General features: G+C 37.9%; 2 protein-coding genes and 1 non-coding gene across 8 annotated transcripts in view; 2 read left to right on the top strand and 1 right to left on the bottom strand.

Annotated features, from left to right (window-relative positions):
* Positions 1–4,942: 4,942 nt before the first annotated feature.
* Positions 4,943–33,121, top strand: Tmem41b (transmembrane protein 41B). Of its 2 annotated transcripts, XM_046438364.2 has the most exons (8): positions 4,943–5,012; positions 5,134–5,259; positions 14,552–14,669; positions 18,624–18,752; positions 24,701–24,794; positions 25,295–25,399; positions 28,115–28,253; positions 30,727–33,121. In XM_046438364.2, the coding sequence occupies exons 2-8, from the start codon at positions 5,139–5,141 to the stop codon at positions 30,894–30,896; spliced, it is 876 nt and encodes a 291-aa protein (XP_046294320.1). In that variant the 5' UTR covers positions 4,943–5,012; positions 5,134–5,138; the 3' UTR covers positions 30,897–33,121. The 2 variants fall into 2 exon arrangements, with proteins under 2 accessions (XP_046294320.1, XP_046294319.1); XM_046438363.2 differs by having other exon boundaries at positions 4,949–5,259.
* A 14,186-nt stretch (positions 33,122–47,307) lies between these two features.
* Positions 47,308–72,089, top strand: part of Dennd5a (DENN domain containing 5A) — an 88,247-nt gene continuing 63,465 nt past the window's right edge. For 2 of the 5 annotated variants that reach the window (XM_046438365.2, XM_046438366.2), the window contains exon 1: positions 47,309–47,461. In XM_046438365.2, the coding sequence (XP_046294321.1) occupies positions 47,347–47,461 (115 nt within the window). In that variant the 5' untranslated portion in view covers positions 47,309–47,346. Of the gene's footprint in view, positions 47,462–60,992; positions 61,015–72,089 lie in introns of those variants that run through there. The other 3 variants (XM_058576932.1, XM_058576930.1, XM_058576931.1) reach the window with 3 other exon arrangements.
* Positions 53,100–53,205, bottom strand: LOC124088667 (small nucleolar RNA U13). Its single transcript, XR_006850426.1, has one exon. It is a non-coding gene; the product is annotated as a small nucleolar RNA U13 (small nucleolar RNA).

Raw genomic sequence — 72,089 nt, forward strand, 5'->3', positions numbered from 1 at the left:
AGTCATACTATGATGAACTGATTAGGTCACATCTCTCATAATCTAATCACCTCTGAATATCCCTGCATTAACATGGGAGCTCTTAGGGGACACTCTGGCTGATTAGAGTTTGAATGTCTTCTACTCATAATGCCAGCTCTGGAATCTTCATTCAGCTCACAGCTTTCAAGTACTGGGCTTGTTATTCTCTGCATTCATTTACTGCTCTACTTCATGTAATTTTACCTGGATTGTGAATATTTTTAACCAAATATCCAAGAAGACCCATCCCTACCACCTCGCTTTTTAAAGATGTTTCTTCTTTAGGATTCTGCACTGTGAATTCCAGCCATATTTGTTGCCTTGGTCTATAATCTCTTTTTTTCTTGTTTCAGTAATAGCACTGTGTTCCCTTTGGTCAATTCTTCTTTGTGTTCTGCTCCAGAAAGTGCCCCCAGACAGAAAGTGAGGGTGAGCGTCAGACTAACCTTGTTTCTCTTCTCTCAAGGATCATTCCTTGACTGGATATTTTAATTCATTATCTGAAGACAGCTGTTTCAGATATTTTGACCAGGTTTTTAATTGTCTGCAGTGAGAGAACATTGCTTTGTCATGGCCAGAAGTCAAAAACCTCATATTGGCTTATTATGTTCGTTCACAGTACTGGGGATCAAACCCAGGGGCACTCTACCGTTGAGCTACATCCCCAGCCCTTCTTATTTTGAGACAGGGTCTTGCTAAGTTGCTAGGTTGACTTCGAACTTGTAATCCTCCTGCCTTAACCTTATAAGCCACTGAGATTACAAGTGTGTGTCACCACAATTGGCTTAATTTTTCTTTCTATATAGCATATGTTAACAAATGATTTCTTTATTCTAATATTAACTTTGTTTATTCATTTCTAGTGTTAGGAATCAAACTCAGGGCCTTGCATATACTAGGCAAGTATTTTACCCATTGAGTTACATCTCTAACCACTAACACTAATTTTAGATTCTCAAGAATGTTTTTCAACTACTACTACTTCTTATTCCTCCTCCTTCTTCTTCTTCTTATTAATCATTATGTACATTGCTGGGGATTAAACCCAGGAGCTTGTGCATCAACTTTTATTAGATATTTTGCTATGTGTTATGATTTGGATCTATATTGTCTCCCAAAGTGTCAAGTGTTGAGGGTTCCCAGTGCAGCAATGTTTAGAGGCCTTTGATAAGTGATTGGATCATGAGGGCTCTCATGATCTCTGCAGTGGAGTAATCCTGAATATCTACTACTGGAGATGCTAGAAACTGTGACCTGCTATGGTTGGAGGAAGTAGGTCACTAGGGGACATGTACTAGAAGGGTATTTCTTATCCTCAACCTCTTCCTCTTATACACTCTGCTTCCTGGCTGCTATGAGCTGAGCAGCTTTCCTATTCCACACCCTTTCTGCCATGATGGCACATGTGAGGCACTGGGTTTAACCCTCAGCACCACATATAGATGGGTAAAATAAAGGTATTTTATTGACCTACAGCTAAATAAAATAAAGGACTATATATTTTTTTCTTAATATTAGGAGGAAAAGGCCAGGCACAGTGGCTCACGCCTGAAATCCCAGCAGCTCAGGAGGCAGAAGAAGGAAGATTGCGAGTTCAAAGCCAGCCTCAGCAATTCAGCGAGGCGCTGAGCAACTCAGTGAGATCCTGTCTCTAATAAAATACAAAATAGGGCTGGGGATGTAGCTCAGTGGTCGAATGCCCCTGAGTCCAATCCCTGGTACAAAAAAAAAAAAAAAATATATATATATATATATATATATATATATAGAGAGAGAGAGAGAGAGAGAGAGAGAGAGAGAGAGAGAGAGAGAGAGAGAGGGGAGGAAGAGAACAAGAGAGGAATTGGCAAGCAGGAAGAACAGAAATGCCTAAAGGAAATTATCAAATGTTTCTCTTTTCAAACAATTCAGCAAACTCTATTTCTGGAGTAGATTTTCTTTTAGGTGTGTGTTAAAGTGCTATGTTCTGTATTACATATACAGTAAATTAAGAGACTACCCTACAGGTTATACTAAAGAAGATCTTTTTATGTCAAGATAAAAAAAACCCATATTTTTCTATTTTATCTTATAGTATTTTCATAGGTTGGTTTGTTTGTTTGTTTTCCATTACCAGGGATTGAACTCAGGGGCACTTGACCACTGAACCACATCCCCAGCCATATTTTATATTTTATTTAGAGACAAGGTCTCACTGAGTTGCTTAGCATCTTGGCTTTTACTGAGTCTGGCTTTGTACTTGCGATCCTCCTGCCTCAACATCCCCAACTGCTGGGATTATAGGCATGCACCACCATGCCTGGTTCATAGATTTATGTGTTAAATTTAAAGCTTTAATACTTCTATAGTTTGGATTTTAAAAGTTCCTCAGGGCTGGAGTTGTAGCTCAGTGGTAGAGCACTTGCCTAGCATGTGTGAGGCACTGGGTTCAAACTTCAGTACCACATTTAAAAAATAATAAAATAAAGGTATTGTGTCCATCTACAAAAAAAAAAAAAAAAAAAAAAAAATATATATATATATATATATATATATATATATATATATATATATATATATATTTTTTTTTTTTTTTTTTTAAATTTCCCTGCCCACATGTTGATGGTTTGGTCTCCCCACCCCTACCACTGCCCAGTTGGGAGGTGGTAAAACCTTTAGGAGTCAGGACTTAGTGAAAGGAAGTTAGGTCATTGGGGGTGTGCTTTTTACAGGGATATTGGGTCACTGGCTGTTTGTCTCTTTGCTTTATGTCCTCTATGAGGCAAACTGCTTTCTCTGCCATGCAATCCCACTGTTCCCCAAAGCAACAGGGTTAGTTGACTATGGACTGAAACCTCTAAAACTGAGCCAAAACACGACCTTCTTCTTCCTTCTTGTCCTCCTCCTGGTATTCCTTCTCTGTGTGTGTGTGTGTGTTCACTAGGGATTGAACTCAGGGACACCCTTCCACTGAGTTATATCACCAGTGTTTTGTCTTTTTCTGTTGAGGCAGGGCATAAATTGCCCAGGAGGGCCTTGCACTTGCAATCCTCCTATCTCAGCCTCCTGGGTAACTGGGATTATAGGCATGCACTACCATGTCTGGCATTTAAAAAATTTTTATATAGCAAAATATACCAAATTTTTAAAAACAGTTTGTGTCTTGCTCAGGAGGATCCATTTTACAGTAAATTACATGTTTATTAACTTATGTAACTTATATAATCTTTTTTAAAATTGAACCCAGGGGGACTCAACCACTGAGTCACATCCCCAGCCCTTTTCATTTTATATTTTGGGACAGGGTCTCATTTAGTTGCTTAGGACCTGGCTAAGTTGCTGAGGCTGGCCTCAAACTTTTGATCTTCCTGCCTCAGCCTCCTGTGTCACTAGGATCACCATTCCCAGCACTGTTCTGTTTTTCAGTTATCTCTTGAAATGTTTTTGTATTGGCATCATCTACATTATTAGATTTTCACAGAGATGATTTTCTATGGTCAAAAATTTATTCAAGAGATGGGGATGTACCTCAGTGGAAGCATAGCATATGGGAGGTTCTAGGTTCAAATCTCACCATTGCAAAAAAAAAAAAATTCAACAAATTTATTGAATGCTCACTTAAGTGTTGGCACTCTTTCTTGGGGTCATAAGGGTATGACCCATCTATCACTCAGGGGCCTGAATACAGTTTACATTTTAGATGTAGCAGGAGACAATAATAAAGATTATGAACAAAATAAAATAGGGAGACAACTCTTATAGTGGTCACTGAGGGCCTTAACAGAAGAATGCAAAAGATATGCATGTAAAACAGTTCCATTTTGGGCTGGGGTATAGCTCTGTGATAGAACATGTTCTTAGCATGCATAAGGCCCTAGATTCAAATCCCCAACGCTGAAAACAGCAATACATTTCCATTGAATGGGTCTCCCACAATTTACTTAACCATTGTTTTTTTTTTCTTTAGGATTGAATTTTCAGTGTTTCTACTTTTTCACCATTATACTAAAAAAAATGTAATTACGAACAACTTGTGTACTGGATAGTTTCGTAGAAGTATAATACTGAATAATCAGAATATGCATATACGCTGCTAAATTGCTTTCAAGAGGGAATTTTCCATTAGTATGTACAATTTTTACGTTTTTATATATCAGTTAAACTTTTTTAAGGTGCCAAGATATTGGACAATGGTAGGTAGAGCACATGCTCTGCAGGCACAAGGCTTTCAATTAGGTTGCCCAGCAACCAAAACAAATCTAAAGAAAAAAAAATTTTTAAAGAGGGAATTCCAATACACTCACCAACAAGTGACCTGAATAATTGCTCTGTAAAGTGTGACCAGTCATATCTGTCAAAAAGCCCTGTGTGGGCTCAGTAAAAAGAAAAGCTTAAGTGTAATGAGTTGACCAGGGTTTACCAGTGAGGAATGACAGGGAGTTGACAAGGCATTTGCTTGTGAAAAAGAAAACATGAATTCTAAAGGCATTTAGCCACCCGGTGACCCTCATAGGTTGTATTTCTTCCTGAATCTTAGTTTCTTAAAATTTGGGTAGATTTGGCTCAGTTTCATGGTTTCCACCGTCTTCAGGCCAAACATTCTATAACCCCTCCAAATTCAATAGCAACTTGTAAAAACTGGTTTACAAGAGAACTGACTGAATATTCACCCACAGAACGCCAAGTAATCACTCACAGGTACTTCCGGAAGGCCAGGACAATGAGTTTGAAGTCCTTGGGACCGCACTTCCGGATAATTAAATCTACGTCTTAGATGTCAGTACGTGAGCCGCAGCCGGGTGACTCGGCAACGCTACTGCGCATGCTTCCCGCAGGCACGAGGTGGGGCGGGGCACTGGATGGGGCGGGACGGGCCTCTGACTTGTCCCGTGGTTACTGGGCCAGCGCGAGCGCGCGAGGCTCGGGGGCGGGGCGGGGTGGGGCCTAGCCCGTGAAGTCGCCTTAGGTCTCTGTGGAGCGTAGTTGTGTTCGCGGGGCTGGGGTTGTCTCAGGTGAGGAGGTCGCGCAGGAAGTGGCTCTGGCCGAGGCGCCTCTATGTTGTACGGAGCCTGCGCGGGGATTTGTTGTTAAGGGGGCGCGGCACCACCCAGTTGTCTTCACTTCCCATTGCAGCAGCCATGGCGAAAGGCAGAACTTCCGAACGGTCGCAGACTGGAGCACTCCAGACGACCCCAGTGGGGGACGGGAACGCGGGGACGCGGGGCCCTGCGGCGCCGGGGAGCAGAGACTATGTAAAAGGTGAGTGGACCCGGCATCTGGAGTTGAGGGACTGGCCTAGAGACCTGTGTTTCGGGAGGGGTTCCGGAGGAGAAAGGGATTTTAAGAGTAAGAGGGAGTCTGCTGACGTCTAGGGACGAGAAAAAGAGAATGGGGTACTTGGGCTTGGGCTCCCTGCTCAGCTCAAGGCCAAACGCTTAGTAGATGAGTCTATTGAATTCAGTTGAAAGAAGGAATAACACCGGCTTATTGACGATTGCAAGGTTGATAACGATGCTAGCCAGATCTGGAAGGAACTTTAGCAGTGGTTGCGTGAAGATACTGAGGCCCAAGGTGGGTACGTGACTTTGTACGTACAGAGTCACACAACCAGATTAGTAGCAAGGTCTTGATCTTCTAGGTGCCACTTCCTCGTGCAGGAACACCTGGATTTGAGTCCCTATTTCTGTTATTTACTTGGCACCTTGGACTTGTTAACTTTAAAAAGCTCAGTCTGAATTGTGAAATAGGAATAACGTATCTGTTTAATCGGTTGATGCATGAATTAAACGAAATAATTCACATAATGCTTGGCTTATATAAAGTGGGGTCTAAGTAAATGTTAAGTTAAGGTCACTCATTCCAAAGCTATTTTCCCAATACACCATCCTATAATTTCTTAGGCTTTAAATATTATTGTAAGGAGAAAGTACCTAGAAACGAAGTTGATTCCATCTTGTTATGAAGTTGTGCATTGCTCTTCAGCAATTGAAATGATTAAGCTCTTTTAAGTTAAAGTGTTTCTAACATATGACCTTTTAAATTGTCAGTAGCTCCCTCACACTGGTATGTTCCACCAGTAGGATGGCTAAGGAGTTTTTTTTCAAGAGTGTACAATGGAAAATGTTAATGAATTTAAAATAACTTTTAAGTGTTTTCAACAGTCAGTAAGCTTTGGGTATTTTTTCCAACTTTAGACATGGAGTCTAATAACTTTATATAAATTTTAAAAACTTAGAAATGTTATTAAAGTGTAATTTTGCTCTAAATTAAAGGAACTGTGTTTTGAAGAGTACTGCTGAGAGTAACCCTAAGAAATATTTTCATTTGGCTTGAGATGGTGATCAGTATTTTTTTTTTTTTAACCTGAAGCTATTCAGAATATAAAACCTTGAAACTCCCAAGGTGCCTTTAAAATGATTTATCTTATTATTAGAACAATACATTCGGCACACTTACTCTTTTTATGATGCTATGGAATGACCTGCAGAATGTAAATCTCAGAAGACGGGAAGAAGAGATGTGAAAACCTGCCTCTGTGGAGAATAGGGGTTAGATAAGTAGGGAGAAGGAAAGGGGATGTTGGGCTTGGGAAACAGTAGACTTAAAGGTCTGTGTGAATCCTTTATACGTGTGTCAGTGAAGAGATAAAATTGTCACTAATGAATGGTTTCTGCTGGGTTATAGTAGGAGATAAAGGTCCTATTCTAAATGGTGTGAGATTACACTAGGCAAGGACGTTTTTTTTTTTTGATCCAACCTGTTTTATTGATGAGTCCCAGTTTTTTTCTTTTCCTTCTTTTTCCTTTTCTTTCTCTAATTACCATTAGAGTTCTGTTTATAGGTAAAAGATTTTGGGGACCTTATGTATGGGGTTTGGTTTACTTGCTGATGCATTAGTAGCTACTTAGCAACTGATTTTCCAGGATTTGAAGACAGCATTTTAGTAATTGCAGTTGGTAACTAGGCCTTCAAAAGAAGGAAAGGTTTTGAAGAAGAGATAAATTTTTTTCGAATTTTTTTTATTTGTAGATTGACACAATGCCTTTATTTTGTTTATTTGTTTTATGTGGTGCTGAGGATTGAACCCAGTGCCTCACATGTACTAGGCAAGCGCTCTACCACCGAGCCACAACCCCAACCTCCAATTTTTGTAACTCTTGCTTAAGAAAGACATAGTAGGGCTGGGGCTGTAGCTTGGTGGCAGAGTGCTTGCCTGGGTTTGATCCTTATCACTGCATAAAAATAAATAAAAACGGGCTGGGGTTGTGGCCCATTGGTATAGTGCCTGCCTAGCATGCATGAGGCACTGGGTTCGATCCTCAGGACCACAAAAAAAAAAAAGAAAATAAATAAAAAATAAAGATATTGTGTCCACCTAAAACTTTAAATAAATAAATAAATAAATAAAATAGGGACCGAGGATATAGCTCAGTTGATAGAGGGCTTACCTCACATGCTTAAGGCCCTGCGTTTAATCCCCAGCACTGCAAAAAACAAACAAATAAATAAATAAAATAAAGGCGTGCTGTCTATCTACAACTACAAAAAAATAAAAATAAAAAAAGAAATACACAGTAATAAAATATTTCTATAATTCCATGATGCGGTGAATGAATTTATATTTTATTACATGACACATCTACATAACTTTGACAAAGGGTTGTCATGTGTAGTTTTGAAATATTTTACCTTCTACCTGCAGTATTTGGTGCATTTAATGGATTTCTTGCTGTGAGTCGGGTCTCTAAGGTCTGAGCCTAATAGACTGTGGACTACTTTAAAAACTTGATCAAGGAAATAATACTGAAAGTATGATTCTTTCATGGTGAGGAACACACAATAGGGAGAACCAATTAGGCTCTAAACTTATCCGTCTCAGAGTGTCTGGACTGGAGTATGTCACTCTCTTTTGCATTGTTTGCCCTCACTAATTTGTTTAACTAGCCAGTTCTCCATTTTAATTTAAGAGAACTCTTAGGACTATGTTTTTTAGTAAATAGTTCATAACCCCTATGAAGGGTATGAAGTCAATTTTATAGATAATAATGAGCATTTAAGGGGTTGGGGTTGTGGCTTAGCGGTAGAGTGCTTACCTAGCACACGTGTGAGGCCCTGGGTTTGATCCTCAGCACCACATATAAATAAATAAAATAAAGGCATTGTGTTCAACTACAGCTAAATAATAAATATTTTTTTAAAAAGATAATGAGCATTTTAAAAATGAAATAGAAAATATCAGCGCTTTGTAGTAGTTATCAATTTATTTTTCAAAATCTTTTTCAGGGGTTGGGGTTGTGGCTCAGTGGTAGTGTACTCACCTAGCATGTATGAGGAACTGGGTTCAATTCTCAGCACCACATTAAAAAAAAAAAAGACAATAAAGTCCTTCAACAACTAAAAAAAATATTTAAAAATATCTTTTTCAGTTACATAGATTTTTGTGTGCATCAGATCATGATATAAATATTATTGCTTATTGTAAAATATAGTCAGAAAAATTTGAGCTGGGCCTGGTAGCACAGGTCTATAATCTCAGTGACTCAAGAGGCTGAGGCAGGAGGACTGTAATTTCAAGTTCAACACCAGCAGTTTATTGAGGCCCTAAGCAATTTAGCGAGACCCTGTGTCAGAATAAAAAGGGCTGGCCCAGGGACTCAGGAGGCTGAGGCTGGAAGATCACAAATTCAAAGCCAGCCTCAGCAATTTAGCAAGGTTCTAGCAATTTAGCAAGACTCTATCCCAGAAAAGGAGGGGAGGGGCTGGGGTTGTGGCTCAGTGGTAGAGCACTGGCCTAGCACACGCAGGGCCCTGTGTTTGATCCTCAGCACCACATAAAAGTAAATAAATTAAAGATTAGAGGCATTGTGTCCAGTTGCAAATAAAAAATAAATATTTAACAAAATGGATAGTAAAATAAAATTAAAAGAAAAGAAGGAGGGGGAGGGGGGCTAGAGATGTGGCTCAGTGGTTAAGTCCCTCTGGGTTCAATTCCTGGTACCAAAAAAGAGTATAAAGTTTTAGAAACTTGGACCTGGTTACTCAGGAGCCTGAGGCGGGAGGATTGCAAGTTCCAGGCCAACCTGGGCAACATAGTGAGACCCTGTCTCAAAATGAAAAGGGCTACCAATATAGTTCAGCTGTAGAACAGGTGCCTCAGATGCCTAGGATACATAAGTCCCTGGGTTCAATCCCCAGTACTACACAAAAAAATAAAAATAAAATAAAAAGTTTGAGAAACGCTATCTTGAAGTTGGTTTTATTGCCCCCCCCCCCTTTTTTTTGGTACTAGGGATTTAGCCACAGAAAAACATCCCCAGTTCTTTTTATTTTTTATTATGAGACAGGATCTTGCTAAGTTGCTGAAGGTCTTACTGAATTGCTAAAACTACCCTTGAATTTGAGATCCTTTTGCTTTAGCCTCTGGGATTACAGGCGTATACTATCTTGCCTGGATTGTTTTATTGCCTTTAGAAGAGTATTGTTCAAAGGTTTATTTAGCTCACAGCTTTGCAGGTTTAAGCACATGGCACTTGTATCAGATCAATTCTGGAGAGAATCTCATGGAGGATGTCAGTGGTGGAACTTGAATGGGGATGAGCAATCTCATTTTGAGACAGGAAGCACAGAGGACTGGGTGGGGTCAAAATCAAATTTTTGTAACATTTCTTTGGCAAAGACTATCTCTGGAGGGAATGCCCCCACCAGTGACCTAAGGACCTCCCACTAAGTGCCACCTTCCAGAGTTTCCAGTGCTTCCAGTAGCACCACCCTGTGGGCAAAGCCTTCAGTCACAGTGGACCCTTGGGGGACACTCATATTATGCTCAAACCGTATCAGAAAGATATTAAGGAAAGGATAAGAATTTCACTCAAAGATGCTGATTCAGATGATACATGGTGTCTGGGCTGGGCATGGAGGGAAGAGGAGTCCAGCTAAAGGGAGAAAATCAAGAGAGAAAAACCATAAAAAGAGAAAAGGTGATATAGGGCTGAGAATGCTTGCTTAGCCTGTGCAAAGCTCTGGGTTTGATCCCCAGCCCTGAAGAAAGAAAAAAAAAAGTGGTGAAAGAGGTGATGAAGGAATGGAATGTTGGAATTCATTCATTTTATTTCTATGGTACTAGGGATAAACCCACAGGTGCTCTTCCACTGAGCCTGATCCCCAGTCTTTTTTTTTTTTTTTTTGTGCCAGAGAATGATTGAACCCAGGGGCACTTAACCACTGAGCCACATCCCCAGCCCTTTTTGTATTTTATTTAGAGACAGGGTCCAGCAAAAGTTACCTAGGGCCTTGCTAAATAGCTGAGGCTGGCTTTGAAGTTACCATCCTCCTGCCTCAGCCTCCCAAACTGCTGAGACCCCAGCGTTTTTTTGTTTGTTTGTTTGTTTGTTTGTTTTTGTTTTTTTTTGCTTTGGTACTGGGGATATAACCCAGGGCACTTAATCACTGACCACTCCCCAGCCCTTTTTTATATTTTATTTACAGACAGGGTCTTACTGAGTTGCCAAGTGCCTTAATAATCTGTTGAGGCTGGCTTTGAACTCAACAATCCTCCTGCCTTAGCCTCCCGAGTTGCTGGGATTACAGGCATGTGCCACCATGCCTGCCACCATGCCTGCCACCACGCCTGGCAATGCTGGCTTTTTTATTTTATTTTGAGATAGGGTCTTGATAATTTGCTCAGGTCAATCTAGAACTTGCAATACAGGAGGATCATGATTTCAAAGCCAGCCTCAGGGGCTGGGACTGGGGCTCAGTGGTAAGGGTTGCCTAGCATGAGTGAGGCACTGGGTTCAATTCTCAGCACCACATATAAATAAATGAATAAAATAAAGGTCCATCAACAACTAAAAAAACAAAACAAAACAAAACAAACCATCCTCAGCAACAGCAAGGCGCTAAGCAACTCGAAAGACCTGCTCTAAATAAAATACTAAATAGGGCTGGGTATGTGGCTAAGTGGTAGAGTGCTCCTGAATTCAATCCCCAGTATCTGGAAAATAAAAAAAGGAAAGAAAAAATCTATGAGGCAGAGTGGATTATCTAAATAAATAGTGAAATCTTTTGGGATTATGGAGAAGTTTATTGTAAGTTTGGTCTTAGTTTTTAGTAAATGGAAAGATATACTTGAAAATGGGTAGATGACTGTGAGTGAGGGTGTGTAGATTGGATGGTAGCACTGTTGCAGGGGATTAAGACTAAAGAATGAGCTTTTAAATAAGATTGGGAGTGCTGATGTTTCTACTGCCTATAACATGCTTTGTGTGTTATTTAAAAACTGATGGTTTGTATCTTGTAGTTATTTTAGTTATTTACATTTATATTTTAAAGTGATAACAACTTTCAAATCTTTTTTTTTTTTTTTTAAAGAAAGAGTGAGAGAGAGAGAGAGAGAATTTTTTTAATATTTATTTTTTTAGTTTTCGTCGGACACAACATCTTTGTTTGTATGTGGTGCTGAGGATCGAACCCGGGCCGCACGCATGCCAGGCAAGCGCGCTACCGCTTGAGCCACATCCCCAGCCCACAACTTTCAAATCTTACTAATTTTTTAAAAATTTAAAGCCCTTGAAAGCATTTACTTCAAACAGTGTTACAGTGTATTCTGTGACCTTCAAAGATGTCTTAGTCTGTGCACTTACGTCCTGAAGAAAAATGGATCTTTCCTTTCCTTCATGGTAGGGTCAGGTAGTTCTAGAAAACACTGAATGTTGAGAACAAGTGGGCTAGATGACCAGTAAGAGCCATTCCTAAGATCTTGTAGGTGTTGGAAGATTTTGCTTTCTAATATGTTTTAATATGAAAGGAGAGAATCACAGAGCTGCTAGAGGGTAATAGTTAATTTATGGGTTTCCAGGATGGATTTACATATATTAGAAGTTAAGAGAGTGGGCTGGGGATGTGGCTCAAGCGGTAGCGCGCTCGCCTGGCATGCGTGCGGCCCGGGGTTCGATACTCAGCACCACATACCAACAAAGATGTTGTGTCCGCTGAGAACTAAAAATAAATACATAAATAAATATTTAAAAAAAAAAAAAAAAAAAGAAGTTAAGAGAAAAGGTGCATGTAAGAGAGAGAAATACTGAATGTGTTGGATGAATGGAAAGAGTTTCTGTGGTGAAGTGTGTTGACAGTTAATGAAAAGGAAGGGAGGACAGACAAGGGAAGATAATTTCATGAACAGATAGACATTGGGGAGCTCACTAAAGTAGAAGGCAGTATCATTGGTTGCAGGTAGAAAAAGGTAGAATTAATAGCCTGAAGGGACTTAGAATAATCTTTTAGGATAATGCTATAAAAGGATTCATCATTGATAACCCTGACTGAAGCTAGGAAGGCATATGCATTTTTTCTAAAAGTACCTTTGACCAAGGGGGTTGAAAAAACAGATAATAGGATAATTCAGACTAGGAATTAGTATGATGGAAGATTTGGAAGTTAATGAATATAAAATAACAGGAAGAGTAGCTATAAATGCTAAAGACACATGCTTTTAATGCAGGCATAAGAAGACATAAATATGTAGGCTATAAATTTAGATGTAAATTATAAAAACAAAATTTATAACTTTTATGTATAGGGCTGTAATTGAGGGCTGGGGTTGTGGCTCAGCAGTAGAAAACTTGCCTAGCAAGTTTTTTTTTTTTTTTTTGCAAGGCCTTTGGTTCTGATCCTCAGCACCACATAAAAATAAATAAAATAAAGATATTGTGTCCATCTATAACTAAAAAACAAATATTTTTAAAAAACTATAATCGAATTAAATTCTAATCTCTGGGTTTATTAGAATTATATGGAAGGGTTATTGAATCATAAGTACCAACACTCCCTTTTTGCTAGTTTGCATGAAAGAAGAGCCTCAATTGTCACTCATTCTTTTTGCATTCTTTTAGTTGTTTTCTTGTGTTACTGTTGAACACAATTGAGGCAGGAGGATCTTGTGAGTTCAAAGTCAGCCTTAGCAAAAGTGCGGTGCTAAGCAACTCAGTAAGACCCTTTCTCTAAATAGAATACAAAAATGGGCTGCAGATGTGACTCAGTGGTTGAGTGTCCCTGAATTCAATTCCTGGTACCAAAACAAGACAAAACCAAAAATTATAGTCTTTTAGTTAAGACTTTTTGGTTAAAAGGAACAGAAACACTTTAAACCAACACAAATAAAAAGGCAAGCTGTCCTGCTGGGATTGTGGCTCAATGGTAGAGTACTTGCTTAGCATGCATGAGGCACTGGGTTCAATCCCTAGCACTACATAAACAAAATAAAGGTATTGTGTTCATCTACAACTAAAAGTATCAGAAAGCTGTCATAAGAATAAAAATGAGACAATTTCAGTGGCATCCATGAATAAGAAATAAAATATAGCCAGGCTTCAAGGGAAGTGGAAAGTTAGAAATCAACAAGTTTGATTATGTATATCTCTCATTTCTTTTCTGGGTTTCTATTACAACCTCTTACATTTTGTGGTTCTTGTCTTCCTTACCATGTTATTGACTATGTCTTCCACTGTTTGACCTTTAAGCCCTAACACTCACTATCCTTTTACAAACAATAACTCTTTTTCTTAGTTCAAAAATTTCAAGGGGAAAATATTGTCAGCCAATAATGAAGTGTTTCCACTTGGATCAGATGTCCAAGCTTAGGCTGGACAGCCTTCTGTGTTTATGAGGAGAGAATGTTAGAATCACTTGGTAAGATTAGGCTGCTGAGATTGGCTCGTTTGGGTGACCAGGGAAGGTTGTTAGTTCTAGAGGAGGAGAATGTGGGTAGAGCAGGTAATGATACCTGTCTAATATACTTTAATATAAACTTTTATAAAAATGATTTGCTAAATTAGAGGAGTCCAGGCAGTTCAGCACTTTTGTTTAAGATATTTCATGAAAGCTACATGGCCAGTAGTTGGAAGGGGATGTGTGGTGGATCCATTCTCAAGGGACTAAAAATCACAAATCCTAATTATAGCCCACATATTTTAAAATACCATATTATCGGTATTATACTGTGATAATGGTAAATGAAGGCAATGAAAAATTAAGTCACCCACTTCTACCTCTTACCCAGTGAGCCTGAGTGTTAAGCTATTATGCTCTTACCACTATTGACTGCAAACTGGCAAAACTGATCTGCTCATTTTTCTGTTTGTTCTTTACTGAATCTCTATTGGATCTCATTGTATATTTTTGCATGTAATTAAAAAAAACATATATGTATATTTAGTTGTTGATAGACCTTTATTATATTTATTTGTATGTGATGCTGAGAATCAGACCCAGTTCCTTACGCATGCTAGGCAAGTGCGCTACCACTGAACCACAACTGCAGCCCTTGCATATAATTTTTAAGATAACAGAGACTACCTTTTGAGGAGATGTAAACATTTTTCCATTCTTGGAGTCATAGAAGAGAACCACTCAAAATATTTTGATGTTTGACTTCACATTCTAAAGTTACATTAGTGAATGTGTCCTTAGATCAATTGAAGTAACTGATTTAATGTCCCAGTGTTTTGGGCAAAAATGTGAATCTTAATTATACTTTTTTTCTTTCTTCCAGAAAAAGCCTGGGCAGAAGCTGGGTCAGCAAGAATGTCACTCCTTATATTGGTGTCTATTTTCTTATCTGCAGCATTTGTTATGTTTTTGGTATATAAAAATTTTCCTCAGCTTAGTGAGTAAGTATACTGAGAGAGAACTGAAAATGTCTAGATATTTGTGAGATGAAAGTGAATTAAAAGCTAAACTTACTTTAAGCAACAGAACCATCATGATGAATGTGTTAGCTCTCATAGCTTGTAGCAAGTTCATATCAGCACTGTTATGTAAATACTTGTTTCCACATTTTCTTCTTGATTTTCTGTGCAAGGTTTTCACAGCACTGTTTTTCTAATTAAGACCTCATCTTTCTAATGGCTTCCAAAAATTTTTAAAAATATAACTACAATAGGAAGGACATTTTAATATCACAACCCTGCACTTGAGCCTTCTCTCTCTCTCTCTGTCTCTCACAATTGTGTGTGTGCTTATGTGTATTTTGGGGGGTGTGTGTGCCAGGGATTAAAACCCAAGGGCACTTAACCACTGAGCCACATCCCCCAGCCTTTTTAATTGTTTTTATTTTGAGTGAGGGTCTCACTAAGTTGTTTAAAGCCTCCCTAAGTTGCTGAGGCTGGCCTCAGACTGGTTAATTGTCCTGCTTCTGCCTCATGAGCTGCTGGAATTATAGGCATGCACCACTGCACCTGGCTACAATTGTAAATATTTAAAATTAAGTAGGGCTGAGGATATAGCTCAGTGACAGAGTGCAAGTCTAGCATGAGCAAGGCCCTGGTTTCAGTCCCCAGAATGGAAAACATAGCAATAACAACAATGAAGTTTTATAAAATAGATGATGGTTGTAATATTTTCTATTTGTTTCATTTATTGTTTAGTGTCAGTGACCAAGTAGGTTTATTTTTATAGTTTATCCTAGATATTGACTGTGGTTTGAATAAAATGGTATTCTCTTCTTTTTTTCTATCCCTGTTTTCTTGCTCTCAGTTTTTGTCTGCTTTTATTCATACATTTCCTTTTTACCACATCTCCATCTTCTAGCTTTTTCCTCCTATGTTATGGAAGTCATCTGGTCTGAATAGATACTTTTTTTTTAAAATATTTATTCTTTAGCTTTAGGTGGACACAATATCTTTATTTTATTTTTTATGTGGTGCTGAGGATCAAACCCAGCGCCTCACGCGTGCTAGGTGAGCGCGCTACTACTTGAGCCATATCCCCAGCCTGAATAGATACTTTTCACAAAGAAGTTTATCTTGTAAAAGACTATATCTAATACACATCCATAATTTCTTAGCAAAAACCTTGGTAAAATGTGTTTCATACTTTAGAATAATTTTCCACTTTGGAAGGATAACATATAATATTATGTGATACCTTCAGCAGATCTAAAGTAGCATCTCATAATCCAATACATTAATATCTATGCAATAAAGCCTATATGATAACACTAAACATGATAAAAGACTAAGTTCACTGACAATTTTTTGCTGACAAATTATAAAGAAATTTTAGTTTTCAGAATTTTTTTAATCTTAGGAAAGAGATTATGGACCTGAAACATATTTTAGGAGGTCAAAATATCCCAGGGCTATTTTACTACTGTAATACCACCCTGGTATAATAATAGATTATATAAAGAATTATAAAAATATGTTTAGACTTTCAACCATGGTCAGCCTGATATGGTAGTGGATATCTGTGAAATGGGATTTCGAGACATCAAAAAGTTTATGTGCTCTCTTAGTTACTTTTATTCACAGTCTGTCCCCATCCCACCTCCTGTTGGTTATGAAACCAGGGCCTTGTGCATGTTAGGCAGATGTTAAACCAGTGAGCTACATTCCCAGTTCCTTATTTACAGTTATTTATGTTTGAAATTTTATAGTTAAACTTAATTAGTTCCATGTTAATTTTGTGTGGTACTGGGAATTGAACTAAGGACCTTGCACATGCTAGGCAAGGACTCTTATAAGTGAGCTACAGCCCTAGCTCTAGTATTTTATTTTCCTACTTCATTGTAAATGCTTTTAGGATGGTGGCATGTTATGTTGCTAAGTTAATATTTTGTGTATTTTTATGTGGTGATGAGTATCAAACCCAGTGCCTTACACATGCTAGACAAGTATTCTACCACTAAGCCACAACCCCAGCCATGCTAAGTTAGTATTACTGTGATTTAATGTTAGATCCTTTCTACTTTTTGATCAAGGAGTAAGAAATAGGGGCTGGGGATGTGGCTCAAGTGGTAGCACGCTCGCCTGGCATGCGTGCGGCCCAGGTTCGATCCTCAGCACCACATACAAACAAAGATGTTGTATCCGCCGAAAACTAAAAAAAAAATATTAAAAAAAAAACCACAAAAAAACCTCTCTTTCTCTCTCTCCCCACTCTCTCTCTATCTTTAAAAAAAAAAAAAAAGGAGTAAGAAATAGAGTTGATTGAAAGAGGAAAAGAACAGATTCCAGGGCTGGGGATATAGCTCAGTTGGTAGAGTGCTTGCCTTGCATGTAGGCCCTGAGTTCAATCCCCAGAACCACACACACACACAAAGAACAGACTCCAGATTAATAAGGTTGTCTTTGCTCCCAATCTTCTCTAAGAATGATAACATTACTTGTTATCATTACAAACCTTGTACATTCTGCCTATTGTTCTCTACATACCTGTGTGTGCATATATGCATGCCTATGCATACATAAGCCAATGGAATCTTTTTTATTTAGTTTGGTACTGGGGATTAAACCCAGAAGTGCTTAACCATTGAGCCACATCGCCAGTCCTTTTTTACTTTTTTTTGGGTGGGGGTAGGGGTGTACTAGGGATTGAACTCAGGGGCACTCAACAACTGAACCGTATCCCCAGCCTGATTTTGTATTTTATTAGAGACAGGATCTCACTGAGTTGCTTAGTGTCTCAGCCTCCTGAGCTGCTGGGATTCCAGATGTGTGCCATCAAAGGGCTCATTTTTTTTTTTTTTACATTTTATTTAGAGACAGGGTCTCACTAAATTGCTTTGGGTCTCTTTTAAGTTGCTGAGTTTGGCTTTGAAATTGAGACCCTGCTGCCTCAGTCTCCCAAACACTGGGATTACAGGTATGTGCCACCACACCAGACATCAGATATTTTTATAGGACTTAATAAAACACCATTCAGCTGAGCGTGGTAGTGCACACCTGTAGTTCCAGCTACTCAAGAGGCTGAGGTGGGAAGATCACTTGACTCCACAATTTGGGACCAATTGGCAACAGTAGTAAGAACCTGTCTCAGCAGTCAGTAAATAAAATAAAAAAGCCCTCTAACATTGTTCTTCAGTTGCAAATAAGCATAATATATGTTAAATGTAAAGATGAACATGGGTTTCTGGCTTATACCACAACTTGGGAAACTGAGGCAAGAGGTTTGGAGTTTGAGGCCAGCCTGGGCAATTTAGCAAGACCCTATCACAAAAGAAAAGGGCTGAGAATGTAGCTCAATAGAGTGTCCCTGGGTTCAATTTCTAGTACCATTAAAACTGCAACAACAAAAAACCCAAATCAAGTCACAAAGATGACTATTTAGGCTTTTATAAGTAAGAAATCCAAACAAGGCACCAAATTTGAAATAAAATTAATAGAAAAGGAAAAGTGTTTTAACGTTTTTCTTGAACTTTGAGCTGTAATACTTCAGAAAAGTTGTGAATGGTGACTTTGTTGAAAGCTTTACTTAATTTCCATTTTGAGTGATTGCTGACTTCAGATTATCATGAAGATTAACCAAAATGATGTTAAATCTGTTTTTAATATACTAACATCAGTGGTTCATTTTTCATTGGTAAATTTAAAATTTAAAGCAATTATTGGAGCTCATGTTTTTAACCTTCAGTTTAGGTCATTCTAAACTTTCATATATAGATTACATCTTGAGAAATTTAAAAACAAATAATTTACAGACTTTTGAACATTAAAAAATTTGCCTTTAACAGAGATCATGGCATCAAATCATTTTGGCTAAAACTCCATGTTTTGATCTTAACTTTGGTTTTATTATGGCAAAATTCTGTTTTAAATTTTTTCACTTTAATTTTATTTCTTCAGAGAAGAAAGAGTGAATATGAAGGTTCCCAGAGATATGGATGATGCCAAGGCTCTAGGAAAAGTTTTATCCAAATATAAGGACACCTTTTATGTACAAGTACTTGTAGCTTATTTTGCTACATATATTTTGTATCCTTTTAACTGAAAAATGCTTTGTAGTTTTGTTCAAGAAAGGGCTTAAAAGAACTGTCATTTAGTTGTGTGTAATCATAAATTATTTTTCCTTTTAAAAATTGTTAATGCAGTGTTATAATATTAAATAAAATATTTGAAAATGTAAAATTATACCTTAATTTTAACTCATTTATTTTTATGACTATTATCAAATTTTTTGATATTCTTTTTGTCACTAATTAAATATTTCCCTTTATTCTTAAGGATATTTATCTATTGGGGTTTTTTATAATTATTTTATTAATTTTTAAAATACATTATTTTGAGTTGGTAGTTATATCATTTTTAAAAACATTCTAGTAGGTTTGTACAATTGTACAATTGGCTTTTAATCATTTGCTTTTATAGATGTTATCTTATAAATCTCCTTTGTTCATGTTTTTTTCCCTTCCATTTAGAAGTTTCTTTTGCAAAAGTTCAAAAGAAAATAAATATTCAAAGGAGTTTCTTTTTTTTTGGAAATGTTTTTTTTTTTTTTTTTTTTTTTTTTTTTCATTTATTTTTTTTTGGGGGGGGGTGCTGAGGATCTAATGCCTTACATGTGATAGGCAAGCACTTTACCACTGAGCTACAACCCCAGCCCTATCTTTCATTGTTATACAGCCTGCTTTCCAAATCTTCTTGATTAATGAAAGATTACTTCCTGATTTTGTAAATGTTACTTAACAACAACAAAAGGCTGTTTTGGGAAACTATTTATAAAGTTATTTAATTGTACATACCTTGTCAATTAATCCATAACTTCCAGGCATAGTGGCAAATGTCTGTGAAAGTTTTTAAAATAGCTTTTTTTAAAAGGCAAATTAACTATGTTGTTAGTTCCCTTAAGGTATTTGTATTTTTACTTCCTTTTTTATTTCCTGAATTAATTTTGGTTTGTTGGGTTTTTTGTCCTGTGAAATTTAATAGCGTTTTCTTTTTTAAATATGTTGTTAGTTATATGTGACAGGAGAATGTATTTTAACATACATAAGTGGAGTATAACTTCTCATTCTATGGCTGTATTTGATGTGGAGTTACAACATTTCTTTTCTTGGACTTATATTGCATTGGGTATTACATGTTTCTACAATTGATCTCCTTATGCAGTAGTTTTGAGTATATATGTAAAAATATTGGAGAAGTTACTTCTAACATAAGCAATTTAACAGTAAATGTTTACAAAAGCTTTTACTGCTAATGGAAACATTAATTGTTTACCTACATGGTGAAGATGGATTTGTATTTAGGTAGTGTGCTGTAGGTAGGTACTTTTATTGTTATCCTCCCTATTTGAAAAATTAAAATCTGGAGAAAGTTGGGAATAAATTTTGTGCACATTTCTTTTATTTTTTTAGACTATTACAGTTTCCTACTTCAAGCAACACAATATATTCAGTATAGTATAAACTTTGGAAAAGGTTTTTACAGTTTTTTTTTTTTTTTTTTAGTTATATATGGACACATTATCTTTATTTTTTTTATTTTTAGGTGGTGCTGAGGATTGAACCCAGTGCTCACATGTTCGAGGCAGGTGCTCTGCCACTGAGCCACAACCCTAGCCTGCACCTTTCTTTTTGATAGGCTGTTTTAGGAAGCTATTTAGAAAGTTATTTAATTGTATATACACTGTCTTAAGAAATCTATTAAATGCCAAGCATGTTAGTGCATGCATGTAATCCCAGCAACCAGGAGGCTGAGGCAGGAGGATTGCAACTTAGCAAGGCCCTAAGCAACTTAGTGAGATTCTGTCTCAAAATGAAAAGCAAAAAGGGCTGAGATGTAGTAAAATGCCCATAGGTTTGATATAAAATTTTAAGTAAGATACTGGTTAGTATCAATTCAGTTTTTTTTTTATATATTTTTTTAGTTGTAATTGGATACAGTATCTTTATTTTATTTATTGTTATGTGGTGCTGAAGATCGAACCCAGTGCCTCACACATGCTAGGCGAGCGCTCTACCATTGAGCCACAACCCCAGCCCCTTAAATCAGGTTTTGATTTTTTAATAAAATAAGTAATTTGTTAAATCTGTATTTTCTTATAACATTCTTTATACTTTTGATCTTTTTAAAAAATATTTTTATTTTAGATGTTGACAGATCTTTATTTTATTCATTTATTTATATGTGGTGCTACGGATCAAACCCAGTGCCTCACACATGCGAGGCAAGTGCTCTACCACAGAGCCACAACCCCAGCCCTATACTTTTGATCTTAATGTTTTTAAACTCAGTGAACAAAGGGAAAGACTTTATCTTTGAGTATATATAACAGTTTTAGTTTTACTAGTGCATGACTGATTAAAAGAAATAGGTGGAAGCCTGGTTTAATTTTTAAATTTAATGGTAGGAGCATTAGAAAAAGTGGACCACCTGAAATTAATTTTTCAAATAATTTTACTTGAATCAATGTATTAAATGTTGTTTTATCATTACAACATATAATCACTATAAATTTTCATGTGGATGTGCTAGGAATTGAACCCTGGGCCTTTCGTATGCTAAGCATGTACTCTATCACTGAGCTACACACTAGGCTCTAAAAAATTTATTACTGAGGTACTTTAACAAATCTTTTTTTTTTTTTCATATTATTTCTTTGAGATGTGTGTATTTTATATTCATAGCACATCTCAGTTCAGACTTCCTGTATTTCATTGTCTTAATAGCAGTATATGGTCACTGTTTTCAGCAGTGCAGTGCTAATACCTTCTTGAATAAAAACCTAATTTCAAATAAGAAATACCTAGAATGGGCAAATTCATATAAATAGAAAGACTTAAAAGAAATCTTAGATTTTTTTTTTTTTTTTAGTACTCATGTTGTTAGTAATAATATTGTTACTCATGTATTTACAATGTGGAAAAGTTTCAGTATGATATTGCTAATGTATTATGAATTTTTAAAAAAATTTTTTTTTAGTTATAGGTGGATTCAATACCCTTTTATTTTATTTATGTTGTGCTGAGGATCAAACCCAGGGCTTCACACATGCCAGACAAGTGTTCTACCACTCAGCCCCAGCCCCAGTATTATGTATTTTTAAAAATATTTTTTTTTAGTTGTCAATGGACATTTATTTTATTTATTTATATGCGGTACTGAGAATCGAACCCAGTGCCTCACACATGCTAGACAAGCGCTCTACCACTGGCCACAACCCCAGCCCTGTATTATGTATCCTTAATATGTGAAGCAAACGGTTAATTATGTTAAGGTCATTAAGAACCAAGATTTTAGCTGGGCATGGTGGCACACAACTGTAAATCTCAGTAGCTTTAGGGTCTTGAGGCAGGAGGATTGCAGGTTTGAAGCCAGCCTTAGCAATTTAATGAGACAGTAAGCAACCTAGTGAGACCCTGTCTCAAAATTAAAAAATTTTAAAAAGGGCTGGGAATGTGGCACTCCTGGGTTTAATCCCTGGTTCTAAAAAACCCAAAACAAACAAAAAGCCAAGATTTTTTGGGAAAGAGGAATTGAAATCTAAATAGCTAGAAATTTTCAAGTCTAAATAGCTAGAAAATTAAGCTCAAGTCACTTGCCCATGCACAAAGAAAAATACTTTGGTAACTATTACCATAAGGTAATGGACAGAATATGTTGAAGATACAACAGAATATCCAAAAAGTGGCAAATGATAGTTTCTCCAGTAAATAAAGTGGAAGAAACAAAAAAAAAAGTATGGTGTACTTGAGCTATATTGAACAAATAGAATATGTGAGCCTTTTTTAGATTCTGATTTGAAAAAGATAACTATTAAGAAAATGCAAGCCTGATATGGTGGTCAGGCCTATAATTCCAAGGACTCTGGAATCTGAGGTGGAAGGATTGCAAGTTTAAAGCCAGCCTGGACAACTTAGTGAGACCACATCTCAAAATAAAAATTAAGAAGGGATAGGGATGTAGCTCAATGTTAAAGCCATCTGAGTTGTTAAATTCCCAATACTGAAAAAAAAAATAGAGACATTTTGGAAATTAAAACAAACACAGACTGGATATCTATGACAATAAAAAGTTAATATTGGGCATCATTAATACTAGTTTCAGATATTTGAAATTTACCATAATAAAGTCTTACCCACTGAGCCACCACCCCACTCCTTTATTTTTTATTTTGAAACAAGCTCTCACTCAGGTGCTTAAGGCCTCACTTAAATTATTGAGGCTGGGGCTGGGATTGTGACTCAGCGATAGAGCACTCGCCTTGCATGTGCGACGCCCTGGGTTCGATCCTCAGCCCCACATAAAAATAAATAAATGAAATAAAGGTATTGTGTCCAACTACAACTAAAAAATAAATATTAAAAAAAGAAAAGTTAGAGGCAGGGGCTGGCCACATAGCTCAGTTGGTAGAGTGCTTACCTCGCATGCACAAGGCCCTGTGTTCAATCCCCAGCACCACACACACAAAGAGAGGCATTATGGCTATGGAGCCAGCTTTTTTATATATATACTTTGAATATCATTTTGCTTTATCTTTTAATAAATCATCTTAGGGGTGGCAATGTTGTCCAAACCAAAACTAGGAATCAGAAGACAGTATAAAAAGTGTTACCTATTTTAAAGAACAAGGTGTGTGATTTTTACTGTATTTGATCATCCCTACCCTATTCTTTTTTTTTTTTTCTCTCTTAAGTACCAGAGATTGAACCCAGGTGTGCTTACACACTGAGCCACACTTCCAGCCCTTTATTTATATTTTATTAGAGACAGGGTCTCCCTAAGTTGCTTAGGGCCTTGCTAATTGCTAAGGCTGATTTTGAACTCACGATCCTCCTGCCTCAGCCTCCCAAACCACTGGGATTACAGACATGTGCCACTGCCTCCAGCCACCCCTATTAGTTTTTTTAATGAGTGGTAACTTTATTTAAGTTAATTGAGGTAATTGTCATAATTAAATTTTAAATAAATTCTTAATAACCTTATATATACCTAGATTTCCAGCCAGAAATCTTGTTTCCTGAAACAAATGCATTAGAGAAGCATGTTATTTAAGACTACTAAAGACTTTCCTTTTTTTCTCTTTTTTGCCAAATTTGTTAAATTCCTCTCTCTGGTACATGTTGGATACTTATTTTGGTTTTCTTTCTTTTTTTCTTTTTTTTGCAATGAATGATCTTTTATCAGATTTGGAACTCAACACACACAGAGAAAACAATAAACAAAACAATGCTCTAATGAACATTGTTGGGAAAAATAGAGAAATTCTATATTTGACTTTTGTTTCTATGTTCAATGGCTTGGCTGAGATATAGTTCTGTATTATATAAAATGAATGTTTTTTTTTTTTATTAGCTACACATGACATTACAGTGATCTTGGAAATTCATACATTTGAATCTTGGTTTTCTTTTAATAGCACAATTTTACTAGTACTGCGTTTATTAATTGTAGTTTGGTATTTATTGTTTAGTAAATAATCCACTTAGAAGCATTATAGCTGAGGAGTCATATTTTGTCTTTTAATACAGATTGAACATCCCTAATCCAAAAAATCTAGAATCCAAAATGATCCAGAATCCAAAACTTTTGGAGTGCTGACATGATAACATAAGTGGAAAACTCCCCATCTGATCTCAAGTGACAGGGTTTAGTCAAAACATAGGCACACTAAAATTAGTGTAAAATTACCTCCAGGTTATGTGTATAATATAAATGTGAAACAAATGAACTTAATTGTTAAGTCTATAGATTTAGTTCCTATCTCTGAGATGTGTATGGTGCCAATTTTTAAAAATCTGGAAAAATCCAAAACACTTATGGTCCTAAGCACTTTGGATAAGGGATTCTTAACCTTAACTGAAATATGGATGTAATCTCATTAACATGATAATTTCTGTATACTTTTTCCTGAAATGCTGAATTTGTCTTTTTAAAATTTCACTTAATTATGTTTTAATCCTTAACTTAAAAGTTAACAGCTTGCAAACATTTGCTATTCCAGGCTCTATATTTCTCAGTATACTCTCAGGGTTTCTTTATCCCTTTCCACTAGCCTTATTTCTTGTTTGTTTGGTAAGTATCCCACTGGACTGTTTAAGTATAAATTCATTAATTTAAGAGGAGTTTAAGTGGTATGTGTTAAAACCCTCATTAAAGAGGTGTTAGGGATTGTTTTCTAAAACAGGGTTATTATAGACTCATTAACATTTATAAGCTGTTTTAGACTTGTTTTTTCCTATTGTTTTGTGAGTTCAGGTGGTTTAAGAATGTTGGTGAGCACAGTGAGTTAGGTTTCAGGGATGGGGGAAGTGTTTTTAAGCATAGCAGGTGACAAAAAAATTGGTGGCTGAAATTGTATTCTTAGGCTAAAAGATAACATTAATTAATTGGCTCTAGCCACTAAGTTTAACCAGAAGTGGTAATTTGTTTTTGGTGGTCTCATTTGGATTATAATACTTGCAATGTAGCCACCCCATTCCCCCAAAGAAGTTAATGAGTTGAGCTTTTCCTCAGGTGAATATATCCATGTGAATAAGATGGAAAAAAAATGCTTATGGCTTATTATTTTTCAGTGTTCTGGACTTGGTGCCTCATTCTGCTATATGCTCTCCTATTTGGTTGGAAGACCAGTTGTGTACAAATACCTAACAGAGAAAGCAGTAAAATGGTCACAGCAGGTAAACGTGTATTTGTTTGTTTGTTTAGTTTTGTTTTTTGAAACAGGATCTTGCTATGTTATCTAGACTGGGCTCAAGTGATCCTCCTGCCTTAGCTGGAACTTCAGGTGTGTGTAATTGTGTCCAGGTTATTTCAAATTATGTAATATAACTTTGGTTAAGTGAGAGGTCAATGTGTAGTCCCTACATAAGTTTAATATTAATTTAATTTATGTAGAAAGTACATAAATTTATGTATTAAATCAAATAGCAAAACTTTATGCACAAAAGTAGTTTAGATAATAAGAATTATCTTTTCACCCAAACAACATCAAGTGGTATGCAAATATGAATATCTATAACATCAAGTGGTATGCAAATATGAATATCTATCTATTTATTTGCTTTTTTTTTTTTTTAGTACTGGAAATTGAACCTTTGAGATAGGATCTTAGCTGGGTATAGTGGCACATGTTTATAATCCTGGTGACTCAGGAAGCTGAGGCAGTAGGATTCCAAATTCAAAGCCAGCCTCAGCAACTTAGCAAGGCCTTAAACAAGTTAGTGAGACCCTGTTTCAAAATAAATAAAAAGGGCTGGAGATAATAGCTCAGTAAAGTTCCCCTGGGTTCAATTCCCAGTACCAAAAAGAGAGAGTGAGTCTTGATAAATTGCTGAGGCTAGCCTTGAACTTGAGATATTCCTGCCTCCTGAATCACTGGGATTACAGGCATATACCATTGCTCCTGACAATGATTTTTTTTGTTTTTTTTTATGGTGCTGGGGATTAAACCCAGGGCCTTGTGCATTCGAGGCAAGCATTCTACCAACTGAGCTATATCCCCAGCCCTTCCTGACAATAATTTTGTAAGCAAATTTTTTTTTACTTGTAGTGATTATTTTATTTATCAGTTTATTTGTGGTGTTCAGGATCAAACTCAGGACTTCCTCATTAAAAGCATAAATTCTGGGGGTGGGGATGTGGCTCAAGCTGTAGCGCGCTTGCCTGGCATGCGTGCGGCCTGGGTTCGATCCTCAGCACCGCATACAAACAAAGATGTTGTGTCCGCCGAGAACTAAAAAATAAATATTTTTTAAAAAAAGCATAAATTCTGTCACTGAGTTATACCACTAGATCCTCTGAAATGATAATCCTAATTCTTTGTCTTCATAAATTTAATCAGCAGACAAGTTCAGGTCAGTATGTAGGTATCCACATAATTAGACACTTTGTTATCTTCAGTCAGGATCCCTGCAAATACAAACCTTGCTACACAGAGAAGGCTAACATAATATTGTGAGGCAAATCCTATTTTTATAAAAAATCAGAAGGAATAAACTATTGTATCTCATAGGAATTTGAGATTATCCTGCTGTACCCCCCTTTTTTTTAAAGATTAGTAGATTAAGAACAATTTAATGTTTTGCCCCAGATCACGAATATTTAATTATAATGGTTTAGAATCTTATGTCTCTAGACTTCTAGTATAGTGTTCTTTCACTATATCAGTAATGAAAATTAAAGTAGTTTTACTATTTAAGCTTTTCTTTGGAATAGCTATTTTGTGTAAGGTTAAAAGTCAGTCACTTGGGCTGGGGCTGTAGCTCAGCAGCAGACCGCTTGTCTAGCATGTGTAAGGCACTGGGTTCCATCCTTAGCACCACATAAAAATAGAGAAATGAAATACAGGCATTCTGCCCATCTATAACTATCAAAAAAAAAAAAAAAGGTCAATCACTTGAGGGCTGGGGATATAGCTCAGTTGGTAGAGTGCTTATCTCACATGCACAGGCCCTGGGTTCAATCCCCAGCACCACCAAAAAAAAAATATATATGTATATACACACACACATGTATCTCATGCATGCTACTGTCATGTATATCTAAAAAGAATAAGTAAGAAATAGTTATGGAAATAAATTCAACAATAATAAAAAAAACTTAACAGTTGGTCAAAGGCAATATAAATTATAATCAATGTGTATTTATTTAATCAGCTGAAGATTTCCATATACCTAGCTAATCTCATTTATCAACTATGAATGAGTTCACTCGTGATTATCTGGACTTTTTAAAAATTGGTACTAGGGACTGAAAATGTAGCTCAGTGGTAGAGTGCTTTCTTAGCCAGTGTAAGGCCCTGGGTTTAATCATCAGCAACACAAAACACACAGAGCTTGATTTGTTGTGATATAGTAATTCATTACATTGTAGAAAGGTAGGGGCATTAAAAATTGGCCACTTGAAGTGTATGCTTTATCTAGTTTACATATGTTTAAATTTGGCATTTTAGGTGTCAAATATCATTGAGCCATCATAAAGCTGATGTTGGACTTGAGTGGCATAACATTGATCAGTAAGCACAATTTAAAAACAAAAAAACTCATGTTATTTATCTATGGTAATGAGCATTTGGTATACAGTTTTGTCATTTGCAAATTCTATTTTAATCACTTTTTTTTTCCTTTAAAAAAATTTCTTTTAATTGTAGGTGGACATAATACCTTTTATTTTATTTGTTTATTTTCATGTGGTGCCAAGGATTGAACCCAGTGCCTCATATGTGCTAGGCAAGCACTCTACCACTAAGCCACAAACCCAGCCCTATTTTAATCACTTCTACTGGATAAATTCTGAAATATTAGGGACAAGAATTTGAAATAAGGTGCTACATAAAGCAACTTATCTTTAAAATTGTCTTTATCTGATGCTAATTATCTTTTTTCTTATGACAGGTTGAACGTCATAGAGAACATCTCATTAACTATATTATATTTTTGAGAATAACGCCATTTCTGCCTAATTGGTTTATTAATATTACATCTCCTGTGATAAATGTGCCATTGAAAGTTTTTTTTATTGGCACTTTTCTAGGTAAGGCCTTTAGTTCATGTTGTGTTAGAGCTCAGTATAACTCTTGGGCACAAAGCCTGGCCTGTATGGATTACTCAGAAATGTTTGTTTTAAGTGTTTTGGGTCACTTCTTTGTTTTATTATGTTTTTATTAAATTTTATTTTTTGATATTGGGATTTGAACCCAGAGACACTTTACCACTAAGCTATATCCCCAGTGCTTTTATTTCTTTTCTTTTTTCTTTCTTTCTTTTTTTTTTTAATTTTAAGACAGGGTCTCACTAAGCTGCTGAGACTGGCTTTACACTTGCTATACTGCCTCAGGCTTCAGGCTGCATTACCTCTTTAAAGACCACTTTCTACTGAATATTTCTTTAATAATACAGAATTAGGCAGAATTTTTTTCTTTTTCCAGTGCTGGGGTTTGACCCTTGGGGCCTTGCTCATGCTGAACTATCACTGAGCCATACCTCTAATCTAAGCAGAACTTGATTTGTATTCTCTTTGTCGTCGTCATCTTCTTCTTTTTTTTTTTTTAATAATACCTTTATTTTATTTATTTCTATATGGTGCTGAGGATCTACCGCTGAGCCACAATCCCAGCCCCTATCTTTGTCTTCTAACAAGTATTGAACTTTTAATTTCAGTAGTGGATTGATCCTAGTTTTCATTTCATTGAAGTCAGCATTTATTGTAGGTATTACCAAAGTGATTTCCAAAGGCAAGAGAGACACACATTTTTGCTTTCAAGGAACTGACCACTTGATTTTGAAATTAATCAATGGACATGAATATGCATACATATTTTTTGAATTCTTGTGGTTCTTTAGTAAGAGTGCTCTGCCTTTCTTTCCAATTTAAATTGAATTGTTTAGATACAATGAGTAGATGTTTCATATTGAATATCTGTTAAAGCTTAATACTAATGAAATTAGACCTTTTTGAAGAAACAATAAAAATTTTTGTGTGTGCTAGGGGATTGTCAAAATCAATTTTTTATTGCTACTTTTTTTTGTTTTAGATTTTGGGAATTGTTACATTTTAAAAATATATATATATTTATTAGTTGTAGATAAACACAATACTATTTTATTTATTTGTTTATTTTTTATGTGGTGCTGAGGATCGAACCCAGTGCCTCAAAGGTACTAGGCAAGCACTCTACCACTGAGCCACAACCCCAGCCCTTATTGCTACTTTTTGTTTAACTTAATTTTATTTTTTGATCTGGAGGATTGAACCCAGGTCCTTGCTCATACTAGGCAATACTAACACTGAGCTGCATCCTGTTGCTACTTTTATAAAAAATTCATCAGCAGTTGTATCAATATGGGTATCTCATCCCCTTGTTTTACAGGTGAAATAGATAGAAATTTTAATTTGTTTTATTTATTTATTTATTTTAAATAACATGGACACAATACCTTTATTTATTTGTGGTGCTAGGGATCAAACTAAGCTAAGTTCCTTATGTACTCTTGCATAACCTGCTCTTTCTACCAGTGTCTTGGATATCTTTACATTTCAATATGTTTATGTTTCTTAATTAATTATATTTAATTTATTCAATTTTATTTTGTTTTCTTTTAATACTGGGGATCAAACCAAGGACCTTGCACATACTAGACAAGTGCTATACTGCTGAGCTGCACCCCAGTCCTCAACCTTATCTTTGAAGGTTTAGATAATTTTCAGATTTTTATTATAAGGCATCATTCTTTAAAACTTGATTTTTGCTCATGTACATTAATATTCCTACATTTGAAATTGCTAGATCAGAGCACATGATTTTTTATGTGTGGTACTGGGATTTGAACCTAGAGCTTTATTTTATTATTTATTGGTGGTACTAGGGATTGAACCCAGGGCCTTGTGCATGTGAGGCAAGCACTCTACCAAATGAGCTATATCTCCAGCCCAGAGCTTTATTTTATTTTGAGACAGTCTCACTAAGTGGCCCGGCTGGCTATGAGTTTGTGATCTTCCTACCTCAGCCTTCTAAGCAGCCGTACCACCAGGTCTGGCTTCCTTGTTTTTTTCCTTAAACTATTGATAAAAGCTGTGAAACTCTTCTTGATTTTTGTTGTTGTTCATTATACTTAAGAGGTAATTTTTGAAAGATTAATTCTTTATGTAGGAATAAACTTGAGGATTTCTGGATTCTTTTTTTTTTTAATCAGGGACTGAACTAGGGGGCACTCAACCACTGAACTACATCCCCAGCCCAATTTTGTATTTTTTTTAAAGACAGGATCTCACTGAGTTGCCTCCCCATTGTTGAGGCTGGCTTTGAACTCAAGATCCTCCTGTCTCAGCCTCCCTAGCTGCTTGGATTATAGGCAAGCGCAACTGTGCCTGGCAGCTTTGGATTCTTCACGATTGTCTCTCCAAATGGAAATAGCTGTATTCTTATGAGAAATTTTGTGCACACAGAAATTCTTAATTTTAAAAAATTCATGGTTTTTACTTTTTGCTTTATTTTATTTTATTTTAGGTGTTGCACCCCCCTCTTTTGTAGCAATTAAAGCAGGAACAACACTGTACCAGCTTACAACTGCAGGGGAAGCTGTTTCCTGGAACTCAGTATTTATTTTGATGATTTTAGCTGTTCTTTCTATTCTGCCAGCCATCTTCCAAAAAAAACTAAAGCAAAAATTTGAGTGAAAAATCATCTGGGTTTGGGTTTGCTTTCATCATCATCATCATCATCATCACCATCATTATCATCTCAGGATTAGCAGGTGCATCCATTTATGTTTCTAAATCACCTCTTCAGTAATTGAAACGAGGAATTTGTAAAATAATATTTCCTATCAGACATAAAATAAATGCATATAAGTGTCAAGGTAAAAGAGGAAAGTAAAAATGGAAATTGATATACTATGAAAAGTACTGTCATCAATAGTTATTATACACATAAATTATTGTACCAAGGGTACCTATAGGTAGATACTATAATAATAGCATGGTAGGAATTCTTGGTATAACTGATTCATTCAAGTTAATATTTTTCTCATATCTAATGATTAAAATAGATAGTGGTGCAATTCTTGGTAATATTAGCCTTCTTTCAGAGCTTAAGCTGGATAACTAAAGTTTCAAAGAGATTTGTTTTTTCTCTTTTTGCCTTTGATGTAATGAATTTGTTTAGAGGTTGTATCCTCATAGACCACTGAATATAGAAAGGATATCAAGTTACCTATTTTGTTAATATTATTTTTATTTCTCTTATAGACTTTTATCATGGATTAGTCTGGTAATTTAGATTCTGGCCAGTCTATTTTCATCCTTTTTTTCTACCTTTTACAATGTTTGCACCGTCATATAAAAAATGAGAATTACATGATAACTATCATTGGAGTTGATAATTTATATTCAGATAATATTTTGTTACAGTGTCTCTTTAATATCTCTGAAGCTTATAGTTTTTAGACATTAGAATAATTATTTTGTATTTTGAAACAAACAATGGCAGCATGGCACTAGTGGTTAAATGTTGTTTATTTGTTCTAATGACTGTAAAATTTACCTCATTTATTTATTAGTCTGGTCATTAATTATTACGTAATTATCCCTTTTATGCATGATACACCTAGAAGAATGCCTTGTTTTCCTGTGATGGCTTTTTTTGTTTGGGACTGTTTTTGATTAATGCAGTTTCCCAATTTAGAGTTTTTACTTTTCTAACTCAAAAAAGTAACTTCTCATGTGGTAACTATTGTACTTAAATAGTTCTGGAAAAACTAAACCACTTTTTGCTGCTTGATTAATGGTAATGCCCTTGGTTCCTTGTATCCAGGACACAGCCATTCTAAAGTACTGTGTCAGTTTTAGCTTCATCAAGACTGTCATTATGTTGAAAAGTGTTTTAGCTGTGTTAAAAATCCTTTTATGTTTTCATTGTGAGAAGATCATCCTTAAAGTTTCTACTACATGATGTGGACTGATTTATTTTTTTCTATCACAGTATTAACAAATGGATGTATTGTAAATACAAAGAAAATATATTGGTTAATATAGTAAGTCTTATGTCACTTGGCCTTTTGTGCAGAATTATTTATTATTATTTCTAGCAATGTTTTCTTTCTTATTGACCAGAGTCTGAATGATAAACTTTTGTTATTTTTTACAAATCAATTAAAACATAGCCTTTTGGGACAAAGTTCACTAAATATTACCATATAAAATGTAATTGAGCAAATTTTTATCAGACTTTTAAAAATAAAAGTAAGAGCTTGGACTCGGGAGAAGCCCATTTACTCTGGTATGTGCACATTGTACTCACTCTATTATCAGAGTGTTTTCTCCATGTTTATTATATACCCTTTCGCTTTGCTATTTATTTTTCCTGTTAGAAAACTATAGCTGTCAATTTAGATGGTGGTATATTTTCTTCTCCTAAGAGAATTGCCAGTTTTTCCAGGTTCCTCATCAGAGACTTCATCGGGCTAAACCCCAAATATACTTGGTGGCCTGTATTCATGGAGTCACAGACTTGGCCTAAGTCCAAATGTAAATTCAAGCTTCAGCCATCTACCCCAACACTTTTTTTTTTTTTTTTTTTTTGGTGCTGGGGTTTGAACTCAGGACCTTGCACATGCTAAGCATGTACTTTTACCATTGAGCCATAACCCCAGCCCCTTTGGTCACATCTGAAAGACCATTATGTAGTAGTGGCCACAAGAGAGCAAGCATCTGCAATGGAAGGTGAGTGAATTAAATAAATAGAAAGTTGACATACTAAGACACTAAGGCTATTATCTTCTTAATTAATGGTCTTTCTCTAGAGCTCTGTTACTTTGAGTGTCATATATCTAAGATACTTAATAAACGCAAACTAAAATGTAATAATAATAATAATAAAATAAATTGTACTGGAGAAACTTAAATGTCATTCTTGGGATTTATTTTATGAAAGTACTTATATTTAAAACAACTTCAGGGGCTGGGACTGTGGCTCAGTGGTAGAGCACTTGCCTAGCATGTGTGAGGCCCTAGGTTCATACCTCAGCACCACATAAAATAAATAAATAAATGTTTTAAAAAATAAAACAACTTCATTTGAATAGAAATATATTCTCTTGAAGTTACTGGTGTTTTTGGCCTGGGGATTGAATCCAGGGTGCTATTTTGCTAAGCTGTGTCCCCAGTCCTTTTTATTTTTTATTTTGAGATGGGGTCTTGGTAAGCTGCTGAGGCTGGCCTCAAATTTTGTAGTTGTCTGAGTCAACCTCCCAAGTCTCTTGGATAACATGTATATACCACCATGCCTGCTGATCTCAAATTCTGATGTACATTTTTACCACTAAGAAAAAAAAAACAAACTGCAAGACCTTTATTTTTTTTTTTTTTTTCTTCAGTGCTGAGGATCAAACTACAGGGCCTTGCACATGCTAGGCAAACACTCTACTACCAACATACACCCCTAGTTCAACCTTTTAATTTTAAAAGAAACAACTGAGCCAGTCACAGTGATACATGCATAAAGAAAAGAGATTACCTCTAAGGAGTGAGTGATAAAATGTCCAAAACCTTAAAAAAAAAAAAAAAGAGGTTTATTTAGCTCACTGTTTCTGAGGTCCGGGACCAAGGGGAATCTGGTGATATGCTTCTTGCTAATAGAATCTGGAGGTGACATGGGATATCACATGTAGAGAGATGAAGGGTATACTTGGATACCTTCTGGTCTCTCTCTTACAAAGCCATCTTCTACCCTGATGACCTTATCCTAATCACTTCCCAAAGGCCTTACCTCTAAACACCATAGTTGGATTAAGTTTCTTAATATCTCACAGTGGGAATTAAATTTAAGACATGAATCCTTGAGGACACACTGTTTTGTATTTGTGTCAATATCATCTCTTAGTTGTATCATATATGTATCTAGATAAATAGATGTAGATGGGAAAATGTTACCATTGGATTTTTAAATGGATTTTTCTTGTTTCTTAGAACTACAAATAATTCTATTATTATTGACAGATGAAGTTTAACTAGAAACAAAACAGATTACATAAATACCCAATGCAGAAAGTTGGAATAGATCTTAGTAAACTTTGAAAAATAAAAAGTTAAATTGAAGAGTAGATATTAATGAAATAGCTGGATATGGTGGCACATACCTATAATCCTAGGTACTTTAGAGGCTGAGGCAGGAGGATCACAGGTTCCAGGCCAACCTGGGCAATTTAGCAAAACCCTGTCTCAAAAGTTTTAAGGTGGATGTGGTGGCACACACCTATAATCTCAGTGGTTTAGGGGACTGAAACAATAGGATTGAAAGTTTGAGACCAGCCTCAACAATTTAGCAAGGCTCTAAACAACTTAGTGAGACACTCAAGATGAGGCAGGAGAATTGCGAGTTCAAAGCCAGTCTCAGCAAAAGCAAGAAGCTAAGCAACTCAGTGAGACCCTGCCTCTAAATAAAATACAAAAAGGACTTGGCGGGTAGGGCAGGGAAGGACTATGAATGTGGCCCCTGCATTCATTCCCTGGTACCCCCCCAAAAAAAAATTCCTAGGGGAAAAATATTGAAAGTACACAATGACACAATTAGTATAAGAAAAAAACATGAAGCTTAAATATAACAAAATACATTAGTGAAATTGCAAAGGTGATCAGGCACCTCCCCTTCACAAAGCGCCAGGCTGATTTTTAATTTCAAAATCTAGTGAAAATAATGCAATAAAAGATGAACTCATTTCACTTATGAATACTGGTGCAAAAATCCTAACATAGTGTATGTCTACATCTAGGTCTTACAATAATAAAAGAGTTTAGCTCAGCATGGTAGCTCACATCTATAATCCCCAGCAACTCAGGAAGCTGAGGCCAAAGGACCAGCCTCAGCAATTTATCCAGGCCTTAAGCAATTTAGCTAGAGTCTGTCTCAAAATAAAAAGAACTGGGAATGTTGCTCAGTGGTAAAATACTCCTTGATTCAATCCTTAGTATTTAAAAAAAAACAGGTGATTTAATGTCAGAAAAAATATTTTTCAGTGTAATTCATGTTGAGGAAAATAATATTTCTGTAGATTTGGGAAAAGTTAATGGAGTTACACCTATATATGATAAAATTGATGATATATGATAAAATTGTTCTGTCAGTAAAAAAAGGGTATTTCTTTAATTGATAAATGGTTTGCCAAAAACCCACAGCAAAAGTGTGTGTGTGTGTGTGTGTGTGTGTGTGTGTAGCTGGGCATCACACACAGATCCTTACACATGGTAGGCATGTACTCTACCCATGCCTGCAAGTTTTTTTTTTTTTTTTATTGATACCAGCAATTGAACCAAGGTGTATTTAACCACTGAGCCACATTCCTGGCCCTTTTTATTTCAGGGTCTGGCTAAATCAATGAGGCTGGCTTTTAACTTGCAATCCTGCCTTAGCCTCCCCAGTCATTGGGATTGCAGGTGTCTACCATCATAACCAGCTAAATGTCATTCTTTTTTTGGGGGTCGGGGGCTACTGGAGTACTTGAACTCAGGAGTACTTGCCCACTGAACCAAGCCCCATTTTGTATTTTATTTAGAGTCAGGGTCTCACTGAGTTGCTTAGTGTCTTGCTTTTGCTGAGACCGGCTTTGAACTCAGAATTCTCCTGCCTTGGCCTCCTGAACTGCTGGGATTACAGGCATGTACCACCATGCCCTGCTAAATGTCATTCTTAATGAAAAACTTTAAATGCATTCTCTCTAGAGTTGGGATCTAAATAAGGGTTCCTGCTATCATGAGATGCCCTGCTCAGTGCTGAAAGGAAAGAGAAATGTGAGGTGTGAAGATTTGAAGAGAAAGAGAAAACTCCCATTATTTGCAGTTGATATAGGACTACTTAAAATATATACATAGGCTTGCACAGTATAACAAACTAAATCAAAATCTTGTTTTAGTAGGACCACTGGACATGTTCAAATGGCTCTTCAGTTAATAGGACCCATCATCTTAGAATCTTTGGAATCTTATCCTCATACCACAAGGTGGCCTCTCCCCTCAGGAATCATTTTTTCTTTGGTACTAGGGATTGAACTCAGGGGCACTCAACCACTGAACCACATCCCCAGACCTATTTTGTATTTTATTTAGAGACGGGTCACTGAGTTGCTTAGCACCTCACTTTTTTGCCAAGGCTGGCTTTGAACTCGGATCCTCCTATCTCAACCTCCCAAGCCACTGGGATTACAAGCATGCGCCGCTGTGCCTGCCCCAGGAATCTTTTTACAGCTGCTAATGGAATAAAAAGCTTACAATGTGATTGGATTTTATTTACTCTTCTGTCTCTCCCAACTAACCATGAGCTCCTGGAGGACAGGAGCTTGGCTAATGAGAGGAAGGGTTTATGATGTCCCCACCAATTGGCATTTGAGGAAAGGAAGGGTAAAGGGACCAGGGGAGGGGAGGGTGAGTGGGGTTAGAGACTCAACTATGTGCCTAGTAGCTTCAGGGAGAAGTTGGGCCTGGAGCTTTTCTGTTTAGTGGTAAAAATCTGAATCTGAAACCTAATCAAGGTTGTGAGCAATGGAATTTCAAGTTTTCTAATTTACATTGACAACATAGAAGTGATGTTAGAATAAGTCATGAATTTGAAATCTAGAAATCCAAGTTGAGAAAGTCATGACAGTGATCAATATTGTCAAATAAACTCCAGGTTTGTTCATTTTTTTTACTTTTATGTATTTATATGTGGTGCTGCGAATTGAACCCAGTGCCAAGAGCACTCTACCACTAAGCCACAACCCCAGCCCCAGGTTTGTTTAAAATAAAGATTTAATAAATACATACAAGTTGTGTGTTGTGGTTTTTAAATTGACCAGGCATTTAGCTTAATTTTATCATTACTGGTGGGGGTATAGTAGACGATAGCCCATTATAATATCTGACATTTTGGAGATGGTTTTGAGCAACTGTATATCAGGTATATTAGGCAGAAAAGGATTCAACATGGGGATTTTAGGTGTTTACAAAAATCATTAGAAAGATTGGAGTAATAGGCTTTATGCTGAAGATTAAAACATGACTTGTAAAAACTTCAGACTACCAGTAACTATGTTCAAGAACTCCTCACTGTAGCTGTGATTCAGGGCTCAGAAGGACAGGATCTAAACTATCATAGCAACCATTGATACTCTGGAAGAGTGAAGGCTTACTGCCTTGGCCACTGCAATATTCTTGTCATATCTTCAACAAAATTGGAGATGGATATTGGTATCTCTGCAACCCTATCTGCCTAAGGAATGTTGCCTAAAGTAGCAGGGAATGACCTGTTTCTTGTTTTTCCATTCAAATCTCTTGCAAGTGCTTCTAATTGTGGAGCCTACTTTGGATGCAGAATTCTAACTTTTAAGTTTTTATAAGTTTCCAGCTTATGCAATTCAGTACAGAATAATTGGGTCCAGATATATAATGTATAGGGCCAATGCACAATGAAGGTGCCCAGAGTCCATATTTGAAAAACAAGAAAAAAAAATAGTGCCATTAAAGTTACTAAGAGATGGTGTGATATGGTGGTGCATGCCAATAATACCAGCAATTTAGCAAGGCCTGGAGATGTGATTCAGTGGTTAAGCACCCTGGGTTCAATCCCTGGTACCAAAAAAAAAAAAAAAAAGATACTAAAAGATAAACATTTTTTTCTTTCATCCAATCTCCTTTAAAAAAAAATTTTTTTTTCAGAGGGTGGGTACTAGGGATTAAACTCAATGGCACTCAATCAGCCACTGAGCCACATCCCCAGTCCAATTTTGTATTTAAAGACAGCGTCTCACTGAATTGCTTAGCACCTCACTTTTGCTGAGGCTGGCTTTGAACTCACAATCCTCCTGCCTCCGCCAGCCAAGCCGCTGGGATTACAGATATGTGCCACTGTGCCTGGCCTCATCCAGTCTCCCTCTTGTCATGTATTTTTATTTTCTACTTAATGTTCTAAGAAAAATTAAGATTTTACATAATTACTTGAATTTTACTTTTTATATTTTACAAAGCTATCTTTTTAAAAACAAATATTTTTTAGTTATAGGTGGACACAATATATTTCATTTTTATGTGGTGCTGAGGATCGAACCCAGTGCCCCACACATAGTAGGCGAGTGTTCTACCTCTGAGCCACAACCCCAGCCCCAAAGCCACATTTAAATATGTGTATTTAATTATATTGTGAAATTGCTGAAATTACACAATTCTATTTTGTAGCTTTTACATATTCTTACTAGAATAGTGGAAATGCTGAAAAATGTAACTCCAACTGTTGATTAAACCCAGAGCCTCATACTTGGTAAACAAAAATACTCTACCACAGAGTTATAATCCCAGTCCTTTTTTTTTTTAAAGATGAACACAATATCTTTATTTTATTTATTTATTTTTATGTGGTGCTAAGGATGGAAACCAGTGCCTCACATGTGCAAGGCAAGTGTGCTATTGCTGTGCTATAACCACAGCCCCCCGCTCCCAGTCCTTTTTATTTTGAGACAAGATCTTGCTGAATTGCCCTGGCTAGTTTGGAACTTGTGATTCTCTTCCCTCAACCTCCTGAGTTTTTGGGATTACAGGCATGTGCCACCGTACCAGACTTTATTTCACTTCTCTATATGTACATGTTCTACCAACACCCTGTACCTTTAACTTAATGATGAATAAAGAAGTACTAGGGGCTGGGGTTGTGGCTCAGCAGTAGAGCGCTTGTCTAACATGTGTGAGCCCTGGGTTCCATCCTCAGCACCACATAAAAATAAACAAAGATATTGTGTACAACGAAAAAATAAATATTAAAAAAAGTACTAAAAGGAGAGGCTGGGGTTGTGGCTCAGCAGTAGAGTGCTCACCTAGCATGTGTGAGGCCCTAGGTTCGATCCTTGGCACCACATAAAAATAAATAAAATTAATGTGTCCAACTACAACTAAAAAATATTTTTTAAAAAAAGTACTAAAAGGAAAAGGCTGCCCCATTTTTCTGTTTCCTGTATTTTTAGCAAATGATTCATTAATAGAGGAAGTCATGCAAATAAAAATGTGATAGCTTGGCATGGTGGCACATGCCTGTAATTCTAGACTGAGATCAAAAGTTTGAGGCCAACCTCAGCCAGAGAGGGCCTAGGCAACTTGGTGAGACCCTGTCTCAAAATAAAAGGGGCAGGATTGTGGCTCAGTGGTAGAGTGCTCGCCTAGCATGGACGGGACCCAGGTTCAATCCTCAGCACCACATAAAAATGAAGGCATTGTGTTGTGTCCATCTACACCTAAAAAATAAATATTAAAAAAAAAAGTAAAAGGTAAAAAGGGCTGGGGGGCTGGGCATGGTCACATGCCTGTAATCCCAGTGGCTCAGGAGGCTGAGGCAGGAGGATCACAAATTCAAAAGGGCTGGATAAAGTGCCCCTGTGTTCAATCTCCTCAGTACAAAAAAAAAAGTAAAGTGATAGAATACTATTGCCTTCTTGATGTTGTAAGTGCTAGTTTGAATGGATCAAACCCATGGCCCACATTCTAGGCAGTCTCTCTACCACTGAGCTATACCCCCAGCTCCCAAGAGGTAAAGCATTCCTTGAGAATGTCTTGAGTCCCAGCTGATGCAGTTGTAGACATAGACAGCTTGTCCTGGCTTTGTCTCTCTGAGGTCCCATTTATCACATGCACTGGAATTCTCTGCTCATGTGGGATTGCAAACATAAGGGAATGGAGGCAATAAGGAACAGTGGACATGCATAGCTCATAGACCTTCAGTTGTGTACATGATCCTTTGTCCCACCAGAAGTCACTTAGAAAACAAATTCAAAAATAAGATTATTTAAAAATTCGGGACAGCAACAACAGAGCATTAAAGCAAGTGTGGCTCTTCTGAGCACAGGGCATGTGCACAAGTGGAATGACAACCAAGACAGTTCTGGACACAAAAGAAGGAGGAACATATGATATGTTGACCATATCCAGTAGAGACTGCTTGTAAACATAAGTGAGAGAGAAAGATATAGAGGCACTGAGGAAGCCATGTGATGAAAGAGCACATCAGATGCTGACTTTCTAGTCCTGCAAGTCCCGTGTCCTGCAGTTAACCAGCCCCGAACTGGGCAATATAAAGATGTGCAACTGCATTGTTAGATCATGGTAGCTTTCAGTGAACTAGAAAATTATGCTCCTTTCTTCAGATACTTTACTGCCATCTGTTGGAAAACTGTCATAATAACTATATTAACTAATAATGACTACATTGAGAGTTAGCAGCAATCCTTCCTGTTATCCTCAGAGTACCTAGGGCCAGAGGCACGAATGCTCATAACTAGAATCCTGAGCTTAGCAACTTAGCAGTGTGTGGCAGGCTGGATCCCCACCATACCCCTAACTTCCAGCCACAGAGGTAGTGAGTTGAATATCAGAACTAGTGATTCCTTACTTTATATTGTTTTGATCCTAGCACCCCATGAAGATTGTTGTGCTGGGGTCTTTATGGCCACTTCCAACATTTGACAAGGCCTGCTATGTAGAATAATTTTTTGTATCTAGGAGAAGATTAAAAGGGCCAACAACAATAAAGTCTATTTTTGCTTTTGACTGGAATTATAGTAACTCTGCAGTCCACATATCTTATGCTAATTAAAAGGTTTGAGCATTAGATAATGCATAATTTAGTAATAAATATAAGAAAACTGACTATAAATTTAGTTTGTTTTCAGAGACAACATCTTTCTTATAGGGTACCTGGGGTGGGAAGGCAATAAAATGACTTTCAAAGATGCAGATAGTGGTAGAAACTACTACTTATATTCAGGCCCTTCTTCATGGAGGTGTTAGGTCAAAGATTTAAGAGACAGGGTCTTGCCCAATGTCACATCATCTGAATAAACTGAAAAGTTAGGATCCTAACTCAGGCTTCCTGGCTTCTGAGCCAGAAACTTTCTCATCTTCCAAGAGTAGGCAGCTGCTTCTCTCTTCCTCCTTCTTCCTCTTGAACTTTTATGAACCTTTATTCAGACTCATAGGAAGAAAAGATATTAACATTGCCAAAAGATAATCAAATGTATGATATGTCAAGATCATTGTATTGTCATGAGCAACTTATAAAAAAAATAAAAAAATAAATTGAAAAAAAAAAACATTGCCAAAAGATGATTGTACATTGTGAATATCTCGTATATAATCACTATAAATAGGGGTGGTGGAACACGCCTATAAGCCCAGTGACTCAAGAGACTGAGAGGGAGGATTGCAAGTTTAAGGCCAGCCTTAGCAATTTAGTGAGACCCTGTCTCAAAAGATAAAAAGGGTTGGGGATGTGCGTCCCTGGGTTCAAACCCCAATACCCAAACAAACAAAAAAATTCAAGTATATTAATTCTTTCATAAGAGCCACCATTTCTAGTAACCCAGTTAATTTTTGAAATGTTAAAAGTCTAGTTGGTTGTGTCTACAGGTGTAATCCCAGCAGCACACACCTGTAATTTAGCATCTTGGGAGGCTGAGGCAGGAGGGTCACCAGTTCAAAGCCAGACTCAGCAACTTAGGGAGGCCCCAAGCAACTCCATGAGACTCTGTCTCTAAATAAAATACAAAAAAGAGCTGGGGATGTGGCTTAGTGGTTAAGTGACTCTGAGTTCAATCCCCAGTACCAAAAATAAAGAAAGACTCTTGTGCTACTTGATTCTTTAAAATTCATTATTATAAATTTAATCATTTGTTAATTAAATATCTTTTTCCATATAACAATTATTGTATGTATTTTCTGTTATATCAAAGGCAGATTGATGCAATCTAGAAAACTGATACTGTGGTTTTATATGTTTCACTTTTACAGTCAACACGAAAAAGTACTAAAATATTCAATTATCAGTTGCATTTCTTCACCATTTATGAAGGTTTCATCTGTATACAGTAAAATTTACCATTTTTAGTGTACAGTTCTTGTGACTTTCGGCAAACAAACAATTGTGTAACCACCACCAAAATGAAGATGTACAACTTCATCACTTCCCCAAATCCTTGTGAGCTCAGCTACAACTAAATATATCTTCCTTTGGGGATCTGATCCAAGGGCCTTGCAATTCCCCTCACTAGACCATCAGCCTTTCTCAGGAAGCTCTTGGCCCCAGGCTGATGGGAATAAGGAGGCCTCTGTGTTCACAGTCTAAGGGAGAAGGCTGGGGGTAGCACATATAAGGCCATCTGTCCAGACTCTGAAGGCTCTCAATCCAGGGGGACACAGAGAGGAGGAGAGAGGGGCTGTGGGATGCACCAGCTGAGTCATTCCTGGTCTTGGAAACCCAAAGGTACTACTTTGCTTCCTGTGTTTGACCACCCCACCTTGCCTCAGCTTCCTCAGATAAAAGGACAAGCACACACACTTACTTATATCAATATTTATGCTTGCAAATACACAATCATACATCTGATATATATAATCATGTACATACACAATCACCCCTATATACAATTGCTCACCCACATAGAAATAGATGTAAATATAGATACGTACTTGCACATGTTCTCACAGTACTTTTGGGAAGGTTGCATCCCTTGGGGACATTATCAGCAATGAACTCCTCCTCTTGCTTAATTTTATACTTCCTCGTGCATGGGGAAGCCTGAGGCTAACTCTTCTCTGGGGCTTTTATGTTGCTGTAGATTATGGTGGCTAATTTTTAACCAATTTAGGGAGCTGTGTCATTCAGAAAATGACATGAGGAGCCTGGTTACAAGCAAACTGTTGTGGGCTAGTGAGACAGTAGTAGGGTATGGGGTAGTGAATGTAGTGACTTCTTTTGTAGAGATGGATTATAGATGGTTGTGGGTATTACCATTGGTTATGGAGGACCTGTTTTTCCGTAAGATCAGAGGGATGTATTTCAGTTTGCATAAACTGGACTCTTCATTGAGCATGGGACAGGAAGGTTTTGATTACTTGTGCTTTCATTGGCTGATCTTTTCACCCAAGGCCTAGGTGCATGCTAGGCAAGCACGTTACCACTGAGCTACATCCCCAGTTTTTTTTCTTATTTTGAAACAGTGTCTCACTAAATTACTGAGGCTGGTCTCAAACTTGTGATTCTCCTGCTTCAGCCTGCCAAATTGCTGTGCCACTGAGCCTATCCAGCTGGCTGATTTTTCTTGAATGTTGTTCCATGAGTTGGGAGTAGGCAAGTTCTTCCTGGATGGAGTCAGGCTGACCCAGGTCTTACTGGAAGAAGCACCCAATCTATTATTGTGGTGGTGCAGAACTGTAATCCCAGTAGTATAAGTATGGACTACCTCAAGGAGGAATAAAATAAAGCATTGTTAATATTGCTTTGGGGAAGGGAACTGAGCAGCTGGAATTAGGGCCCTCTGCAATTAGATGTAGAGGGCTCCAGGAGTCTCCACTGGAGAACTCTTAGAAGAGGTGGGGCTCCAGCAGAGTCTGTAGGAGTAAAAGACAGGAATTAATCTAGTCTTAGCCTGGCATCTGTCTTTGTCTCTATCCTCCCTTAACCAAGGTTAGAATAAAAATACGAGAGGGCTGGGGTTGTGGCTTGGTGGTAGAGTGCTTACCTAGCATGTGTGAGGCACTGGGTTCAATTCTCAGCACTGCATATAAATAAAGTCCACTGATAACTAAAAAAATATTACACACACACACACACACACACACATATATATATATATATATATATATATATATATATATATATATGAAGAGGTGAGTGGATATGCCAGCCTCAATGCCTATATGATGTGGTAGGCAGCAAAAGGATTTTCTTTTTGCCTAACATTGTGTCCTACTGCTCTTTTCCCTTTAGACTAAGGGTAGACCCAATATGAAAGATGAGGAAGTTCCTGCTTCCTGAGATTTTCCAGGTGAGAGAGAGTCATTGGCTCAAGCATTCTTGGATCCTTATAACTCTTCTTCCTTCTAGGAAGGACTCCATTTTAACACCTGAACTACTAGGTTGCTCAGGTAGGGTCAGGGAGAAAGAAGGTATTGTATGTTTGCCGACATAAATCGATGAAAACGAAGTGGAAGGGGAGGTGCAGAGGAAGAGAACAAATAAGCTGGTTCACTTTGAGCTTTTTAAATTCTAAATTACTGGTGGTACTTGCCTCCTAGAGACAGTTCCACACACTATGGAAGAAGAAACATGATTTATTTTTTGATGAACTACAGGCCAACTCCACTACACCTTTTACTATCTCTTACCATTCCTCCCAATCCTAACCCTCTCCAGCCTCCTTATTGCTCCATGAACACTCTGGGCCTTCTCTGCCTCATACCCTTTCCTGGAATTCCCCTCAGATGTTCACTTGCTCTCTCATGTCCTTTATGCTGAAATGGGTACTCTGGATTGCCACTTTTTAACAAAAATATATTATGTTCTAGATATTTAAAATTCTCCTTTTCATTAATTTAAAATTAATTTATGAATCTTCAGTGTAATCTGCTGAGTGGTAAGAATGACTAATCTCATTTCAGAGAGATTAACGATATGTCTTAGTTTACATAGGTATTAAAAGTGGGAGTGGGGATTGAAATATTAAATCATAAGAGCATCCAGTTCTGTATTTCCTCTGGCTCTCTAACAAGTAATCACTCTGCCAAACATATTTCCTGTTGGAAAGGAGATCACTTTACAGTTGAGTATTCTGGGCCTCTGAGCAGTTACATTTCCCAGAGCAAATTAATACAGTCATGCTTCTGTTTTTACTTGTGTTTTATGAGTTGAGTTAGTATAATAGGTCTTCTAGCACTTGGTTACTCAGGACACAGTGGATAAAAGGTTTCTGGACTTTTAAACTAGGGCATTTGTTTCTTTTTCAGGTCTTCTCCACATCACCCCCAGAGTGATCATTCTAAGATGTGGGTCAGATCTTTTCAGTTGTTGGCTTAAATTCCTTTAATTTATCCTATCTGCACACCTGATAAGATAAAGTCTTTAGCCTGGCATTTGAAGTCTTTCTTGCCCTGGCCTCCCTCCCTTGTTTCATCCCTTTTTATTTTAATGAATTACTTGCTGTTGTGTAAACAAACCATTTTATCTGTCATTCCCTGATGTTACACATGCTGCATTAAACATTTTCTTCCTCCCGACTTTTTTTATTTTTTAATTTTTTTTTACCAGAGAAAGTTCATATTCCAGATCTCAGGTTAGAGATTCTTGTTCACAAAATCCGATCTCAGGTTGGAGTATATACATCCTCTTGGAATCCTCCCTGGACCTTGCACCAACTCAGAGGGATGCCTCCTTTCTACTTTGCTCTCACTAGTTAGCTCTCTAATCCCCCTCCATTGTCTCTATGTCCCCAGCATGCAGGATAGGGTGTAGATCATCTTGACTGGAGTTTATTAGGTTACTTTATCCTCTCCACTTTTCTCCCACCAGTTAGGGCAGGTTAGATTCAGGGAGGAGCTGGTGCTATGGTTTCCACGGATATTGCCTGTGACCTCCAGGCAATCCTCCCCAAGGGAACCACCAGTACTTGATAGAAGTACCAAGGAGAGAACCCAGGAGAATGCCCAGGCTCAGCCCTTAGGGAAGTCAATTGCCTTTTACTGCCCTTAGTGGCAGCCTGCTAGAGCAGACCTTTCTGGAACAATAATAATTGTAATATTTACTAATGCTCTATATTCCAGGCACTATTCTCACTACTTTACCTATATATGCATTTGTCTTATGTAATCTTTCAACTCCCCACCCCCCACCTCTCCCAACTGGGAATTGAATCCAGGGGTGATTTACTACTGAACTACATTCCCGGCCCTTTTATTTTTAATTTTGAGACGAGGAGTCTCCCTAAATTTCCAGGAGTGACCTCGAATTTGCCAAGGCTGGCATTGAAGTTAGTATCCTTCTGCCTCAGCCTCCGGAGTCACTGGGATTACAGGAGTGCGCCAACTTGGCTGTTGGCACCTGGAGATTAACCAACTTGCTTAAGGTCATACTATAAATGACAAAGTCAGAATTCAAATATGAGCATTATTTCTAGAGCCTATGCTAGTAACCACTATGCTGTAGTGCCTTCTTGGCCTCTGATTTCATTTCCAATAGACACATCTGCTAGCTGAGGTAAATAAAATCAGATGGTCCTAAACCAAGGACCAGGAGGTAAATTGGGACTTCCTTATCCATCAGCTTTTCGCTGGCTCAAGGATGCATGGAATATTCTCACAGTTTGAAGAGGAAGGAGAACTTCCAAATGGCAGGAACCTCTGAAGACTCCCAGAGAGAAAGCGGGGAAAGCTTGGTGCGTGGGAAAAGGCCTGGTTGTGGGTGGGGAGCAGCGAGTAGACTGCGAGATTGTAGTCCACGTTTTGGTCTCTTAAACTCTATGTAACCTTGGCCAAGTCATTGTTTCCTCCCCCAGCCTCAGTTTCTGTATTTGTAAATTAAGGATAAATATAAGACAGTGCTGATACCCGCCGAAAGAAGGGGCATCCTCAGTTTTGCTGGGGAAAAGGCCAAGGAGACGGGGCAGGGAGATTGCGCTGTGTGGGGCCTAGGGTCACAGGGTTGGGTGGGCTTCAGAGCTCAGTCCTGCCATCCTATCCGGGTGACAGGGCCGGCCTAAATCTCCAGACCTCTAAGGGGTAGAAAGTGGGGGCATATGGGCCAGGGTCGTGGCACTGCGGGATGCGCCCATCTCCTCACACCTCCTCAGCCTTCCCAACCGGAGTCGCAGTCTCCGGGGATGCCGGCTGCTGGTGGCCAGGCAGCCGCCGGCCGCGCTGCGGCGACCGCCCGGGAAGCTGCAGCCGGTGGGGGAACCAAGAACATCACGTCATCTTTTTCGCTAGGCTCCCGCCCCCTCCCCGACGGCGCCTGCGCAGGCGCGGCGGGAGGGGGTGGCCGCGGCGGGGCTCTCCCGGCGCTTTCCGCCCTTCTCCAGGCTCGCTCGGGCCGCGGCGCTCTGGGCTGGCAGCGGCGGCGCAGAGCGAAGGCGTCCAGGATGCGGCGCGGGGCGGCCCGGTACCCCTCTGCCCCGTCACGGCAGCGGCGGCCGCGGGGACCGGGCCAGGGTCGGGGGCGGCGGCCCGAGCCGCGGTAGCGGCAGCGGCGGCGGCAGCGGCGGCGGGAGGGGCTGCCTGAGGGCGGGCGGGCGCCCGGGTGCGGGGGCTCCGCGCCGCTCCGCACAGCCCGGCCCGGCTCGGCCCCGGCGCCATGAGCGGCGGCGGCGGCGGCGGAGGAGGGGGCTCGGCGCCCAGTCGCTTCGCCGACTACTTTGTCATCTGCGGGCTGGACACCGAGACCGGGCTGGAGCCGGACGAGCTGTCGGGTGAGTGTGCGCAGAGCTCTGCCCGTTTGCCCGCGCCGACTGCGGCCGGGGACCCCGGAGGAGCCTCTCCCATCCCGCTTTGTCCCGGGAGCCGGGCGAGGGTCGGTGGACAGGACGCAGGGCGGGCGCGGACGAAGGGGGCGTCGAGCTGGAGGAGGGGGACCGGATAAGGGGCCCTGAGCCGGGAGAAGTCCCAACCGCCACTCCGGCCCTTTGCGTCATGGGCACTTCGCTAGGGGGAAGAGGGAAAGGGTCGTGTGGACTGGTGTAGGTTGAGTGACTTAATGTAAAATAAAGGGAGGCTTGTCCTCCAATACCCTTCTGGGGAGGGGGGGCAAGAAGGCATCCCGCGTCTTAGTGAAAGTAAGTTCCACTCAGACTTAAAAAAAAGCAAAACAAAAACTTGGTGGCTTTATCTGGCCTCTTCCCAAGATGCCTACAACATCAGTTCCTCAAAAAACCGTTATAACCCGCCTGGGTTTTCCGACGGATTGCGATTCTGCCCAGTCTGGGACATAAAGTAATGGAGTGAACTTGGGCCCACCAAGTATATGGGAACTCCCATGGCACTTGAAAGGGCTTGTACTCCAGGGCCATAACTTTTTATGAAAAGTAATTTATGTCCTTTATGAGTCCAGGATCATTTGTGAATAAAAGGGTGTCATCCTACTTGGGGTGGCTGTGTTGTTTCTCAAGTCGTCTTTCAAAGGGGGAAGTGGTGGAGGGGAGTGGCCGAGGGGCCCTGATCAGATTTGGAACTCACTGTGGGAAGTGTGTCAGAACTATAAAATCCCCGTGAATTCCACCCTATTGTCATCCAAGTCTTTGAATTGTAACAGTGTTGAAAAGTTTTTGTCTGAAGTGTTCAGTTAATGGGTGGGGGGTTGTTATGTTACTACTTTAAAATTATATCATCCTGATTTGGTGAGGGAAATTCCTTTCCACTTTTCTTTCTTTTTCCCTCATTCTTTTTTGGTACCAGGGATTGAACGCAGGCCCTTGCATATGATGTCATAGTTTGCCATGAGTTTCTCTTGGTTTTTGTTTTTGTTTTTGGTACCTGGGACTGAACCAGTGACACTGAGTTTTTTTTTTTTTTTTTTTTTTAGGCAGTGCTGGGGATTGAACCCAGGGCATTGTGCATTCGAGGCAAGCACTCTACCAACTGAACTATATTTCCCCCCCATCCCCACTTTTGTTTTTTATTTTGAAACAGGGACTCCTTAATTTGCTTAGAGCCTTGCTTAAGTTGTTGAGGCTGGCTTTGAACTTGCTGGGATTTTAGGCACGGGCCACCATCACCTGCCACGTTTCTCTCTTGAAAAGTGTTCAGCTTGTTGACTAATTTTACTTTGCTTCAGAGATAACAGGACAGTTTCTTTTCTTTTCTTTCTTTCTTTTTCTTGCCACCAGAATCATTCCAGTTTTTTTTTTTTTAAGAGAGAATTTTTTAATATTTATTTATTTATCTTTTTAGTTTTTGGCGGACACAATATCTTTATTTGTATGTGGTGCTGAGGATCGAACCCAGCACCGCGCTCATGCCAGGCGAGCACGCTACCGCTTGAGCCACATCCCCAGCTCCATTCCAGTGTTTTTTATGACAAAAAAAATTAAGTTCACATCACAAATGACAAAAGTGAATTTGTCTTTTAAAAATATGATAAATTTGTCATTTATCAAGGTGAATAACAAGCTGTTTCCCCAGATTAATAGCAGGTGGAGAAAAAAATGATGAAACTAGAAAAACATCATGAAATTATTTATTTATTGCTACCAGGGATTGAACCCAGAGGTGCTCTACCACTGAGCTAGATCCCCAACCCTTTTATTTATTTTTTAATTTTGAAACAAGTCTTGTTAAGTTGCTGAAGCTGGCCTTGGACTTGTGATCTCTTGCCTCAGCCTCCAGAGTGGCTGGAATTAAAGGCATATGCACCGTACCCAACTGGTTAGCTTTGTTTATTCCAGTTCATTTTTTAAAAAAATGTTTTTGTTTTAGTTGTAGTTGGACACAATACCTTTATTTTATTTTTGTGTGGTGCTGAGGATTGAACCTAGGGCCCTGCACGTGCTAGGCGAGTGATCTACCGCTGAGTCGCAACTCCAGCCCTCAAGTTTACTTTTGTAGGTCTTCAAATTCTTATAACAGATCAATTGATTATTTGGTTCCTTTGTTTTATATTTTGTGACTTTGGGATGATATAGTTGTTGGAATTCAGTTCAAGTTATTGGTGCTGGAAGCGACTCAGAGAGGAAATGAGGCCCAGGAAGCACAGTAAGGCCTACATCCTACTAGGTCATTTTTTAACTCTTAGTCTGGTGCTCTTCTCATGATACTAAATTGCATCTCATTGGCCTGGATGGAGGTCTTCCCCCCACTCCCCCAAAAAAGCGATGCTTTACTACTGAGCTATGTCCTACATCCCTAGCATTTTTTTTTTTAATTTTAAATTTTAATAGTCTCCCTAGATTACCTACAGCTTGAATTCAGGATCCTCCTACCTCAGCTAACTGGAGTTGCAGGCATGTACCACTGCATCTGCCTCTGACTGGATGTCTTTAGAAAACAGTAGCACGGGGGCTAGGGTTGTGGCTCAGCGGCAGAATGCTCGCCTAGCACAGGTTCGATCCTCAGCACCACATAAAAATAAATTAATTAATGCTATTGTATCCAACTACAACTAAAAAATAAATATTAAAAAAAGTACTAAAAATAACAATTATTCTCAATAAAAGAAATTTAAAGATGAAATAAACCAATGTTATTATGTTGTGCTTTGAGCATCTGATAAATTGTATAGACACTGGTTTTAGAAAATGAAGATAGTGGTTTGTAAATGGTAAAACAGGAATGAAGCTAGGAAGTTACTGTTAGTGAGGCCATGAGTTTGGGGGTCTGATATTTCTGCTGTGCTACTATTTCTGTGACTGGGGGCAAAGTCGATAACCCTGCCAGGGAAAAGTGAATGTAAATATTATTCTCTCTCTCTTCTCCCTTTTTTTGATGTGTGTGTGTCTGGGGTACTAAGATTTAACCAGGGGCAGTTTACCACTGAGCTACATTCCCAGCCCTTTTTATTTGAGACAGGGTCATACTAAATTGTTGATGCTGGCTTTGAACTTACAGTTCTCCTCCCCTAGCCTCCAGAGCTGCAGGGATTACAGGTATGTGCCACCACACCCAGCTCTTCTCTTTAATGAATATTTGTTAATTTACTGGCTTTTCAACAAGCTAAAATTATATCTTTGTGTAAACTTATTGGGAGAATAAAGATAGAGGGGTGAGTTGTATAAATGTGTAAAGAAGGTTATTTTATGCACCGTACCCAATGAGTACAGTGAGTCGTGGTGGTGCATGCTTATAATCCCAGTAATTTGGGAAGCTGAGGCAGGATTGCCAGTTGGAGGCAAGACCCTGAGTCAAAAAATAAAGAGTGCTGGGCACAAAGCTCAGTGGTAGAGCACCTATGGGTTCAGTACCCATTGTGGCGCAGGTGGGAATGGGTGGGGGGAAGGACAGGGCATTTTCTTAAAATATAGTTGCACAGCCAGGTGTGGAGGCACATGTTTATAAATCCCAGTAGCTCATGAGGCTGAGGCAGGAGGATTGGGAGTTCAAAGCTAGTCTTAGTAATGGCAAGGTGCTGAACAACTCAGACCCTGTCTCTAAATAACATACAAAATTAGGCTGGGGATGAGGCTCAATGGTTGAGTGCCCCTGAGTTCAATTCCCAGTACCCCTCTCCTCCAAAATGTGGTTGTACAAATGGAATGCGAAGATCATCTATAAGTAGGTGGCTTTTATTAGAATAGATACTGATTGAAGGATTTGTTTTTACCCCCTTCATTCATTTCTTATGGATAAATGAGAGTAATCTGGACTACCCAGAGGGAATCTCGGAATAAAACAAACAATCCAAATGGCTCATCCAGTTGAGACTCTCCAGGGTGCATTTTCTCTCCTCTGCCTTTCTTATACCTCCCAAAGTGATGATGTCATTATCAGTGAAACTACAGGAAGTTGTGAATTGAGCCCAGTTTCTCTAGGGAGGTACTGGGGAGTCTGTTTTCTCCAAGCAAAGTAAGTTACATACTTCACCCAGTTTCTGAATTCTAAAGACTATATCCAGAACAAGTAAATCAAAGATGCTTAGTGTTCCTTTGGTTTTGGGAAGGATTAAGATTCTTTCCTCTCCATTTACAGCAGTTAGCATGGGGAATTGCTGTGTTAAATATAGACTCAGATCCTCCTGCCTCAGCCTGAGGTACTGGGATTATAGGCATATGCCACCATGCTTTGTCTCATCTTTCAGCCACATTCACTGTTCACATTTTGCCCCATTTTCTTTGTCACTTATATGTATGTCCCCCTATATTATGTATAGGCAAAACAAACAGTGTATTGAGATATAATTCACATACCATACAATTCACCTATTTAAAGCATAGTTCAATTATTTTTAGTATATTCATAGTGGTTTAGTCATCACTACAGTTAATTTTAGATAGAGTGATAATCACTCTGACCTTGAAGCCTGTAGTTGTAGATGGACAGAATGCCTTTATTTTATTTGTTTATTTGTATGTGGTGCTAAGAATTGAACCCAGTGCCCCACACATGCTAGGCAAGTGCTCTGCTATTAAGCTATAACCCCAGTCCACTCCCCATTTCTTCTAATCTCTAAACCTCCATCCCTAACAGGATATCTTATTTAAAAGAAATAAAAGCTGGTCATGGTGGTACATACCTGTAATCCCAGCAATTGGAGAGACTGAAGCAGGAGGATCACAAGTTTGAGGCCAGCTTCAGCAATTTAGCAAGACTGTCTCTAAAATAAAGAGTGCTGGGGATATAGCTCGGTGATAGTAGTGCACCCCTGAGTTCAATCCCCATTACCAAAACCAAAAACCAACCAACCAAACAGGCAAACAAAAAAACCACCCAGAAATAAAACCTGTTTCTCCTCATTTTATGGAAATGAAGTGTCTGTAAAAAGTTTAGTGAAGGGACTTGAACGTGTCTAAGTATAGTAGGGTGCTTTGGTATCATATGTAAGGTCCTAAGTTCTATCCCCAGCACTGAAAAAATAAAAAGAGAAAAGAGGAAGAAAGAAAAGTGTGATGAGCCAGTTTTAAACTGGGATTCAATATGAACTAAATTTAAATTTTTATATTCCTTTGCCAGTTTGGTCAATTCTGGGCAAATTCTCTCACGGTCATCTCTAATTTGAAGCTTAGATTACTAACTATAGTAGAACTCAAATCCTGCTTTACCTTAGGCATGTGTGGATACTGCCAGGAGTCAAGGCTGCTGTAATGAGGGAGATTTCCTAAGTTAAGTCCTGTGTTTTCTTTTGTAAGGTAGAACAAGGAAGAAGTCAAGAGAAGAGATCAGCACATAGGAAATATAGAGTAGCCCAAGACAGTTTAAAGCACATGCTGTATTTACTTGGAAAGACCCTGTATTCCTAGAATGTAAGAGAATCCCATTTGACTCCCCTCAGGTAGGAAAGATCACATTGAAAATAAATGGATTTTACTTTAATGACACTGAGGCTCTGCTCCCCTATCTCTTTCTCTTTCTCTTCTTAAAATATTTTTTAGTTGTAAATGGATCTTTTTTTTTTCCCCTTCATGTCAGAATGGGTAATGTGCCAATGTCATAACAAGGTTTAGAGGGAGGCACATCTCACACAAGAGCATGAATACCCAATCATCACACTTAAGAACCGAAGAATCATGTAAATGGATCTTTTATTTTTATTTATATGCAGTGCTGAGGATTGAACCCAGGGCCTCACACATGCCAGGCAAGTGCTCTACCACTGATTGTTGTTTATTAGCTACACTACAGCCCCTCTGCTCCTCTCTTTTTGTGAGGAAATCCTGGTCACAGTGTTTGGTGCTTAAATCAAATTCTTTTTTTTTTTTTAATTTTTTTTAGTTGTAGATGGACACAATACCTTTATTTTATTTGTTTATTTTCATGTGGTGCCAGGATCGAACTCAGTGCCTCACACATGCTAGGCAAGTGCTCAACCACTGAGCCACAACTCTGGCCCTAAACCAAATTCTTAAGACTCTCTTTAGCCCTTCCTTCCTTCCTAGGTTAAAAATAAAGTTTGCTTTGCTTAAGGCCTCCTTTGGTACACCCTTTTCCAGGCCTATATCCTTTTATAAACTTATTTTTTTGGCCAAGTGTGGTGGAAGGTGTACTTGGCCTTGGCCTGGCTCAATTCCTATTTTATTGTCCTTGGATTGGAATTACAGTCAGATGACTTTAGAGGTCTCTCAGGGACCTGCATTCACCTTAGGGAACCTATACTTGATTTGTTTTAGGTTCCTGCTGGATGTGACATAGGATCTAGTGAGAGAATGACTTGCCTCTCAGAAGCTTGTGTCTTCTTTGGAAGTCAGTGATTAAACACAGCCTACCTTTGCCAGATTTTAAGATTTAGTTCTTAAAAGTTATTAAGTGAGGCCGATATTAGTCAAATGCCTACATTTCAGTTGTTCCATGATTGTTGATTTCAGTTTGGAGTATTTAGAACCACAGGGCTGAGTTCTGAGAGTGGCAGGGTCCTGTAATGACCAAAGGGAGTATATGTGCCAGATCTCAAGGTATTTTCAGTATGTTCCTAGGGAATCAAATGTAACTTTAGGAGATGAGATGGCAACTATTACATTTCTCAAATATTATACTTAGAATATTTGCTAGGGTGCCATTCATGGGATCTCTTATAGCTGCTGCTGCTGCTGCTTTTTTTTTTTTTTAATATTTTTTAGTTGTCAATGGACCTTTATTTTATTCATTTATATGTAGTGCTGAGAATCAAATCCAGTGCCTCCACATGCCAAGCAAGCACTCTACCACTGAGCTACAACCCTCTTGTAGCTTCTTGTGAAAGGTTAGTCTTGATTGTTGTTTATTAGTGTGATGGATAAGTCAGGTCAAATTTTACTAGGCCATCTGTGGTCTATGTGTGGACTGAACTAGCTGGGTAAGTACAAAGTGCTTCTATGGAATGCTGAGAGAATGCCTGAGCAGTGAAAAAGTCTGGAGATTCCTCTTGCTAAGTTTCATTCCCCAGCGAGTGTGGGATTCCTTGATTTCTAAAGTATTTTCATTTGGCAAAATACGGTATGCATGTGCATTCATTTATATTGGTCACAGAATCAAAAATGTCAGAGCTAGATATCAGAGATAGTCTAGTTGCTTTTGGCAGATGATAATGATTAATCTTTGTAGATGACCTTAAAATTTTTTAAGGTGTATATATATATATTTTATATATACACACATATATATATATATATACATGCTTTTTTTTTTTTTTTTTTTGGGTACTGGAGATTGAACTCGGGGTCACTCAACCACTGAGCCACATACCAGCCCTATTTTGAATTTTATTTAGAGACAGGGTCTCACTGAGCTGCTCAGTGCTTTGAGGTTGCTGAGGCTGGCTTTGAACTTTCGATCTTCCTGCCTCAGCCTCCCAAGCCACTGGGATTACAGGTGTGTGCCACTGTGCCTGGCTTCTTAGTATACTTTTAAATCCATTTTAATTTTTTCAGCCCAATTGAGGCTGGGGTGGTGGCTCAGTGATAGAGCATTCGCCTAGCATGTGTGAGGCACTAGATTCAATCCTCAGCACCACACAAAAATAAATAAACAAAATAAAGGTGTTGTGTCCATCTAAAACTAAAAAATATATATTGAAAATTTTTTTTCAGGCTAGGGATGTGGCTCAAGCGGTAACACGCTTGCCTGGCGTGCGCAGGGCGCTGGGTTCGATCCTCAGCACCATATAAAATAAAATAAAGATGTTGTGTCCACTGAAAACTGAAAAATAAATATTAAAAAATTCTCTCTCTTTTAAAATTTTTTTTTTTTTTTATCCAGTATCACCTAGCAAGTTGGAACAGTTAGAATTCAAGTCTTCTGTCTGCTCACTATTGATCTATTGATGTGATTTTTGTAATTAAAATTTTTTTTTTCTTATAGGTATAGGGAAACTGAAGCAATGGCTTAATTATTGCATCTTGAGTGTGTTGTGATGTGGCTTGGAATGGAGTGGCTTCTTAGTGGTTCAATCCCCAGTACATTTTGCAGTAGAAAAGATAGGCCACTTATTTATTTATTTATTTATTGGATACCCCCCATTTATTTATTTATTTTTAACCTACATGACAGCAATGAAAAGCAATATAATTCTTATTACACATATAGGGCACAATTTTTCATATCTGTATATAAAGTATGTTCACGTCAATTTATGCCTTTATACATGTACTTTGTTGTTGTTTTTTTTTTTTTTTGCATTACAATTCTTTTTTTTTTTTTTTTTAAGGAGAGAGAGAGAGAGAGAATTTTTTAAATATTTATTTTTTAGTTTTCGGTGGACACAACATCTTTGTTTGTATGTGGTGCTGAGGATCGAACCCGGGCCGCACGCATGCTAGGCGAGCGTGCTACCGCTTGAGTCATATCCCCAGCCCCTACAATTCTTAATACACATATATATCACAATTTTTGTATCTCTGTGTATAAAGTATGTTGACACCCAATTCAAGTCTTCATACATGTACTTTGTATAATGATGTCAGGCCACTTATTTTTTTGAAATGTAATTAAGGTTGATTGTTGTTTTTTCTTCTCTCTTATTTTTTTGTGGTAGTTTTAGGATGTTTAATGCTTTTTGCCTGAGGTATGTTTCTTTGATTAAAAAAAAAAGATTTGCATCTGCTAACCTAAAAAATTCCTCAGTATAGTTTTATTTTGGGAGGGGTATAGGGGATTGAACTCAGGGGCACTCAACCACTGAGTCACATCCTGAGCCCTATTTTGTATTTTATTTAGAGACAGGGTCTCACGGAGTTGTTCAGTGCCTCGCTTTTTTACTGAGGCTAATTTTGAATTCGAAATCCTTCTGGCTTCAGCCTCCGGAGCTGCTGGGATTACAGGCATGGGCCACCGAGCCTGGCTCTCAGTATAGTTTTGTAGTTCACATTTTTTTGTGATTGTAGTTTGGAGTCTGTGACTTTCAATAAGCCATATTCTTCGTAGTGAAAGGATATGAGAAGCAACCAAGAAACTTGTGGAATTTTGTTTTGTTTTTTGTTGGTGGTGATTGAGCCCAGTGTTTTACCACTGAAGTACATATCCAGCCCTTTTTATTTTTAATTTTTATTTTGAGATAGGGTGTCTTGAAGTTGCTTAGGGTCTCACTAACTTGCTGAGGCTGGTCTTGAACTTGTGACCCTACTGTCTCAGACTCCCAAGTTGCTGGGATTACTGGCGTGTGTCACTGTGCCTGGCATTTTAGGATTTCTAAAGGCATTTAGACAGAAGAGAAGCCAGGCGTAGTAGCTCAAGCCTGAAATCCCAGCAATTTGGGAGGCCAAGGCAGGAGGATTGTGAGTTCAAAGCCAGCCTTAGGGGGCTGGGGTTGTGGCTCTGTGGTAGGTAGGGTGCTCGCCTAGCATGCACGAGGCACTGAGTTCGATCCTCAGTACCACATAAATGTAAAATAAAGATATTGTGTCCACCTGAAACTTAAAAAAAAAAAAAAAGCCAGCCTCAGCAATTTAGCAAGGCCCTAAGCAATTTAGTGAGACCCTGTCTCTAAATAAAATATATAAAGGGTTGAGGATGTGGCTCAGTGATTAAGTACCTGTGGATTCAATCCCTGGTACCAAAAATAAAGATTAAAAAGAAGAGAAATGACTTAGATATAATAATCACAGGCCATGGTTTATAGGACAGTAAGTAGATAACCCCAAGTTATAGCAGATTACTTGTGCTTTTGTTATAAAACATTAAAATTAACTTTTAGGACTGTCAAAGGATTTGTTTCTTTTCTTTTTCTTTCTTTTTTTTTTTTTGTGTGTGGTGCATTGGGATTGAACCCAGGGCCTTGTGCATGTGAGGCAAGCACTCTACCAATTGAGCTATATCCCAACCCAGGATGTGATTTTTTTTTTTTCTCAAGATCAGGAGTATCATCATGTCATTTTCTTTCCTTTTATGTAAAATACACATAGCATCTGCAATTTTTAACCAGTTTAAAATGTATAATTCAGTTATACTTGGTATTACAGTGTTGTGTAGTTCATCAACCTTATGTAGTTCTAAGACATTTCATCACCCCACCCACTAAACAGTAGCTTCACATTACCTGTTTTCCCAAGCGTGTGGCAAGTACTGATTTCGCTTTCTGTCTGTGTAAATTTACACATCATGGATATTTTGTACAAATGGAATCATGCAAGATGTGACCTTTTTGTGTTTGGCTTCTCTTACATAATATATTTTAAGGGTTCACCCTTGTTACAGAATGTGTCAGTAATTCATTCCTTTTTTTAAATATACATTTTATTTTTTAGTTGTAGTTGGACACCATGCCTCTTTTTCATTTATTTATTTTTATGTGGTGCTGAGAATCGAACCCAGGGCCCTGCATGTGCGAGGCGAGTGCTCTACCGCTGAGTCACAACCCCAGCCCCAGTAATTCATTCCTTTTTATGACAGAGTATTATTCCATTGCATGAATATATCATATTTTGTTTATTCATTCATCTACTGATGGACTTTGGGTTGTTTCACCTTTCTGGCTATTATTGAATAGAACTTCTGTGAACATTTATGTATCAGTTTTTATTTGCACACCTGTGTGGATATATACTAAGAAGTGAGGTTAAAATTAGGTTGGGTTCATCAGTTGATTATTTGTGCTTAGGAAAGTTGGTGAGGGGCTGGGGATGTGGCTCAAGCAGTAGCGCGCTCCCCTGGCATGGGTGCGGCCCGGGTTCGATCCTCAGCACCACATACAAACAAAGATGTTGTGTCTGCCGAAAACTAAAATGTAAATAAAATATTAAAAAAAAAGATTACAGATCAGGGCTGAGAATATAGCTTAGTCAGTAGAGTGCTTATTAAAAAAAAAAAAAAAGAAAGTTGGTGAATATTATAAAAGTGGGGAGGATAAATGAATGTGACTTAGAGGGTAATTTAGTTTCCTATGGGCTTCCATGTCAAATTACCAAAACTGGGTATCTTTTTATTTAATTAATTAACTTGTTTATTTTACAAACTGGGTATTTTAAAACAATATGGTAATTTATTTTATCACTATTCCAGAGGCCAAAAGTTAAAATTCAAGGTATCAGAAAGCCACAGTCCCTCAGTGGCTCTTGGGGAGAATAATTTCTTCCCCTTTTTAAGCTTTTGGTGGCTTTTGCCATTCTTTCACCTCTGACCACCCTAATTCAGTCTTTGTCTCTGTCTTCACATTCCTCTTTGCTTTGTATGTGTTTTCTCTTCTTTGTGTCTTTCTTATAGAATTCTTGACATTGAATTTTAAGTCTACCCAACTAATCCAGGATGATCTCATCTCAGGGTCTTTGATTATGTCTATATGAGCCTTTCCCCAAATAAGATAGATTGACTGGTTCTGGGAATTAGGATATTGTCATACATTTTGGGAGCTACCATTTAACCAATTACAGAGGGCCTAAAGGGTTGTCTTGAATTTCTTTGTGGTCAAGAAATATAGATGAATAAAAGGGGACAGTCTACAGAAAGAATGGTTAAAGAGAAAGGAGCCCAATACTACCAATGCTGTTATGGTTACTATACTTGGTATTCAGAGATGTCACAAGATTTTAGGGTAGATAAAAATGATTTAGATATAATTTATTTGAAAGAAGCCATGCAACTCAGATAAGAAATCAAATTGCTGCTAGGGTAGAACATTATTATCTAAAATAAAAAGCATTTCATTAACATCCATAGAAATGTTAGAAAAGGTCAGATACTGTTTTTATTCTTATCAGCAGTCACTATCATTTCTAAGCCTAGAATTTATACTGTATTCTTTTAAAGTAGGCAAGTTAGGCCCTACAGATGATAAGCAAGAGTAAGTTAGAATTTTCAAACCTCTTATATTACAGAGGAAGAAAGTATAGCTGGGAGAGTTCTGAGTAACTTGTCCAAGTTCTCAGCTTGTTAGTGCCAGAGCTGAGTCTTGAATTTGGGGTTCCTTAATTTTTAGGTGACTGGATTTTTTTTTTTCATGATAAAATGTGAAGCTGTACAAAGAAGTGAAGATTTGTGATTATTTATGTTTTTCCCCTTTAAAGTAGAAGTTCCTTACTAGGATGATAATGGAGATAGTGTAACCTAGAGGTTACCTGGGTTTAAAACCCATCCCTTCCATCTTTCCTTCCTTATTTTATCTCTCTCCCTCCTTTCTTCCCTCCATCTATTCTTCTCTCCTGATAGAACTCAGGGGCAGTATATCTCTGAGCCACATCCCTTAGGGTCTCACTAAGTTTCCAAAGCTGGTCTTGAACTTGTGATCCTCCTGCCTCAGCCTTTGAGTTGCTGGGATTACAGGCATGCACCACTGCTCCCAGTGTCTTCCTTTAACTATTTGTGTGACCTTGGGTAATCTCCTTTCCTTTTTAGTTTCTTGATCTTTAAAGTGGAAATAGAACCCATCTCTTCAGAGTTCTTGTAAGGATTAAATGAATCAATACACTAAGTGGTTTGGAACAGTGTCTGGTACATGGTATCTGTTAAACTGTCACTATTACTAACATTTTTTATTTTTATCATTTAAATTCCTTTATAATTTTGACACCGATGGGAAATTATGATAGGATAATAGTACTACATACATTATCTCATTTGAGCTTGTTAGCAGCTACATGAGGGAGATTCTATTATTCTCATTTTATAGATAAGAAAACTGAGGTATAGCACAGTTAAGTAACTTGCCTAAGGTTACACAGCTAATGTGAGGAAAGATTGGGATTCAAATTCAGATCTGCTAGAATTCACTCTTTTTTTTTAAATGTATTTTTTGGTTGTCAATGGACCTTTATTTTACTTACTTATATGTGGTGCTGAGAATTGAACCAAGTGCCTCACACATGCTAGGCAAGTTTTGAATTGTAATATTTATCGCTTTTCTCTCTAGTGTAGTGCATTTTGTATCTTTGCTACTGCAAGGTCATGAAGATGTTCTGTGTTTTCTTCTAAAGGGTTTATTGTTTTACCTTTCACATTTAGATGTGTAATCCCAGAGCTAACCCTTCTAAATACTATGCTGTAACACTACTCTGTACTTGCTGAAAAAAAGCTCCCCCATTCTTTTTCTTTCTTTCTTTTGGCTATTTTTCAGCTTTCTACTGAGTGAAAGAGAAACATTTCCATTGCTCACAGCTGGGCCTGAAGTACAACAAGGCTTTGATATGACCAATACAGTGCTTTTAATGCACATTTTGTAAAACAAATGCTAGTCTTTGTGCTTTGATATAGTACCAATTTGTAAGATTTTAGTGGTTAGAAAACTCTGTAAGAAAAAAATTATTGCTATAAAAGGGTTTAAGAGAAAGGAAACTTTCTCTTTTGCTATTTTTTTTTAAGAGAGAGTGAGAGAGAGGGGGAGAGAGAGAGAATTTTAATATTTATTTTTTAGTATTTGGCGGACACAACATCTTTGTATGTGGTGCTGAGGATTGAACCTGGGCCGCACGCATGCCAGGTGAGCCTGCTACCGCTTGAGCCACATCCCCAGCCCTCTCTTTTGCTATTGAGGGTAAGTTAATAGGAGGCACCCAGATTCTTTAATCTCCTTGTATTCTGTAGGGAAGAAGAGGCTTCTGGATGGTCCCTTATAAACTGTGGTTTAAAATTTAGATTCAGGTCACACCAGGTTTCTTGAGATAGCTATATTTTCCTGGGCTCACAGGTATACATTCTGTAAAGTGGATATTTATATTGCCACTTTTATGCAGTAGAGACTTCTTTTTTGGGACATATTTAGGAACTTTCAAGGCATTTCTGTGTCTCATTTTTTAGGGCTAAAGGTTTGGAGGCAACTCTTGTACATATGACAGTCCTTTGGGGAAGAAAGGAGCTAATATTTGTTAAATATCTATTGTGTTCTATGTTCCATATACTTTACTTGCACATACACTTATATATTTTTATATATACATATATATTATATATATATATGTATATATATATGTATATATATATATGTATGTATGTATGTATTGGGAATTGAACCCATGGGTGCTTAACAACTAAGCCACATCCCAGATCTTTTTTTATATTTTGTTTTGAGACAGGGTCTTGCTAAGTTGCCTAAGGCTGATTTTGAACTTGCTATCCTCTTGCCTCAGCCTCCTGAGCTGCTGGGATTATGGGTATGTGCCACTGCTTTGGCTGCTTTATATATGTTAACTCAGTCTTCTCAATAGTTTTGATGAGGGTAGGTATTGATTTCTCCATGGTATAGGTGAGGAAATAGATTTATAGAAAAGAGGTTCATATATATATTTTGGTACCAGGGATTGAACCCAGGGCTCTTTTATGCCTTTCTACATATGACACTTCTAACACTAAAGGTATACACTACCTCCTCCTGCCTACCCCGCAATCAACCAGTTCTTTAACTCTCTGGATTCCAACTGGATGTTCAACAGTTTAATTCAGTTTTTGACACCAACTACCTGGAGTTTGTGCAGATCCCACAGGCTAAGGGCTCAGTCCCAGAAGAAAACTTCTTTCCATTTCAGGTGCCAATCAGAAGTTCCAGATTGCCATGTATGCTTCTCAACAACTGGGTATCTAACAGGGATTTCCACACCCCTTCCTCAGGTTTGATAATTTGCTTGAATGGCTCACAGTATTCAGGAAAATGCTTTACTATTACCCATTTATTATAAAGGATACTAGTCAGTAACAGCCAAATAGAAGAGAGATGCAAAGGGCAAGGTATGGGTGTGTGTGTGTGTGTAGAGACTCTGCACTCTCTGTGCCCTCCCTGAACCTCAGTGTATTTACCAGCCCAGAGGCTATTTGAATCTTCTTGATTTTTTTTTTTTTTTTGTACCAGGGATTGAACTCAGAGGCACTCATCCCCATCCCCACTTTGTATTTTATTTAGAGACAGGGTCTCACTGAGTTGCTTAGCTCCTCGCTTTTTTTTTTTTTTTTTTTTTTTTGCTGAGGCTGGCTTTGAACTTGCAATTCTCCTGTCTCAGCCTCCCAAGCTGCACCCAGCTAATTTTTAAATAGAGATTTTATTACTGAGTTCTGATTGATGAAATCATTGCTTATCAGCAATGATTGGTTTCTTATTGCCTCTTGGACCAGGAAGATATGAATGGGGATGGGTAGAAGATGGGTTAGCAGGGAACCATGGGCATGTTTTGGCAATATTGAAACATCCCATTTGGACAGAAGTATGGTATTCAGAGGACGATAATTGGGAGAAAGGGCTAAAGAGTTATACCAGATACACCAGATGGACTATATGATAAAAGAATAGTGGGGCAAAAAAGAGATGACTATATTTGACTTTAATAGCTTTGAGACTATCAGTTGTCACTATTACTTCTATAAATAATCTAGTTCTAGGAAAATCACTATCCTATTAATCCTTCAGCTGGGATCCCCATTTTGGTATTTCTATATCTAATGAAAGGAAAGGAGAAGAGTGTTTGTAGGATTGTTGGTGTAAATGTATTCATTTTCAAAGTTTGTCCAGACAAGAAGGCATGAGAGATGTAGAACAATGACATTGAGAAGGTGGAGAGAAAGAATTGACATAGCATTTGTATTTTTTAAAAACCTGTAGGTTTTCACTTTTGCTATGATTAATGGCTTTATTCTTGTTTTTTCTTCTAAAGACTGGTAGAAGTCCTTAACCTCATGTCTTTATTATATTCTTCTTACTAATCTCAGTAACTGGCAGGTTGGGATTACATTTTATCTTTATTTGCCAACTTTCCCTATATTTTTACATTCTAGTAGTAGCATGGGAAAGCTCTGAGGGACAGTCTTTTTCCTGTTAACTGCTGGAGGGTAAGGCAGTTTGGAGATTATTGGTCCTTCATGTAATGAAAGAATCCAGGAGTTTTTGGGTTGCCTTGGTTGGGGTAGAACCTTCATGATCTGTGAGTTGAGGATGTACTCTGCATCACAGAAGAGAACTCGGGACCATCTGGCTCTTTAGCATTCTTTTTTTTTTTTTTTTTCCACCCCTTGGTACTAGGGAACTCAGGGGTGCTTTACCACTGAGGTGTTTTCCAGCCCTTTTTGTTTTTGTTTTTGTTTTTTTGAGATAGGGTCTTGCTAATTTGCTGAGGGTCTTACTAAGTTGCTGAGTCTGGCCTCAAATTTATGATCTTCCTGAGTCGCTGGGAGTATAGCTGTATGCCAGCGTGCTCAGCTGTCTCTTTAGCATTCTGCTGAAGATGATTTACTCTTCAAGAGTTTTCCTTACACCAAAATTATGCTTCTTGACTGCTCTAAAATCTGAAGTTCATCTTAGCTGGGGTTTCTGGAGAGGAGTTTCTAATTCCCTTTTGCTTCATCTTCACTGGGTATTTCCTTCATAAAACCCATTTCGGGGATGGATGTGGTGAAACTTAAGTAAGATGATATTTGTGTGTTTTTAATGGATTCCAGGTGGGGTGTATGTGTATATGTGTATATGTGTACATGAATGTGTGTATATGTGTGCATTTTGTTTTCCTTTTGCAGGCAGGATTTTTTGTTCCAAATATTAAAAAGAGGAAAAAATTCGGTGAGATGTGGATAATTACAGAATGTTTGATTTTCATAATTGGTTTCGTGAAGTGCCATGTTGACCTTTTGAGGAGGAATACTTTTAATTATCTAAGATTTTAAAGTAGACATAAGGAAAGCTCTGGTAGTGAAGTTTTTCGGCTTAGGTAAGGAGCTGTATTTTCTTCTTTGGAAATATTACTAAAAGAGAAAGTGGGCATTGGATAAAAAGTCTGGGAAGGAAGTAATTGTTATTTTGAAATTTTGTTCATGAGAGGAACTAGGTTTCTTCATTTGTGGTAGTCTGGGAAGGGAGACCAGTGCTGACTCACGTTGTAAACTTAAATCCAGTCTTTGTAGATTTTGTACTGCAAAGAATTAGGTTACAAATTCCACATACTATCTCTTCCCAGGGGAGATTTTTAGTAACAAGGCAGGGAATGATGGGTATTTTCCTTTATTCTCTCAAAGAATAATATAGCTATGCAAATCCCCTTGCAGGTGATGAGTCAGGACTCCTGCAGTAATTTTGGCCTTGAGTTGAATTTAAAAGTTTTGTTCATTTGTGTTTTCAAATATTCTGTTAATATTGTGTATTATAGATAGTTATTGCTGCGGTTTAATGGAAATACACAATGTATCATTCTAGTATTCAACTTTTACTTAGTTGCAAATAAATAGGAAGAGTTATATTTTTGTACTTAAAGGAAAAAATAACTTTTCTCTACCCCCCCCCCCAGGTTTTTTGGCTTGGCTAGAAATTAAATTGACACAAGACATATTAATGGGAGAAAATCCATTTGAATAATGTTTATATGCATGGGAATCCCACAAAACATCAGACTTTTTGAAGAATGGTCAGATGATAGAAACTTATATAGCATCTTGAGCTACAAGAAGGGAATGAGGGGTTTGGGCTTTTGGAGTGTCATGGAAACAAGTTATGAGAGAGTGAGGGGAGAAAATGTATAGTGAATAAAGGTTGCTTTGTTATCCACATAAAATGTCTCTGAGGTAATTTGTTAGCATGTAGCTCTTTTTCTGATTGAGAAACTTTTACCAATGTATCTACCTCTATAGATGTAACTTTCCTTTACATCAGGGCAGCTTTTTCTTTTTCTTTCTTTCTTTCTTCTTCTTCTTTTTTTTTTTTCAGTTGTAGAGGGACACACAATATCTTTGTTTATTAATTTATTTTTTATGAGGTGCTGAGGATGGAACCAGTGCCTCACACATGCTAGGTAAGTTCTTTCTCTGCCACTGAGCTACAGCCCCAGCCCCCATCAGGGCAGCTTTTCAGAGCTACTTTCTGTGCTGTAGTTTCTTCAGGTAACCAGCTAGAAATATGCCTAACAATTATATTTTGGAGTGACATATCTGGTCTCAAGACATATTTTGGGGTGATGTTCTGAGTCCCTATGTACTTTAATAGTTAAATCAACTATTGTTTCAATATATAAATGGATATTGATATTCTAAATTTTAGGCTTAGAAAAAGTCTGTCAGTTCAAGGGAATGCACTATTAAATTATTCATGTTGTTTTAGTGTACTTTTTGTCATATATTATATGACTATACATGCTCATTAAAGGAAATTTTAGAAAAGTATAAAGAAAAAAAACAGCAATCACTTATACTCTGACCTTCCAGAGGCAGTATTGTTATAGAGCAAGGACCTGCTGTGGAGGTGAGGCAGCTATAGTGATCCTTGGTTACCTGTTCTTGCAATCATGCTGGAATGATTTCAGCAGGTATGAGTTTATTAGAAGGTACAGGAAAAGATAAAAAGGGGACACTTTCAAGGGAAAGAGTGGATCCTCTCAGAGAGGAGAGGGATGACGTACCCCCCTGCCCAGCCAGACTGCGGCACCCCCCTGGCTCTCCAGTTTTATAGAGGTCTTAGGGAAGTTTCCAGAGAGTCCTGCCTAGGTCCATCTCTTAACTTTTTTGGCGGGGTGAGGTGGGGTGGGGGGAACGATGACCAAGGATCAAACCCAGGGGTTCTTAACCACTGAGCCACATCCCCAGCCCTTTTTTATTTTTTATTTTGGGTCTCTCTAAGTTGCTTAGAGCCTTGCTAAATTGCTGAGGCTGGCTTTGAATTTACAATCCTTCTGCCTCAGCCTCTGAACCTCTGGGATTTCAGGCATATGCGACTGTAAATGGCCCACTTGACTTTTGACTGACAACAAGATTGCATCAGATTTTCAAGTTTACATTGCACATGATCCTACCCATGGAAGGGAGGTTTGCCATGCTAAAAATCCAAGGCTACTGGCCAGTTCTAATTATCACATCTCCCTGAATTCTGGAATCTAGTCTGTGTAAAGGTGCCCAAAGTTCCTTCCTTCAGGGTAACTTGTGTTGTTCTTATCCACAGGGAGTGTTTTGGACTTACTTTCTCCTTAAGCTACAACCCCAGCTCCCTTCCTTTTATCTTGAGACAGGGTCTCACTAAGTTACTTAGGGTTTCACTAAATTGCTGAGGCCGGCCTTGAACTTGTGATCCTCCTGTTTCAGGTAGGATCCTGCTGGGTTTACAGGAGTACACTACTGCACTACTGCACCCAACTAGATTACATACCTTTTTATTCAATCACATTTTTGCATGACTTTCTATTCTTTATTGAACCTAAGCATAGAAATAGATTGTTTTCCCTGGGCCTTTTGATGTTCATTTCTGAAAGCTCCCATGTCACATAAAATATGATAAAGTTGTTATGCTTTTTCTTATTAACTTGTCTTTTGTTAGTGTCAGCTATGACCCTTATGGTGGAGGAGGAAAGATATCACATCTTCCTACTCCTATGACAATTATCTCTATTTCTTTCTTCTTCTTTGTGGGGACAACTAGGGATTGAACCCAGGGGCACTTAGCCACCAAGCACATCCCCAGCCTTTTTTATATTTTGAGACAAGGTCTCAATAAGTTGCTTAGGGCCTTACTAAATTGTTGAGGCTGACCTCATCCTCCCAAGCTGCTGGGATTACAGACATGTGCCACCAAGCCCAGCTCCTGTTTCTTTTAATACCTTTTGTCCTGCTTTAAATGTTTTTTGTATGATTTTTCTTATATATCACCTTATTTTTGTGGTAGGAGTAAAAAAAGTAAAACCATTGTTGTCTCTTCAAATGTCTTAAGTTGTGTGTATTAAGGTATAAAACTTCAGCTGGAGTTACATTTACTAGACTTCTAGAGTGCTTTAACTACTACTCTGTTTACTTTCCTTTTGTTTTTAGGTGATGATCTCCAGTCAGGAAAATTGTTAATTTACATCATTACTCTATAATTTTTCCTTTGAGATTTGTAGCATCTGAGATTTTTTTTTTTTTTTTTGTTAAGGAGTCTGTTGTGGTTTTCCCTTGTGTAAGATCTGTAATGGATGCTTAAAGCAGTGGTTTAAAGTAGTTATTGTTTCATGGGTCCCTTTGAAAATATGATGCAAGTTGGGGGCACGGTGGCACATGCCTGATCTTAGCTACTACTTGGGAAACTGAGGTGGGAGGATTGTGAGTTTGAGGTTAGCCTATGCAACTTAGTGAGATCCTGTCTCCATATAAAACAAAAGCACTGGTGGCTCAGTGGTAGAGTGCTTGCCTAGCATGTGTGAGGCCCAGGGTTCATTCTGCAGTGAGCATACACACATGATCTGATGCAAGCTTGCCCTAGCCTTATCAATCTGGATTGTTTGGTGACTTAGGCTGCCAGGTCTATTGCACTGAAATCTTGGAACATTCCTTTGCTTTATCTTGGAGTTATCCTTTGTTACTCTTTTGTGATGGATGTAGCTTCCTACATATATACATCTTCATTCCATATATACATCTTTCTTAGTTAATTCAAATTTGGGCAAAGCACATCCTTTCTGAGAAAGTATTCATGGAGAGCATATATATATTTTTTTTTAAAGATTAAATATCTGAAAATGTTTTTCTTTTATTCTTTATTGATAATTGTACTGAGTATAGAATTAGAGTTGGCAGTAATTTTCCCACAGGATTTTGAAGACATTGCTCCATTGTTTTTTAGCTTCCAATGTTGCTATTGAGAAGCCCAATCTATTCAGATTCTCTGTCCTTTGTAATTAGTTTTTTTCTTTCTGGAAATGTCTGGAATTTCCTCTTTGTTCTTGGCATTGTGAAATTTCAACATAATGTGCCTTATGAGCCTGTTTTCAGTTATTGTGCTAGAGCTTGAGAGAGCACTTTGAATTCGGAAATTTGTGTCTTTCATTTCTAAGAAATTCTGTTAAATTGTTTTATTGATAATTTCTTTTTAAAATTTTTGTGTTTTTTTTTCCTTCAAATTTTATTTTTTTTAAATTGTAGATGGACACAATACCTTTATTTTATTTGTTTTTATTTTTATTGGTGCTGAGTATTGAACCCCGTGCCTCACGCATGCTAGGCAAGCACTCTACCACTGAGCCACAACCTCAGCCCCTTCTACTTTCTTTATAGAATACTATTATTTGAATTTTAGAACTCCTGGATTTGAATCCAATTTCTTACTTTTCCTCCAATTTTACTTTGTTTTGCTTATTTCTGAGGCTATCTCCTCAAATCTATTTTCCAACTCTTCTATTAAGTTTTTTTTTTTTTTTGGGGGGGGGGGGGGACCAGAGATAGAATCCAGGGGAGCTTAGCCACATTCCTAGCCCTCTAATGTCATTTTAATTTTTAAAGTTTTCTGTTTTTATTTTCTGAATGTTCTTTAAAAATATCCTACATGGTGGTCCACACCTATAATCCCAGCTACTTGAGGTCTCCCTCAGCAATTTGTTAAGAACCTATCTTGGAAAAAAAAAAAAAAGGCTATGGGTTAGTTCAGTGGTGAAACATCTGTCAGTTTCATCCCCAGTACCGTGGGTTGAGTGAGCAACATTCTATTCTTGTTCCATGTACAGTATATAGTATTGTTTTAAAATCTTTGAGGATAATTTATTTACTCATTATTTTGGTATTGGGGATTGAACCCAAAGATGCTTTACCTCTGAATCACCCCCAACCCTTTGTGATTTTTATTTTAGACAGGATCTTACTAAGTTTCTAAGGGCCTCACTAAGTTGCAGAGGGTGCCATTGAAATTGTGGTCCTCCTGCCTCAGCCTCCCCAGTTGCTGGGATTACATGGATACACTACCATGCCCAGACTCTGAGGATATTTATGATAATAATTTTTTTGTATATGGGAAAACCATTTTGTTGGAAATGACACATCCTCTGATAGAGGGAGATTGTGTTTTACTAGCATGCCAAATTTCTTTAGTTGTTACCTTTTAAAAATAACTTTATTGAGATATAATTTATATACCATAAAGTTTATTTGTTTAAAGTGTATAATTCAGCAGTTTTTAGTATAGTTACAGAATTGTGCAGTCATAGCCATAATCTAATTTTAGCACATTTTCATCACTCCATAATGAAACCTGGTACCCATTAGCAGTCACTTTCACTTTAGGCAACCACAAAGCTAGTTTCTGTTTCTATAGATTTACTTAATCTAGATATTGTAGTTAAATGGGATATTATTTTAAAACATTCTTTTTTTTTTTTTTTTAAGAGAGAGAGACAGAGAATTTCAACATTTATTTATTTATTTTTTTTTAGTTTTCGGCGGACACACATCTTTGTTTGTTTGTGGTGCTGAGGATCGAACCCCGGCCGTAGGCATGCCAGGCGAGCGCGCTACCGCTTGAGCCACATCCCCAGCCCTTAAAACATTCTTGATAAACCTTATTTTGGAATAGATTTAAACTTATAGAAAAATTGATAATGCAGGAGAGTTTGTACATACCTTACACTTGGTTTCCCCTAATATTTGCATCTTACATTAGTATGGTACATTCATTACAATCGATGAGCCTATTATTATTATTATTATTAACAACAACAACAACAAAATTTTGTACTCAGAGTTTGTAAGTTTTTTGCCTAATATTTTTTTTCTGTTCCAGGGTCCCATTCAGTGTATATATTACATTTAGTTGTCATGCCTCCTTAGTCTCTTCTTGACTGACAGTTTTTCAGACTTACTTTGTTTTTGATGACTTTGTCAATTTTAATTTTTTCCTTTCTGGTACTGGGGATTTAACCAAGGGGCACTCCACCACTGAGTTACAATGTTAGCCCTTTTTATTTTTTATCTTGAGACAGGGTCTTGCTAAATTGCTTAGGGTTAAGTTGCTGAGGCTCCTCTTGAACTTGTGATCCTCCTTCCTCAGCCTCCTGAGTTGCTGGAATTATAAGCCTGTGCCACCAAGCCTGGCAACTCTGGCAGTTTTTGAAGAGTTTTGATTAGATATTTTGTAGAGTATCCCTCAGTTGACATGTTGTATGAGTTTTTTCTCATGATTAGATTGGGTTTATTATTTTGCGGAGGCAGAAGATCTCATAAAGTTCTATTCCTACCACATCAAAGATACATAGTTGACACAACTTATCAGTGTTGATGTTAATCTTGATAATCTGGTAATGTTTGATTTTTCTTCAGTATAAAATTAACTCTTTGTTCCTTCTTTCCATGATGTACTCTTTGGAAGGTCACTGTGTACAGATAAGATTTAAGGATTAGAAAGTTATATTCCACCTCCTTGGAGCAGAGTGTTTACATAAATTATTTGGAATTTTATTTTTAATCGTAGATGGATACAATATCTTTATTTTTATTTGTTTATTTTTATGTGGTGCCGGGAATCAAACCCAGTGCCTCATGCATGCTGGGTAAGCACTCTACCACTGAGCCACAACCCCGGCCCCTGGAATTCTTTTGCATGAGAGATTTGTCTGTCTTCCTTTATTTTGATCTAATATTTGTTTTGGTACAGGCTCCTGGATATTTATTTTATACTTTCAGTTGTAATTCAACAACTTTATTTTGTTGTTCAGTTGTTCTAACTTTGGCCATTGTGAGGTCTTTCAGTTGATTTCATCAAAGTACCCAAGTTATTGTGTTTGTTTTTTTAGTATTTCCTTACTTTTTGGCACTATAAAATGCTCCAGGCTTGTTTTGTATGTTTCCTGTTCCAGTTGTAGAAGCAGCCATTTTTGCAAAGGGATGTTGTTTTTTTTTTTTTTATTGGAGAATGATATTAGAGATTAAGATGTGTGCTCATTATTACCAAGCTGATGTTGTTTCTGGTCCCTAAGATAGTATTTAAAAAATATTTTTTCCTGTATAATTTAATTTAGCAAGGGACATATTTTAATTTTTATGTAGTTGTAGATGGACACAATGCTTGATTTATTTGTGTGTGTGTGTGTGTGTGGGGGGGGGTGCTGGGAATTGAACCAGGGCTTTGTGCATTTGAGGCAAGCACCCTACCAACTGAGCTATATCCCCAGCCCAGCAACGGATGTCTTTACTTTTTAATTTTTTTTTTTTTTTAAATCTTAGTGTCTTTTTCCCAATGTCTCAAAATTTCTGGCTTTCTGTTTACATTTAAGAATATTGGCCAGGCGTGGTGGTGCATGCCTATAATCCCAGCTGCAGGGGAGGTGAGGCAGGAGAATTACAAATTCAAACCAGCTGAGGCCCTGAGCAAGTTAGCAAGACCCTGTCTCAAAAAAAAAAAAAAAAGTGGGGGTGTGGGGGTTGCTGGGGATGTAGCTTATTGGTTAAGTGCCTTTGGGTTCAGTCCCCTGTACCCAAATAAATAAATAATAAAATAAAAAATAAGGGGGAAAAAAGGATAACATGAGGGGGAAAAACACCAACTAAAACAAAAAACCGGGGATGGTGATGCCCAAATATAATCTCAGTGATTTGGGAGGTTGAGGCAGAAGGATTGCAAGTTCAAGGCTAGCCTTAGCAATTTAGTAAGGCTCTAAGCAATTTAGTGAGACCCTCTCAAAATAAAAAAGGTCTGGCAATGTAGCTCAGTGGTAGAGCATCTCTGGTTTCATTCCCCAGTAACAAAAACAGACACCAAGCCCATCACCACCACTACAACAAAAGCACCAAAAAGAATAATAATACACGGAGAAGCTGACTGGAAGCTTTGTGTTCATAGGTGGGATTGGTGACTGAGAAGTTGAC

The sequence above is a fragment of the Marmota monax genome, unplaced genomic scaffold, assembly GCF_021218885.2.
Source record: "Marmota monax isolate L192 unplaced genomic scaffold, Marmota_monax_Labrador192_F-V1.1 WCK01_AAM20220418_F8-fsc00061, whole genome shotgun sequence".
NCBI classification, from domain to species: domain Eukaryota; kingdom Metazoa; phylum Chordata; class Mammalia; order Rodentia; family Sciuridae; genus Marmota; species Marmota monax.

Bases quoted from the DNA above. Each gene is read 5' to 3' on its own strand.
- Tmem41b (XM_046438364.2), top strand. From the start codon at position 5,139: ATGGCGAAAGGCAGAACTTCCGAACGGTCGCAGACTGGAGCACTCCAG. The intron at 5,260-14,551 runs GTGAGTGGACCC...TCTTTCTTCCAG, and splicing joins GAGCAGAGACTATGTAAAAG to AAAAAGCCTGGGCAGAAGCT. The intron at 14,670-18,623 runs GTAAGTATACTG...TTATTTCTTCAG, and splicing joins AATTTTCCTCAGCTTAGTGA to AGAAGAAAGAGTGAATATGA.